The following is a 72,089-nucleotide window of genomic DNA, read 5'->3' on the forward strand; positions in this document are numbered from 1 at the left end:
GGAATCTGCTGTTTCACTAGATCCCCAGGTGATTCCAGTGATCAGCCACATTTGAGAACCTAGACACTAACTCAAGAAACTCACTGTGACGCATAGCAACCCTCTAGGACAGAGTAGACCTGCCTCTATGTCTTTTTAAGACCACATATCTTATGGAAATAGGACGTCTCATCTTTCTCCTGCAGAGCAGCTGGTGGTTTCAAACTGCTGGCTTTGTATTTAGCAGCGCACCACGTCACCATCCATTCATCAGGGTTCCTGGGGCACAATAAGAAGGCTAAATAAGCACCCTTCCCACCTATTCTGTGACTTACCAATAAATATGACTTCAAAACACAATGAGGAATTTATCTTTCTCGTAACCAAGGGGCTACCTGTAATAACTTTCAACCCCTTTTTCCATTTTAGGGTAGTCTTCCTTCTGACCTACTACGCAGATTTGAGGGGGTGGGGAGGGGATGGGCTGCATTTTCAATGATTTTGTATTTATGATAACTTTATGTGATCACTTCGATTAAGTTAATCAGGATCCTGTCTATACATGTAACCTCCATGTAGTAAATATCATATAAACCAAACTGCAGGTCACAGTGTGTTTCCAATGAGGAAAACATAGGAAATGAGCTATAACGTATACTGTTTACAGTCAGTGGTCCACTTGCACTAGCAGAGAAACTTCCACAAGATATTTGTCTCACTTCACAAACAAATTCACAAGCCCAAGAAAACCATTTTCCTTTTGGGGGACCATATTTAACCACTTGAAAACAACTTCTGCACTATCATTAATTAGAACATACTGCTCCAAAAGCCCTGTTATGGACTGCATTGTCGCCTAAAAATATATATGGGAACTGTACCCCTGGTACCTGTGAAAAGGACCGTGTCTGAAGATCCTCTGAAGCTATTAATCACTTGTTAACCTTTTCAAGACAAACTTATCTTCTGCTTTGACTCTTTTGCTGAAATAAAATGTTTACTGTAATTGAAGGCACTTTGAATGAAATGGAAAAATGTTAATGGTTTGAAGTAATATGGATTTTGATAGAGTTAATGGAACACATATGCCCAAAAGGGTGTCTAGTACTGGGTCTGGTGAGACTAAGCCAATGGCTTCAGATTCAGGCGTTCACCAAACAGCAGCGTACACTCAGAGTGAGACAGCTGCTTTCCACTTAACCTCAGAGGCAGAAAGCATAAGTGGGCACTCTCTGTGTCACAGGTCATGAAAGGGTTGCTATACCGTCATACTGGAGTAAGGTAGGTTCTAATCCATTATGAGTGGCGTCCTTATAAAACAGAAATGACAGAAGAAGGAAAAGCATTTGGAATTCATGTGCAAGCCAAGGCCTGGCTAGAAATGTCTGGGGCTACCAGCGGTTAAGAGACAAGGAGACAGAACAGAGAGAGCACGGCCCTGCCAATACCCTGAGTGCAGACTCCCAGCCTCTAACCTACAGGAGACATTTATGCTCTCATAAGTAACACAATTTGCCGTACTCTCCTATGGCAGTCCTAGAACACTGTGACAGCAACATTGCTAGGTGCTAAAAATATAGAGTAAGTAGATGTGGTTTCTTCCATCAAGGAGTTCGCGGTCTGAGATCAATGAAGGGCTACTTTTAGTATACTATAATCTAAAGGTATGAAACAAACACGATATGAGCACTGAAGAGGGGAAAAAAGGTAGAAATTCAAAGAATCTCTACACCAAAACAACGTAGAGTAGGGTTTCAATACCCCCTGAAGGGAATGAATGGGCTTTGCAGGTGAGGAGAGTGGACTGAGAGAAGGTAAACTTCCAAGGTTCCACAGCGAGTCCATGGTAGAGAGGGACCAGAACCGACCTGCCTTGACTGGGAAGCACTTTTCCACCTTACTCACCTGTGTCCTCTCTCCAGGGCCTTAATTTATGAAATCTTTCAGGCAACAAGGGAACCACCATTTCTTGCCTGAAGCAGGAATCCATGCCATGGCTAGAAACACTTCAATCCTCAACTTTAGATGAGTGTTGCTTTCCTTGCTTGAGTTAAGTCATTGCTCAATAGCTCCAAACATCAGCAGAAGATCAAGCAAGATTCAGAGCCGAAGTTAAAATACTCGTATAAATAAAGAGAAGATCATCCAAAATGAGAGTTTTGATGATAAAGTTACTTTGGAAATAAATGTCAAACAGGATCAGTACCAAACTAAATTAATAACATCTTCCAAAGATAAAGCACAGTGCCCAGCCATGAGAAATGTAACTGCAGAGATGAGAATACATGTGGGAAAAGAATCTGCCGATGCCATCGCTAGTGACCCTCCACTGGGTTCTACCTCATGACAACCCCATGTACAACGGACGACGAAATCATTGCCAGTCCTGCTATGTCTCCCAGATCACTGGAATACTCAGGTCCATCACTGGTGCCGTTTGTGTATTGTGAATCCCTTCCAATTTAGAGCTCATGTCTTCCTATACTTTGTCTGACAGTATTTCATTGTGAACCATTGACTTTTCATTGAACCTTCATTTCGCTCATCTTTTCTTCTGAGCCTGTCTTAGTCTGAAAGCCCCAATTAAACCTGTCATCATGGGTGATCCAGTTTGATATTTGAAAAACACGTTCAAATAGCTTCCAGCACCATAGCAACATGTAAGCCACCACCGTATAACAGACAAGTGATGGGTATGCCAATATTGTTGAGTTCTGAGTGATCCAGTCTTACATGAAATGATGGCACAGCTAAGAATTTTAGTACAGCTTTGGGTGGTCAAGAACAGCTTAAGCAGAGAAATTGAGACAAGCTGAGGGAGATGGGTAGATACACAGGACAGAAAGAAAAATGTGGGGACATAACAGACCAGACGACTTCCTTGGAATCAGGATGTGTGAAATCCGTCACAAAGACAGTATAGCTCAACTGCAGCATGTTTATACCAAAAGCCAACTGGAATCAGACTTCAGGGCACTCTGAAGAGCAAATGAAGATGTTTGGACTTGGGACTTAAAAGAGGGGCTCACGAGACATTTCTGAGATGAGGAAAAGCAGTTCACATAGAAAGTTGATATTGATGGTATTCAGAATGGACAGAGTAAGCCGTAGATCCTCACAATAGGAAAATCATTGAGGAGGCTCATAAAATTGTCCACATGCATGGACAATTTTCCCACAAATTTTCAAAATCCCTGTTCGCTGGTACAAAAAAGAGAAAAGATAGATTTTCCAGAAAATAGTGACTGTAACTTAGAAGTTAGCAGGGCTCGAAAGAAACAAAGCCCAGATTTCAAGTAATCAGGTTGATTTTTAAAAGAAAAAATATTTTTAATGGTTGTGCCATGAACAGAAATCTCAATATTGAGAAGGAAAATCTATTTTGTCTTAGATAAGCATTTCGATATTTCAGGGGACAGTGAGACATCTAGATTGAAGTAGACACAAAGGAATTGGAAATCGGAGACGAATGGAAATCAAGATACGACACAATCAACCTTTGTGCCTGGAAGGGATTCAGGGAAACAGCTTTGGGAGTGGAAGTGATGCCTTGGGAAGAGGGGCAGGGGGGGGGGAGGGGATGAGGGACAGCGGGGGAGAAGGTCTAGAAAGGGCACAGGGACAACTCTGTGAATGGGTTGGAGCTTAGAGGGCTGGAAAAAGAACCTGGACAAAATCGTGATGGAAAAGCAAGAGCAGGCAATTTCAAGAAAGGCAAGTCATGACTTCTACGTACCCCCACACCAAGGCCGAAGGTGAGACCGAAATCACGACCTCACTTTACCTGGGCTTCAGAACAGGGTCAGACTCTCCCTGTTGAGCTCTTCACATGAGCCCAGTTCATGTTATCATTTATCAACTACCCGTGGGGCTGCGACCCCTTGAGAGGGTCCTGGTTCGAGTACACGTCGAGTTCTAAGTGTCCGTGAATAGCCTAAGCCCTTCTAGAATATCCGTGTTCAATAGAAATCATTTCTCCATATTGTAACCGTTAGACGTTTAAAACAGATGTTTCAAAGTTAAGGGGAGGAGATGGACAAGCCTACTGTGCATGTTCATTTTACAGGTCGATTAAAACAGTTTAAAGGGCTTTTAGAATGGATCCCACATTTCTGTGAGCAGTGCTACACACAGCTGCCAGCAACTAGCTCGTGTGTCTACAAGTCCGGACGGACTTTCCAAGGCTAAGGCCGCAGAAATCGCTTCAATCGACATCAGAAAAACCTAACCTGAAGTTTCACCCCCCCACCCCCACCACTATCCCTTATTTCTGGTTCAAGATGTTTCCCTATTCCTTTTCCAGGGAAAGGGTGGGAAAAAGTTCTCAGAGTTTAAATTGTCAGCATTTGATTGATTAAAGTAGCTTTCCCGGCTTAACCAGTAAGTTGATTTCATCCGTTAAGATGGTAAAACACATGTTAAAGATGACAAATTGTTTAACAAGTTTTGACAAACCAGTCCCCTGGTGGTCTGGAAGTTTCTGAGAAGCAGATGGAAGAGGTACCATTGTATAGATTCCCCTCCTATCTGCATCAAGCCACAAAGCTGCAAAGGTCTAAAGTAGGTATTAGTGCAAATAAGAGCCCCTATCAGACAATAAAGAGACACAATTGCCTCCGTTAGCACAACAATTAATTTTGTTTGCAGAGGACCAAGCAGTCTATTTGTTACCAGGAACGTGCTAATTATTCTTGCTAATTACATGCAAAACATTCATTATCACCTATAAGTGGAGTTGGACCCCTTAGGTTTCAGTGACAAATTAATTACTGTGTTTTCCTTCTGAATGTATTTCCAGTTGGTCCCTGGTATTTATTATCTGAAAAGTAAATTGTTTAGCAACCCATTTGTCTCTGAGAGACACTCATTAAAATGGAAGGCAGACGGGCAGGGCTCTGTCGGCTTTCCTCCCTGCTCCATTAGGATGGCAGCTCCTGAACACCTCCCACTCGACTCTTCTTAACAATCCAGGGTCTCGGAAAAGACACACACCTGAGTCTCACCATGGCCCTGGTGCATAAATGGCCCGGTAAGCCATTCTCTGAGCCTCCAGGGCAGGCGGAGGTCTGGGTCAGTCCCTGAGGAGGTTTAGAAAAGGCCAGCATTGGGTACACCACCCAAATGTGGGCAGCGACTTTGAATCTGAGCCACATTGGGGTGAACTGAGCTTTATCTACCCCACCCCTGACCCTCCCTGCCTACCACCACCACCATTTTGAAATCGGGTAGATCCACAGACTATTTCTGAACTGCCAACTTACTTGTATGCTGCTTTTGAAACAAACTGGACAGGAGAAGCGTATACATTTTTTTCTGACTCCCAAAGATGATTGATTATCTTGGAAAGCCCATATAAAGAGTACACATCTGCAGCGTCGCACCTCACAGTGCTTGCCCGAACAGCAGTGGTGGTTCAGGGCCTTCAATTCCCAACCAGTGGACCGCACGCACAGCCGGTGCCATCCGTCTGCGGAGACTTCCATATCGTTACAGCAACGCAGAACCCACCATATTGTTAGCTCTCTCGGGGGAGAGACACACCTTGCTCCTTGGCTCCGTGCGAGGAAGAATCCATGCGGAAGCCTGGTTTGCGATCCAAGTGGGTTTATAGAAAATGGAAGCAGTGCCAGTTTCTCCAGGGAATGGAACCCAAGCCGGACAGAGTCCGTGGCACAGTGGGCGGCTGGGAAAGAGCGCCCAGAGCAAAACGTCTGGTCTTTACAGGGCCCCGTTGGGAGGCGTGGTCGACAATACTGGTCGACCCCATTGGCTGAATCAAATTCACCTGACTTACATGGGCCAATCCAGGTGTAACACCCACCTAGGTATTCCACCCCTTCCTGGCCAGAAGCTCAAACCTCTGAGCATGCATAATGGATGTCCAGTCCCTCTGCTAGCTACTTAACAATATGACTAAGATTAGCTAGAAAGGGTAGCCTACAGAGCTACATCTGAAAACATCAGCCCATAAAAACCCTAGGGCTCTCAACAGCCAAATGCACCATCGATCACGGGAACGATGCAGAAGTGATCGTTTGTGGTCAGTTGTGCACTCCTCCCTTGATGGGTCTAGTTCCATTGCATCTAACAGAACAGCAATACCGTCTAGCTGTTCCTTAGGAGCAAAGGTCATGTCTTCCCCGCTTTCACCCCTTTGTCCCACCTTACATTTGCTGGCCAATATGACTGTCAATGAACTACAGAGTCGTGGAATGAAAACCTGAATGTGCAGATCCCAAGCTCAAGGCTTCAGGCACAATCTCTGGGGCATTCAAGTTACCTCTCCCTATCCCTGCCATTGACACTCACTCCTTGGAAGGTCCTTAAAGAGAAAGAATTTGTGGTGAAAAAACTGGGCAGAATGAGACCATATGGGGAGCACCATGATTTCCAAAGCCCCCCGAGGCCCATCTGAAGCTCTAGCCCAGTGGTTCTCAACCTTCCTAATGCCACGGCCCTTCAATATAGTTCCTCATGTTGTGGTGCGCCGCCCAACCCCAAAATGATTTTTGTTGGTACTTCATAGCTGTAATTTTCTACTGTTATGAATCAGGTGACCCTGTGAAAGGGTCGTGTGACAACCAAAGGGGTCCCGACCCACAGGTGGAGAACCACTGCAGGTCTAGCCAGAGGCATTGTTCTTTGGAAAGTCAGGGTCTCCTTGAGCTTCTAATGCTTCCTGCTTCCGGGAAGAATGACAGGCTCTGAAACTCACTACGGTAGTTAGTTCTACCCTGTCCTACAGGGAGGGTCATGTTGACTCAGAATTTGCTCAATAGAAGTGAATTTGGTTTTGTCTGAGTTTTGTTGTTGTTGTTGTTTATATCTCAAAGGAGATTGTGGAAGACACATCCTAAAACATCCTTCATCAAAGAAAACACTCTTATGGTCAATAAGCGCATAAAGAAAAATCAAATCACTTACTAGAGAGTAGACATGTTTTAACTTTGGCGAAGGGAAAGGCAGTATGCAATAAGGGAGAGGTCAGCACAACATGAGAGATGTAATTCAAAACAAAATCGATGTCATCTCACCCTAGCAATAATAACAAAAAAAATTTTTTAATAAAGTGCTGGCAAGGATGTGAGGCGATTGGGACTGTCTCACTCTGCTTACGGGACCATAAAATGGTAAAACTACTGTGGAAAATGGTAGCAGTTCCCTATAAAGTTGCAAATAGAAATAACATATGATCTAGCAAGCCCACCATTGGGCGTATATCCTAGAGAAAACTGAGCTGCAACCCAAATAGCTACTTGCACACCCCGCCCGCCCATCATACCACTATTCACAAGAGCAAAAAGATGGGCGCAGCCTTGGTGTCCCAACACAGACGGATGGATAATGCTGCGTGCTCCCAAAGGAACACTGCAAAACATTAAAGACGGCAGTGAGTTTGAAGACATTAAGACTGTAGAACCAGCAATTACCTGTAGGAGTCAAGGTGTGTACATCGCTCGACTTGACTTCTGCTATGGTAGACAAGAGAGTGCTTGCACCGTGCAGCCATGTCAGGGAGCTCTGAAGGTAGAAATAAAACACTCACTGCCATCAAGCCAATGCTGACTCAGAGAGACCGTATAGAACAGGCTAGGAATGCCCCCTGTGAGTTTCGAAGACGGTAACTCTTTAGGGGACTAGAAAACCCCCCTTTTCTCCCAGGGAGTGCTGGTGGCTTGACTGCCTAAAGTTGGATTCACAGCCCAACATGTAACCACTACACCACCAGGGCTCCTCTTAAAGAACTCTTTGGCAGGGCAATGTTGTCTTCTCCTCCCTTTCTGCCCCTCCCTGCCCCTTCCTTATGCCCTGCTGAGAGCCACCTCAGAAGACAAACCTGGTGCTCTGTCTTAGAAAGACCACCCAGGCTTGGAACCCCTACGGGACACTTGTACTCAGCAGCATGTGTGGGCGCCGGGCAGGGGGAGCAGAGCAACCGCACCTGGAGGGGTTGATGTTCAGTCTTCCCTCTCATGTCACCACCTGTCCTTGCCCTGCTTCTGCAACTTTCTCAGGGTGGTTGTTGGGTGCCAGCAAGTCAGTTCCAACTCATAGGGACCCCATCATGACAGGGCACAGGGTTCTGGGAGGTCCTCTCTATAAGAACAGATCAGCAGATCTTTCTCTTGGAAAGCTACAAGTTCAAACCGACCCTCAGTTAGCAGTTAAGCACTTAACCTTTGCACCACCAAGGCTCCTTATTTTCCCCATCACCACTGCGCTTAGAGTCATGGAGTTTTTGAGGTGTCAAAGGAAAGGACCCTTTCTCAGGGGTTGCCCAATTCATAACAGTAGCAAAATTACAGTTATTAAGTAGCAACAAAAATAATGTTATGGTTGGGAGGGGGGGTCACCAAACATGAGGAACTGTATTAATGGGTCATGGCCTTAGGAAGGTTGGGAACCACTGGTCTAGAGGGTCTTTTTAATGGTGAGGGAATTTTTTAGGAAGCAGTAGTAGACCCTTGGTGATCATATTCCAAAACCAAGCTCACTGCCATCAAGATGATACAGACTTACAGTGACCCTGTAAGACAGGGTAGAACTGCCCCTGTGAGTTTCTGAGACTGTAACTCTATATGAGAGTAGAAAGCCTCATCTTTACCCTGAGGAGCAGCTAGTGGTTTCGAACTGCTGATCTTGAAACTAGAAGCCCAGTTTGTAACAACTGTGTCGCCAAAATGATCAAACTATGCCATACTAAATCTGTGGCCTCTCAGTCAATGGAAGCACTTAGTCCAGCCTTATGGTGCTTTCTTTGCTTTGACATTTTAGAGCAAATTAGTTCCTTCAGGAATACTTGGAAGGAATTCTTTGCACTTAATCAATGATCATCCATCCAAATACCTAACTAAAGCTTCCATTTCTTCAAACCTTACTGTGTTAGACAGGGTTCTCTAGAGAAACAAAACCAGAATGCTAATAATTTTATATATATTTATACAGATAGATGTATAACATAATAAACAGTTAATTATAAAGCAGTTAAATGGCTCTGTGCAACTCACTCCCATGAGACAGTTGTGAGACACTGACAGTTCTTCAAGTCTTGAGGACCACAAGAGCAATTCAGGCTATCCAGGCACAGGCAGCAAACAACAAGGCAGGTCACCAACAGTCAGCCAGATGACAGGGTCCAACAGTCCCCAACTGAAGAGATGTAAATTCTAATGGTGTTACAAAGCAGGTCTTGAAGGAACCTCAAATTACAGTGACACAGTCCACGGGTTAGGTGTCCAAAGGTAGTGTAGCTTGCAAATTGAGGCACAGAACAAGCAAGGCAGCCGCACACTGGTCCGATGATCAAAGAGCAAGAGAAAAAAAAAGGCGAGGCTCACTGAGCCATGTATCTCTCCACCCTTCAATTAATCCCACATGCGTTTATTAGCCAGGTTCACACAATAAACTACCTACCTCGCTTACTTTTTTTTAAAGAGACAGTAACTCATGTGTTATTCTGTGGGCTACTGCCTGCCCTGGAATGTCAGACTAGAAGAACCACAGAGATCATGGACCCAATTCCCTTTACAGAAATAGACAGAGTGGGTTCTGCAAGATACGTCTCACCTTCAGTAGAAACTGTCATTACTATTTCCTAACAGTAAAGTCATTCTGTTTTCAAACATTCATGTGAGACAAATGATGCATGTTCTTCTTTTAGGAACCCTATTGTAATCTCAGAGTTTTAAAGCAGGCAGGGTGCTTACAGTGCTTACAACACTTACAGCAGGGGAAAAGAAAAGAAAGGATGAGGTATTAGTAGTTCTGTGATATGCTGCTCGTCTTTCATGTGGAAGGTGCACATTCTCTTCCTAGCCAATGCACCTCATGTCAGACTTGTGTGTTGCTACGAAGCTGGGCAGGAGCCATGGCGATATAGTGATTACAAGTTGGGCTGCAATCCATATGGTCAGTAGTTCAAAACCACCAGTAGTTCTGTCGGAGAAAGATGGGACTTTCTACTCTCATAAACAGTCACAATCTCAGAAACCCACACTGGGTCACAATGAGTCAGCAATGACTTGGCGGTCGTGAGTTTGGTTTGGGGTATGATACTGGGCAGTTTTCAGTAGCACTCCCAGACTAACAGTGACGAGGAAGAAAGGTTTGAAAACGTGCTTCACAACTGTTCCATCTAGGCAGCATTTTGTTCCATTGTGATGAAGTCCCCGTGCATCAGGAGCCAACTCAATCAACAGCAGCTAAAGACAACTTCCTTGGTATCAGCCAGATCTTGAGTTTGGATTCTAGCCTTACCATCCGCTAATTCTGTGACAAGTCTTGGTTTCTATGTGAGTAAAATGCAACATCTCAGGGTTGTGTGGGGATTAAATAATCAGACACACCTGACATTAAGCACCCCTTGGTCTAAAAACCGCAGGTGTAATTAAATAGGATCATTGCCATCCTTGAATATGACCTAGTACATGTTTTTGTCTCACCCAGCTACGCCGGCCTGAAAACAGTGAGCAAACCAGTTTGATTGAGATAAACACTGCAGATCTTTATCTCATTTCACTTACCCTTTCCAACTAAACAGGAGGGCGGGGGAGGGGGGGTTTAGGCAGAGATTCAAACCTAGCAGCCGTTCCAGAGGAGACTGTTCTGCTAAAGATGTAAAGATCAAAACACCTAGAGGCTGCGATGAGTGGGAAGGCACTCGATGGAAGTAGGTTTCAAGGCAAAAAGGCACAAGGATCTGAATTAAAAGTTTCACTGATTTCTGGTCTTAACCGACACCTTTACTGTGAAGAGACACAACCCACAAGGGATTTTAGGACAAATGGAAGGAGTCGAAACAGAGGAATGGCTGGACAAACGAGGTGAAAGGGCCAGATGCCACATGATGCTTTTGAGGATGGTAGGTACAAGCACCCTTCTCTTAAGACTAGATATATTGGCCCAGGTCGGTCGGTCGGTCGGTCGGTCGGTCTGTCTCTCTCTCTTTCTCACACACACAAAGCCCCACTATCATGAGTCTCTTCTGACTGCTAGCAGCCCGACAAAGGGCTTCTGAGACTGTGAATCTTTACAGGAACAGAGAGCCTCATGTTTCTCCCTTGGAGCACCTAGTGCAGTGGTTCTCAACCTTCCTAATGCCATGACCCTTTCATGTAGTTACTCAGGTTGTGGTAACCCCCGAGCATAAAATTATTTTCATTGCTACTTCATAACTGTAACTATCAAAACAGGGCAGTATTCACATCAACCACAGCTGAATATAAAAAGACCAATCAGCAACCAGATTGAGTTCCCATGGTACAGATATGTATATGTGTGTGTGTGTGTGTGTGTGCAGTAGTTGATGACTTTACAGTACATGATTTTACATTTACCCAGTAATTATAATTCATTAAGTGTCGTTTACTTCCAATACTGCTGCTTTCAGCACAGTAGCTGCTTTTAAGAGAGTAGCTGCTTTCAACACAGCAGCTGCTTTCTACACAGTAGCTACTTTCTACACTTGTGTGACTGGTCTGCATACGTACATTATGGCACCAACCCTGTCACATACACCTGTATTTGTACAGAGTGTATGTGAGGGGGTTGGCGCAATGATGTCATCACGCTGGGTACTTGTATGTGGGCATATCTGCATGTGGGCAGACCTGCCTGCAGACGGATAGAGGAGCACTGTCTCAGTTCCTAAGACCACCAGAAATTTGTGTTTTCTGATGCTCTTAGACTACCCCTGTGAAAGAGCTGTTTGACCCCCAAAGGGATCGAGACCCACAGGTTGAGAAGCACTGAGCTAGAGGATTTGAACTGTCAACTGTGTGGTGAGTGTACTGTGATAGTTAAAGTTTGGGCCAATGTGCTTGGGCCAGGATCCACAGTGGGTTAGCAGTTAAGACAGTAATCCCTCGTGATGAGATCTACCTCAATGCAATTACCTCCGTAATGGGATCTGCTATGAGCAGTCAAATCAGTCGTGAGAATATTCAAATAACATACAAGTTTGTTGTATGGTGGTGGTTTCATGTGATGCTGGAAACTATGTCACTGGTATCACAAATGTCAGCAAAGTGGACAGGTTTCAGCGGAGCGTCCAGACTAAGCACAAACCCTGAGGAAGGACTCAGCTGCCCCTGCAGAGGAAGTAGCCGCTGAAAACCTTATGCATAGCTTCAAAACACTGTTAGATGCTGAAGACCTAATGAATGGAAAAAGACCGCTGTCAGAGATCGTGCCAGAGGATGAACTCCTCGGGTCAGAGGTCACTGAAAATGAGACTAAGGAGAAGCTGACTCTCAGAATGGAGTTGACTCTGGTGATGTGAGTCAGGTAAAGCTTGTGGGATTGGAGATTTCAGGATTTGCATATGTATGCTAATGATGGGGCCTAAGTCAAGGTTAGGAGCAACAGCTGTGGAAATCTAATGATCGGGAGTTGGAATGTGGGAATCTAGAAAAATTCGAGTCAAAAATTAAATAGAATGCACAAATATTGATATCCTAGGCATTAGTGAACTGAAAATGGACTGGTATTAGCCATGTTCATCAGAAAAGCATATAATTTACTAGGTCAGGAATCACACGATCAAGAGGACTGGCATGGCATTCATTGTCAGAAAGGACGATACAAAATCAATCTTGAAGTGCAGTGTTGTCTGCGACAGGACTATCTCTGTCCAAATTTAAGGAAAGGCATTCAGTATAATTATTATTCAAATTTCTGCACCAGCCACAAAAGCTAGTTATGAAGAGTTTGAAAAATTATGTTTATTTCAATCAGAAAATGATCACACAGCCAACCAAAATGCATGGATAATTATTGGCAATTGGAATTCAAAAGTTGGAAGCAAAGAGGAAAGAAAAGTACTTGAAAAATATGGAATTGGTTGACAGAAATGAAGCAGGAGATTACATATTAGAATTTTGTAAAACCAATGACTTGTTCATAGCAAATACCTTTTTTCAACAACGCAAAGGGGGACTATAGCCACAGACTTCTCCAGGTGGAATACACAGACATCAACTTGACTACATCTGTGGGAAGAGACACTGGAGAAGCTCAATGTCAAAAGCTAAAACCAGGCCAAGGGGTGACTGTGGAACAGATCATCAACTGCTCAAATTTGGGTTCTGGTTAAAGCCAAATAAAGATTAAAACCAGTCCAAAAAAGTCAAAATATGACCTTGATTCTATCCCACCTGAATTTCAAGAACCTGTCAAGAACAGATTTGATGGCGTCAGCATTAGTGATAAAAGACCCGATGAACTGTGGGAGCACATCAAGAAAATCCCTCGTGTAAAAAACAAAAGGTCACTAAAAAGGCAGGAAAGAAAGAAAAGCTCAAAGTGTGTCAGAAGAGACTGAACCTTGCTCTTAATCGCAGAGCAACTAAAGCAACTGGATGAAAGGATAAAGTCAAGGAACTAAAGTGGACATTTCAAAGGGCAGCCTGAGAAATCACAGGCAAATAGTTTAATGACATGTGCAAAGACTTAGAATTAGAAAACTGAAAGGGAGGAGCACGCTCAATGTATCCGAAATGAAAGAACTCAAGGAAAAATTTCCAGCCTTGAGTTACAATGTTGAAAGATTCTAGGGGCAAAATATTGAATGATGCCGGAAGCAGCAAAAGAAGATGGAAAGAGTCCACAGAGGCGCTGTATCGAAAAGAATCGGTGGACATCATGCCACCATTTCAGGAGGTAGCACCTGAGCAAGAATCAAAGGTGCTGAAGGAAGAAGGTCAAGCTGCACTGACAGCATTTAGCCAAAAACAAGGATCTGAGACTTGATGGAATACTGATTGCAATGTTTCAACACAGGAAGCACCTACTCACCAATGCCAGGACTTTTGGAAGACAGGTAGTTGGCAAATTGACTGGAAAATATACATCTTTGTACCCATCACAAAGAAAGGGGACCCAACGGTATGCTCCGATTATAGAACAATATCATTGATATCATATGCAAGTAAAATTTTGCTGAAATCATCCAACAGTACACCGACAGGGAGCCACAGTACAGCAGCAGTACATCAACAGGGAGCCACCAGTTTCAAGCCAGATTCAGGCGAGATTCTGAAGTGGACATGGGATATCATTGCTGATGTCAGATGGCTCTTGGCTCAAAGCAGAGAATAGCAGAAAGACATTTACTTGTGAAGGCATTTGATGATGTAGATCATAACAATCTATGGATAACCTTGAGAAAAATGAGAATTCCAGAACATGACATTGTGCTCATGCAGAACTCGTACAAGGATCAAGAGGTAATTATGCTAATAGAACAAGGGAGTACTACATGGTTTAAAATCAGAAGAGGTGTTCCTCAATGTTGTGTCCTCTCACCATATTTATTCAATCTGTATGCTGATCAGCAGAGAAGCTGGCTTAAAAGAAGAATGTGACATCAGGAATGGAGGAAAGCTTATTAACAACCTGAGATATGCAGGTGACTCAACCTCACTTGCTGAAAGTGAGGAGGATTTGAAACATTTGCTGATGAAGATCAAGGACTGTAGCCTTCAGTATGAATTACAACTCAATGTCAACAAGACCAAAATTCTCATAATTGAACCCATAGGTAACATCATGATAAATGGGGAAAAGTTTGAAGTTATCAAGGGTTTTGTCTTGCTTGGATCCACAAGCAATGCTCATGGAAGCGGCAGTTAGGAGATCAAAAGATGGGTTGCATGAGGAAAAGCTCTCCACAAGACATCTTTAGAGGATGGCAAAGCAAGGACTGAGGACCAAGATGTGCCTGGAGCCTGCCATGGGATTTTCAAATGCCTTAGATGCATGTGAAAGTTGGACACTGAATAAGGAAGACAGAGCAAGAATGGATGCATTTGAATTGTGGTTTGGGTGAAGAATATTAAACGTACCATTGGCTGCCAAAAGGAGAAACCTCTCGGTCTTGAAAGAAATAAGGCCAGCGTGCTCCTTCGACACAAGGAAGGGGAAACCTCATCTTACATACTTTGGCCATGTTGTCAGGAGAGACCGGTCCCTGGAGAAGGACCTCATGCGATGATAAAGTAGAGGGGGCGAAAAGAGGAAGGCCGTTGATGAGATGGATGGACAGTGATTGCAACAAGGAGCGCAGGCACAGGCATCACTGTGAGGACGGAGCAGGACCAAGTAGTGGCTCGTTCTCTTGTGCGCGGAGTCACCATGGATTAGAACACGCTCAATGGCACCTGATGACAACATACGATACCTGTACTCAGAACACAGCCTTCATCCAATCAGTCAAAAGGAATTCTCCCCCGGGATGCAGCCTACATTCAATACGAGGGACTGCTGTGGAAAGGCTAGCCTGGTTTTCTGCTGGGTCTGGATCCTCCATCGGATTCATCCTCTGGTCTCTGATTTTTTTTTTAACTTGGAGTAGCTGCCTGCCATATTGCCTGGAGGTCCTGGGAGTTTCCATCAGGCTTCCATCTCACCTGCCAATTTTGGACTCAGTGAGAAGCCTCCCCTATGACCTACCAATCTTGTGGTCAGTCTCTGCAGTTACAAGAGTCAAGATAAGCCTCCAGCCGGACATCTGATTCATGGACTTGAAATGTGCCCTTCTCTACAACTGTGTGAGCCATTTCTTTGATATTAAGCTACACACACACACACACACACACACACCTTCACTGGTTTTGCTTCTCTAGAGAACCCAAGCCAAGAAATAGACTCATGGCTAACCCACAATACTACTTACTAGTCCTTCAGCACGCACATGTAACCCCCCACTGCTCAAACAAGGTCCCTGGGTGGCACGAACATTTTGCACTGGGCTACTGACCTTCAAGGTTGACACCTGAATGCTCCCAACAGCTCTGCATAAGAAAGAAAGACCTAGCAACTTTCCTTTGGAAAGATTACAGCCAAGAAACATCCTGTGAAGAAGTTCCACACTGTAATAAAAGAGGTGCCCATAAATGAGAATAAACTTAATTACAACACAGAATCCAGAAGAGATAAACCCCTCAGGACCAATAAAGGGAACAACAATACTAGGAGGGTAACGGGCGGCGGGGGGAGGGGGAGGTAAGGGGCAACCTATCACAATGATCGACATATGGCCCCATCCCTGGGGCATGGAGAGCAGGAAAGTGGGTGAAATGAAATAGTAGTCAGTATAAAACATGAAAAAATAATAATTTATAAATTATCAAGGGGGGCATCAGGGAGGATGGGTGGGGGAGGGAGGGGGGAAAACAAAGAGTTGACGCCAGGGGCTCAAGTAGAAAGAAAATGTTTTGAAAAGGATGATGACATCATATGTACAGATGTGTTCAACTAAATATATATATATATATATATATATATATATATATATATATATATATATATATATATGATTTGTGATAAGAGCTGTGAAAGCCTCCAATAAAATAAAATTTAAATAAAATAAAACAACGACAACACGCTGACATATTTTTCTGGCCCAGCACACAATGGCCCAGCACCGCCTTCCAACCTGAAACACATACATGTTAACGGCCAGAGATCAGAAGGAAAGTCGGGGGAGGGCTGACACGTCTTTGCCTCGGACTGAATTTCACCTCGCAGGACTGCTCTTCCCAGATTCCCCCGCTCCTCTTGGCTCCTGAAGCCCAGGGAACCCTGACACGCTACTCCGTGTGGTGAATGGAAGAAGAGCCCCAGATTTCACACACACTCTTTCTACAGGTATTAAAAACCCACAGTGTGGCCTTCAAGAGCACTCCCTTCTTATCCAGGTCTGGCAGATAGCGCCCCACTGCACTCTAGTGAGGGAGGAGTGGGAATTGCCAGGCCAGAATAAGGCTCTAATCTACGGCTCTGTCCTTAATCCGGATACCTCTGAGTAACTCCTGCCTGCTCTGTTTGGCAAGCAGGCAACCTTCTAGTCCACTGATACAAAGGCATCTTTCCTAAGGCGTGCAAGACTCATCGTCACCCTGCAGGAAAGAGCGGAATTGCCCCAGAGAGTTTCCTAGGCTGTAAATCTCGACAGAGGCAGCCTGCCTCATCTTGCGCAAGCTCTGCAGTTGGTGGGCTTGAACGGATGACCTCACCGTTAGCCGAACACTCCCCCAGGGTTTCCTACAGCATTCTAGAAAGAATCATGACTTTTCTGGGAGAAATTACTTTCTGCCTTCTCTCCCTCTACCAAAATTTAGAGGTGCCCTAGAAGGAGCTCTGGTGGTGCAGTGGTGCTGAGTTGGGCTGCGATCCACATGGTTGGCAGTTCAAAACCACCAGCAGCTCTGCAGAAGACAGAGTAGGCTTTTTACCCCCCCATAAACAGTTACAGTCTCAGAAACCCCCAGGGGGTCCCTCTGAGTCAATACTGACTCAATGATCCTGATAAAAAGCCTCCGTTTGCCGTTAGGGAAACTGAGGCTCTGAGAAGTTAGCTCCCTTCGGGCTGCAGGCACAGCTAGTTAGCGCCAAGTTAGACTCAAAGCGCCTAATTCCTCCTGCAGTGGGCTGCCAGGTTCCGAAACAACGCACAGCACGCCACTCAAAGAGAGAGGCAACTTTGGGATGTTTTGAATAAAAAATAATATTTCTTCAGAAAAGAAAATATAAATAAGAGAAAAGGGACTTACTCCTTATTAATTGATAAGGATTCTTCTGAAAGATTCATATCATTTGTAGTGCTCATCTTCCACTCCGATATTCTTTACCTCAGAGTCGAAAAGGTTTCAAATATTTAACAAATGAAGCTAATTATTCAAAAATAGCTGAATCTCTAATATGATGCCTTAAGAGAATTCATTTTTTGAGCATTTCTTTATTTTCCATGTGAATCCCAAGAAGATAAACCAGCAGACAGGTTTGAAGAAGGAAAAAGAGAGAGAAAGAAAGAAAGAAAGAAAGAAAGAAAGAAAGAAAGAAAGAAAGAAAGAAAGAAAGAAAGAAAGAAACTACATATTTCAGGCCTGCAATTGACTCAGGAAATGAGTTAATAATTAAGTTAGTTTCATTTCTACAAAGAAAGTGTAATCATCCCTTCTTTATTCCAAATGTATGCTTTGCTTAAAAGTAGAAATGTCATTCTATTTGAAGAACTGTTTGCTTGGGCTCCGAATCACCCCAGGGCAATGTATTATTGATAAACCCATTTTCTCGCCTAATCGCTGCTTCACCTTGACAACTTTCCACAGGATTCTCTCTGTAACCTTTGCCCAGTTTTCCAAGGCAAGGGTGCCACAATCCGTGCAGCCCTGGGAAAAACAACAGCCTTATTCTGAAGGGTTAACTTTAGTAATCTGTGGCCCGGAGTAATTTGACAAGGTTTTACAATTGAGGTTACTTGTAGCTATAAGGCCCGCAACATTTTAAAACTCATATGCATATCTGCATACATTTCCATGCATTTGAAGCACCTCCATTCAGAGGCATAAAGGTTCGCTTTATAAAGAGGAAGATGGAGGGTGTGACAGAGGGACAACACAAAGGCTCAGTGAAACGTTCTTGGTCTCCGGCACTCATTTATTTTCTGATGACAGAGGGGTCAGCCCAGGACCTTTCTCTGGAGTACGCTTCAGTAAAGCAGTAAATGTGCTTTTTTTCCCCCTTCCCTCTTTCATTGTGGAGGCTTGGTTGGTTGGTTTTTGGCTTGTTTTTGCTTTTTTGTTGTGTATGTATTGGGGAGTTTTATTTGTGCAGCGGGAGAAAGGACTAAAAGGGGCAGGGGGAGCCCAAGCCCGCTAGCAGGAGGTGAGAAAAAAGCACGGTAGACTACAGCCGGGGTGCAGGCACCTCTCAAGTGCTTGAATAAGCACATGCCACGGCCAGTTTTTCTAAGAGAGAAAGGAAAAGAGCGCCTGTTTAGCAAAAAGACAAACCCTGTCTACTTAGCCCGTCCACCGTGTGGGCCTGTCTGCAGGCATTCCTGGGGCTGTGACAGTACTAACACTTCCTTTCAGCTTAATGGGTCCCGAGCCCCATCCTTTGTCTGCTGATTAACTGCTCTGTTCATTGACCAAGCCCTAATTGCATGTTCCTTACAGTTACCCTCCATTACTGTAAGAATTAATGAGACACAATTACAGCTCCCAGAAATCTCAGGCCTGGCCAACTGCAAAGCACTCCAACCGAATTAGAACTCCGTAAGAGAAAGGGGAGGGAAACTAGAGAATTATTCACAGGAAGCAGAACTTTTTGGGGTTGTTGTTTCGTTGTTGTTGTTGTTGTTGTTTTGGTATTTGAAGTTGCCTCATAATGAGGCTCAGGGGGAGTGACGGTGAGGGGAAAGAGAGAAGAGAATGCATGAAGGATATGGGAACTCTGCTTTCCCACGAAATCATTGGAGAGGCAAAGAGCCATATATAATTCAGATGTAAGAAAAACGTAGGACACCGAATGCATGAAAAACCAGGGCTCCAAAGGGCTCCAAAGCCCACACAAATCAAGTGCGCAAGGAGGGCACAGGCACAGGGAGCGCAGACCTCGGAGATTCTGCTCTCCTTCCACGCACGATTTCCGCGAAGCTCGGAGTTGTGTTACAGGTTCCCTGTGAGTGGGAATCATCGACGTGATGGTGACGACTTTGATTACTATTCCAGGACTCATGGATTTGATCTTCAGTAAAACCAGGGATGGATCACCCAACAAATTCGGTAAAGATGAGCTTAGGGCGTCAACGGGACAGCAGCACCAGCCTTAACCTTCACAAAGGGAACAACAGAACACTCATTTTTGTCCCTAAAGAGACTCGCACACCCTCACTCTGTAACAATAACTCAAGAAAGACTCGTCGGTTCATCATCTTTACTATCAGTGGAATCGGAGAGTATTCAGTTGCCTAAACGTGATGAAATCACATGGAGTTTTTTTTTTTAATTTTTAAAGATCATTTTATTGGGGCTAGTACAACTCATAACAATCCATACATTAATTGCATCAAGTATATTTGTACATATGTTGCTATCATTATTTTCTTCTTTTTTAAAAAATTAATTTTAACAATTTATTAGGGGCTCATACAATTCTTATCACAGTTCATACATATACATACATCAATTGTATAAAGCACATCTGTGCAGTCTTTGCCCTAATCATTTTTTTCTCCCCTTTTCTTTTTTTACATTTTATTAGGGACTCATACAACTCTTATCACCATCCATACATATACATACATCAATTGTATAAAGCACATCCATACATTCCCTGCCCCAATCATTCTCAAGGCATTTGCTCTCCACTTAAGCCCCTTGCATCAGGTCCTCTTTTTTTTTTCCCCTCCCTCCCCTTTTCCCCCTCCCTCATGTGCCCTTGGTAATTTATACCTCGTTATTTTGTCATATCTTGCCCTATCCGGAGTCTCCCTTCCCCCCTTCTCTGCTGTCCCTCTCCCAGGGAAGAGGTCACATGTGGATCCTTGTAATCAGTTCCCCCTTTCCAACCCACTCACCCTCCACTCTCCCAGCATCGTCCCTCACACCCTTAGTCCTGAAGGTATCATCCACCCTGGATTCCCTGTACCTCCAGCCCTCATATGTACCAGTGTACAGCCTCTGCCCTATCCAGCCCTGCAAGGTAGAATTCGGATCATGGTAGTTAGGGGGAGGAAGCATCCAGGATCTGGGGGAAAGCTGTGTTCTTCATCGGTACTACCTCGCCCCCTAATTAACCCATCTCCTCTCCTAAACGCCTCTATGAGGGGGAGTTTTTAAAGCAAAAAAGAGGAAAAAAAAGTTTCTCGTAACATAAGATATTTGTCTGAAAATGAAAATGAAATGTATTGTGTTGTAATGTTTATTTTCTGATACTATTTTTGCTTTTACTTGTTTTTAAAAATAATTCATTGACATATAATTCATATAGTTAGGTCAAATAAAAGAGAGTTGCACAAACATCACCATAACCTGTTCCGAAATGTCTTCTTTCCTGTACCCACTGCTACCAGACCCCCTTTGCTCCCCAGCCCCCTACCCACACACCCCTAAAAAGACGTTATATTTTTATGATAGCTTTTCATTTGCTCATTGTGATTATAGCATTTATTAAGAAACAAAAATCAGCTTTGGGAGTATAAGCCATTTAGAGGCAAAAGTCAATTTTCCATTGTGGAAGATCAACAGAATTTTACATTGTTAAATTTATTGACACATTTTCTTTGCTTTTGAATATTCTTTTTGTAGAAAATGGAGTCTATAGCTAAAATGTAGTTCCTTGCATCCACTAAAAGTAGTATAGTGCAGTTCATCTCATTCAGCTAAAATGGCATGTACCACTTTTGCATTTAAGGACTAGTTTAAGAAGCTACATCATGGAAAGCCAAAGCAAACACATATGAATATACAAACACTCTCCTCATTTATTGACTACCTCACTATCCAATATTTCATGCTTCAACCAATATTTAAGAATCTGCTCTGAGACCACTTTTCTGATAGAGTAGTGTTGGCTGTCATGGTTAGTGTTCTGTCCAGTTGGTGGGAACATGGTTGGCTTTTATGTAAGAATGCAATTTAACAATGATGGCACAGTCTTTCCTTTACCAAATCTTTTCAGATCTAAGAACATTTTGAGTGTTGAAATAACTTTGGGACATTTTATGTTACAATTATTGAAAAACTCTTGGTTGTATTTACTTGTTTGGGCTATCTTTCTATAGGATAACTTGTTCTCATACATCTTTGCCAAAGTTACGTTATCCCCAGTATGGCGGGGGGGGGGGGGGGAGTAGTTTTTTATCATTTTTTCCCTAATATTAAGAATTCATGTGTTATAGATTTTTGTACATCTATGCATAGAGAAAGGATGACAGATGATAAACAATGGAAAGAATATGATAGATCGATAGATGAACTGGAAGAGATAGAGAGATGGACAGATGGATATCGTTATTAGTTGCTCACAAGTTGATTGCAGAGCATGGTGGCCTGCTTAACAGAAATAGATGTTCCCTCTTGGCCCTGCTCTGTGCCACCTTCATGATCATTGGTAGGTAGGAGGCAACTGGTATACCTACTGGGTCAGTCCGTGTCACTGACTATTGCCCCATAAAGGGTTTCCAATTACTATTTACCAAACACAGCGTCGGGGGGGGGGGGCAGGGAAGAGAGAGATGGTGTCTGGAAAGGAAAGAAAGGAGGGAAGAGAAGGAAGGAAAGAAGGAAACACACACAGAGTGGATGGAGAAAAGGGATTTCAAGTCAAGTTCCCAATCAAACAAATTAAAATATTTAATTTTTCAATCCTCAATATCAGAATTTCACTTTGTATGTTAATTTGGCAGGGAGGTAGGGGCATGAAAGAGAATCTAACCTTGTTACAAATCATAAGACCATCATATACTTGTCTGATTTCCAGGAATACTGCTGTTGATAGGGATGGTCCATTCGGTTCCCTATGTATAGAAGAACCAAACACGGCCCCATCCAGAATATGGGAGAAGAACTACACAATGCTGAGCCATGAGAAAATTATAGGCCCCTTGTCAAGGCACTCAAGCCCCCAAGGAGATGATATATTGGTTGAGGAGGTTAAAACAGCTATTCATGGCATCAGAAAATTACCAGGACACGAAGGCTGAATTTCTTAATATTTTCTAGAAGACAAAGTTTGCATTCAATGTCATGCTGTAGAACAGGGAAAGGAGGGTTACCATGAGTTATGCTCAGGCTCTCCTCAAATGACTCCTGGTAGTCTCAGCTCGGCATTATGGCTAAGCATACCCTTTCCACCTACCATATCTACTACCTACTGACTATATCGACTTCTTCCCACTTACAATTCTCTCACCCTCCTCGGCCTGCTCAAATCTAACCCACGCTTCCAGATAAACTCCTTTACACACTGTGGTAGCTTCATAATCTGGTGTCGATTTAAGACTATTGAGAGTAAAAGAGTGGAGTCTAGCCTGTTAATCAGGTCGCAGCTTAATGACCTCATTTGGAGGAGTGGCAGAAATAAATAGCTCACTGGAGGCCAGACACGCACTCACTCACTGCGATATAATCTTGTTGACAAGCCACATGGAGCTACGCTTATAGAGCCAGAGCCCTGGAACCAAAGGAGCCACTTGAAGACCCCTGCCAGCACTGAGATGCTTCCGCTACCACTGGATCCACAAGACTTTCCACCCACTGGCCTGTGATCTCCCTGCATTCAGCATCATTGCACAGCTGCGTGAATCTAAAGAGGAATTTATAGACCAGTATCAACATATGAAGTAATATTGGACTTATGGACTTGATCTGGATGGAGCTTTGATATTTTCTTAATGTCCAATGGTTCTTTGATAAAGTTCTTTATTACATACATGAGTGTTTATAAATTTGTTTCTGTAGTCAACCCAGACTAACACACACACCCCTACCTCCCAACCCATCTTCCCATCAAAGGAAATCTTTGCCTTGTCTGATTTCCTAAGGCGCATATTGCTTGTACCAACTGCACCAAACATTTTCACTGATTCTTGTATACTATCAATTTCCCACAAATCAATGTCTCAGTCTCCATTCAACTGCAAATTCCTTGAGGAAAGATGAGATAGCTTCTCCCACTTTTGATGCCACTGCCTGGGGGCATTTAGCAAGGCCTTTGGTACCTTGCTGGAAGTTAACCAGGACCTTGGGAATAAATGGATATGTGATCCAATGAATCAATACAGAAAAAGACAATGAAAGCTTTAAAAAAAAAAAAGGCAAATAATGAGACACAGATGATTTAGATATATGTGTAATCACGCACAAATAAAACAAAAATAATCTTAATATTGTTTAGTTAGAACTACACATAAAGTAACTTAGCCTCATTTTAGAAAACTCATTTATTAGATTTTAAACTATTACAGAGGAAAATATCTGTTTTTATATTTTAATAAATCTGTACAATATAGACTTCCAGAAAAAAGCATGGTCACATAGCCAGACACTCTTCAGTCCCCCTCTTCAAGTGAAACTCTCAAACAAATGAAAAAATTGGAGGACTAAACACCTGAATTTCAAATCTCCCAGGTAGGAAAGACATGTGAGCCAAACAGCAATTTGGAGAAGGGAAGCTCAGGTGGAGATAGATACTCCGGAAAGTGGAGGATTTGTGGTGGTCCCCATAAGGCCCTCCCCCAGCATTCAAGTATGCAGGACAGGGAGATAAAGGAAGGAGCTAATCCTTTGCTCCCCATACCAAAATAGAAACAAACATAAGGGTCCTAATACAAGCCATAAACATACTACCAAACACAGTGAAAAACAGCCACACTATAGAAGACAAGATCAAGGACTGGGCCTCCTAAGGAGAGAGCATTTATACACATAGAAAGATCAACAGAGTCAAAGGAGAACCCACAGACCGACCGGGGGAGACTTTTTGGCAATGCGGCCTCTGATAAAGGGCAAATCTCAAGGACATATAAAAACTACAACATCTCAATAAGAAAAATATGAATAACCCAACTTAGAAATGGACAGAAGACATGAACAGACAGGTCACCCAAGGTATCAAGGTAGACACCAACCATTTGAAGAAATGCTCATACTTGCTCGCTATACAAGAAATGCACATTCAAACAATGATGCTCTACCGCTTCACACTGGCACGGATGAAAACATTCTCAAACACAGAACCTAACAAATGCAGGAGAGAGTGTGGAGAGACTAGAACCTTCATACACTGCGAGCGGGATGCAGGAACTGCGTAGCCACTATGGAAAGCAGTGCTGTGCTTCCTTCAACAGATACAATTAGAAATGTCATATGATCCAGCAATCTCTCTGCCTGGTATACATTCTGAAGAACTAAAGAAGAAAACACAAGCAGATATATACACACTCAAGTTTATTGCAGTGCTAGCCACAAGAGCAAAAAACTATCAGTAACCAAAATGCCCATCTGTGTAAGAATGAACACATAGGCTCTGGTAGACACATAAAGTGGCATACGGTGGAATGCTAGGCATCCCTAAAACAGTGGTGACACTGTCAAGGACCTCATCACATGGACAGACTTGAAAGGGCCAGAATGTTCTGAAAGTAGTCTCATAAAGGTAAATAGGATATGAGACCACTCTTGTAAAAGAAAAAAAATCAAGAGAAATGGTTTTCATACCAAGCAAAGCAGAGTTGGGTAGTTACAGGGAAGTTGGGAGTGGGGATATGGGGGGAGGTGGAGAGAAAAGAGATGGGGGATAGCTAGATAGATTGATAGATAGATAGATAGATACAGACAGCTGATAAAACAAATTTATTCCAAACCAAATGTTTTTTAAAAGACTCTCAAAAATATAAATCTATACTTTATAATTTTACATGCAAGTAAAATTTTGCTGAAGGTAACTCAAAAATGGTGGCAGCAGTGCATTGTCAGGAAGCTGCCAGAAATTCAAGCTGGCTTCAGAAGAAGAGGGATTTCCAGTTGAGAAGCAACAAAACCCACATGGAAGACACACACCAGTCTGTGTGATCACGAGGTAGAGATAGAATCAGGTATCAGGCATCAAAGAACAAAAAATCATATCATTGTGAAGGAGGGGGAGTGCAGAGTGGAGACCCCAAGCCCATCTGTAGGCAACTGGACATCCCCTCACAGAAGGGTGGCAAGGAGGAGAGGAGCCAGTCAGAGTGCAGTATAGCACCGATGAAACACACAACTTTCCTCTAGTTCTTTAGTGCTTCCCCCCTCCCCGTCCACATCATGAACCCAATTCTACCTTACAAACCTGGTTAAACCAGAGCATGTACATGGATACTGGTAAGAGCTGGAAACACAGGGAATCCAGGACAGATAAACCCCTCAGGACCAATATTGAGAGTAGCCATAAAAGGAGGGTAAGGGAAAGATGGGGGGAGGTAAGGGGAACCAAGAGACAGGCTAGGGGACACAATGGGCAGCCCTATCAGCTTACACAGAGGCACTTGGGGCCACTTCACATTTGAGCTAGGCCCTCGCAGAGCTACCATGCTGTCAGTCTCCAAAGCCTTGAGCTGGGAGCCCTTACCTGTTCTTCACGGAATGCTATTGGCCCCTTCGTGGGATCGGAGCCCATGTGCCCTGCCCCCCAAACAGACTTGGGCTGCTGTGTCCCCTGCACAGAGCCTGCAGGGGACCCTGACCTCCGTGGCGTGAAGGCTAAAGTACCTTGGAGGTATAATGGTTACATGCTGGGCTGCTCACCAGCTGCTTCATGGTGCGTCTCAGAAATTACAGGAGCAGTTCCAGCCTCCTATGGGGTCATGGACTTGGTACTGGCTCCAAGGTTTTGGGTCTAAAATCTGGAGGGTACTGTGCAGACCCTAGTCTATAACCCCTCCCAGGGGGATGGACAACAGAAAGTAGGTGAAGGGATAGAAAGTAGGTGAAAGGAGACATCGGCCAGTGTAAGACATGACAAAATACAAATAATTTATAAATTATCAAGGGTTCATGAGGGAAGGAGAGGGAGAAAATAAGAAGCTGATACCAAGGGTTCAAGTAGAAAGAAAATGTTTTGAAAATGATGATGGCAATAAATGTACAAATGTGTTTGACACAATGGATGGAGGGATGGATGGATGGATGGATGGATGGAAGGATGGATGGATGGATGGATGGATGGAGGGATTGTGATGAGTTGCACGAGACCCAAATAAAATGATTTTTTAAAAGAAAGAGGTTTATAAAAAGAGCTATTAACTATTAAGAAAACATCCCAGCCCAGTCCAGATGAAGTCCATAAGTCTGATATTAGCCCATATGTCCAATACCAATCTATAAATTCAGACTCACACAACACATGCAATGACACCAGTGCAGGAAGATCACAGGCCACTGGGTGGAAAGTCTCCTGGATCCAGTGGCAGTGGAAGCATCTCAGCACTGCCAGAGGTTCCACGCGGCCCCTCCACCTCAGGGCACTAGTCTAGCTCCATGTGTCGTCAGCTGCAATGTCTCCCAGGGAGTCAGCTTGTGTCCCACCTCCATTGAGCTATTTATCTCCTTAAAGCCTCCAAATAAGGTCATCAAGCTGCAACCTGATTGACAGGCTAAACTCTACCCCTTCACTCAAGTCTCAAATTGACAACAGATGATGTAACTACTACACTGCACAAAGCACCTCTGCAAAGTGATAAAAAGCAGAGGCTACTGGAAAGTCTAGGGTGACCTGACCCAAGTCATGATATTTTTAATTGCCTCAATGCAAGGGGAAGCTCATTAAGGAAGACGGGGAAGAACCGACGTGTTTGGCTTGGGCGGTTGGCAGTACCGTGGACTCCCAGAAAAGCAAACCAGCTTATCTTCGAGTTCGAATTCAGAATGTTCCTTAGAAGAGAGGATGGCAAAACTAGGCCTGGTATATTTTGAACATGCCATTAGGAGAGGGCAGTCCCTGGAAAAGAGCATCATGCTTGGTAAAGGAGAGTGGCAGCATGAAAAAGAGAAGACCCTTGGTGAGACGGATGGACAGTGGCTGCAACAGAGGGCTCACGCATAACACATCATGAAGATGGTGCGGGACCGGCAGTGCTTTGTTCTGTGGGCTATGGCCACCACTCAGAACCGACTCCAGGACACCTGGCAACACATGTGGAGTTCTCCACAGTGACGTCAGCTCTCAGCTTCAGTGCAGTTTCTTACACAGTCCAGAAAGATCCACTTGACTTCCTCAGTGCAGTGTGCATTTCCATGAAAGTTTGCTTCGTGTAGTTGCTCTACTATAAAGGAGCCCTGGTGGCTCAGCGGGTTAAGTGCAGGACTACGAACAGAAGAGTTATTTTCAAACCCAACAGCTGATTATCAAGAGAAAGGTAATGCAGTCCGCTTCTATAAAGATGAAAAACCAAAACTCACTGGCCTCGAGTCAGTGCTGACTCATGGATGGTGACCCCCTGTGGGGTTCTAGGACGAAACATTTATGGGAATAGAAAGTCCAGTCTTTCTCCCGAGAAGCTGCTGTGGATTTCGAACTGCCCACCATGCAGATGGCAGCCCAGTGAGTCATCACTCCTCCACCAGGCCTCCTCCTAAAGCGTACTGAGCAGTTCTGCTCTGCCCTACAAGATCGCGACGCGTCAACCCGACAGAAGTGTGTTTGGCTTGGTGTTGGTTCTTAGACACAAGTCATGCGATAAAGGTATTTCAAAATAAATTCATGAGATTGTGGCCAGTCTACATTCCCGGAAAATGTCAAGCTCAAGATGATGCGTCAGTCAACGTGATCATCAAAACCTTGTTAGGATCTGTCTAGAAGCGTCTGTAGACGTTTCCAAAGGGAAGCTCAAAAGAAAGGCCTGCTGATCTCCTTCCAGAGGCTCAGCCATCGAAAGCCGTCTTCTACTCAGAAGCACGGTCAACATGAGGAGGAATAATTCATGTATCATTAAAATCACGAACTATATTGTTCTCCGGGAAATGTTTCACGAGCTTGATCATGAGTTCGGCCATGTTTTGAAAGACTTTGAGTCTCTGGGAGTCTGGGAGATCCCAAGGCTGCAGGCTTCCGATCATCCCCCCACTGCACAATGAAGCAAGAAGCTGTCGCCTTTTGTCAGGCTACAATACAGCTATTTTAAGAAACAAGGAGAGTTGTCGACTTTATTGCCCACACTGGGGATTGGCTTTTGAAAAGCACAGCAGCTGCTGCTGCTGCAGCTGCTAAGGCACAATTTAAAAATCCGCACAGACTCTGAAGGCTTTCACGGGTTGGTGGGCACCAGGGCTGAGGCCAATTTACTACAGTGGGTTAAGTAAATTGAGGCTCAGCCTTTATCTCTCTATCTGTCCCTCACACTTCAGCTATGTCTGCTCCTGCATGGCAAAGGGAAGAAATAGTATTTTAAAATCAAGTTAACCCCGACATCCCTCCTTCCATGTGCTCTTTTGGGCAAACATGACTCAGTGAATGGATAAAACTAGCTGCTTAATTAGTAAACATCAGATTATTTTTAGGCAAGCTAAAATTTAGCAGTAAAGTCCTCCATTTTGAGAAGAAACAAAAATAACGTGCTATTTTTTCCAGTATAATATCTTCACAGTCCAAAGCATTTCATTTGATGATGTAGGCCAAGGCTAATGCAGAAATATTTTTATTTGATCTGTAATATCTGGTTATTATGTACAGGTTGTAATTTGTACCAAAGGTTAACAATAAATGTATCAGAGAAAAAAATTAATCTTAGAAAAAAATTAACCTATTCTAATATTTTTCAGCCAATAGTAAAACACTACCCCTAATTTTGAAATACAACTACCATTATTTAAATTTATGGTAAAAGCCATCAGTTCAATTTAAGGAAAACCAATAAGCCCCAAGACAGATTCTGAGCAATCTATGTACACTTTCATTCTGAACCACGAGATATGTATACAATTCAAGGTTAGAAATATGAGATCTGCAGGAAAAAGAAAATGAGCTGATTCCAGGAACCCCAGTGGAAGGTGAATTTTGAGAATGACGAGGGCAACGAATGTATAAGGGTGCTTTACTCAACTGATGTATGTATGGATTATGATAAGAGTTGTATGAGCCCCAATAAAATGATTTAAAAATATGAGATCTACCATCACTTTATTATTAGCTGCTATCTCCAAATACCAGACTCAGTACCACCTAGCCAATGCTGGCTCATAGTGAACCCCTGTAAATTTCCAAGACTGTAACTGTTTATGGGAGTAGAAAGCCCAGTCTTCCTCCCTCGGAGCTGCTGATGGTTTTGAACTCCAGATCATGTGGACCAAAGCCCAACGTGTAACCACGACACCACCAGAGTTCCTCCCCAAGTCACAACAACCCTAACTCTGCTCACAAGAACAAACTACGACCCGATCCTCCACCATCCTTACAATCCTCCCAATGTGGGAGATACACAGTAGGCATCTGCCAAACCATGCACAGGATTAAGAAAAACACTTTTATTCTGTTTATATTACATATACTGTTTGAATATCAGCAATATGATTAGGCATTGAACTAAGGGATGAGAAAATAAATGCTACTATCTTCATGGAGTTCATGAGTAGAATAATAATACAAGCAAAAATCTTAAATAATACTTGAGAAATGTTCCTAAGCCAGAAATCATTGGGAAATTTTGACCAATACAAAATCTTTTTGTTTCTTCTTTTTTTTAATGTCATTGGGCGGGGGAGGGGACTCAGCTTTTATAACTATCCACATATCAATTGTATCCAACACATATGTTGCCACCATCCTTTTCAAAACATTTTCTTTCTGCTTGAGCCCTTGGTATCAGTTTCTCTTTTTGCCCTCACTTGCCCTGCCCTCTGTGAACCCTTGATAAATTATGGTTTTCATATCTTACACTGTCCACTGTCTGCCTTCACCAACCCATGTTTCTGTTGCTTGTCTGTCCCCTCTGAGGGGGAGTATACATCAATCCTTGCCATCAGTTCCCCCTCCCCCCCCCACCTTCCCCCTACCCTCATAGTATCACCACGAGGGTGGTTTATCTGTTGTGGATTCCATGTGTCAAGAGCTCTTATCTTTACCAGTGTACATGCTCCGATCTAGCTGGGTTTGTAAGGTAGAACTTGGGTCATGATAGTGTGGGAATGAGGGGGTGGGGTGGGGAAACATTAAAGAACAGGAGGAATGTTGTGTTGTATGTTTCGTCTATGCCGCACCCTGGCTGATTCCTTCCTTCCATGTGACTCTTCTGTGAGGGAATGTCCAGTTTTCTACAGATGGGCTTTGGATCTCCACTCCAACCCCCATCGTTAGCATCGATATAATTATTTGTTTTGTGACTTCTGATGCGCGATACCTGACCCTGTCGACACCTTGTGATCATGATCACACAGGCTGGAGTACTTCTTCCAAGTGGGCTTTGTTGCTTCCCTGATACATGGCAGCTTGTTGAACTTCAAGCCTTTAAGACCCCAGCTGTAATATCTTTTAATAACCGGGCACCATCAGCTTTCTTTACATTTGCTTGTGCACCCATATTGATTTCAGCAATCGCAACACAAAATCTTTTTGTCCATGCATTTGTTTTTTAATTCTCTTTTCTCATCAACTAGAAATGGAGATAGGGTGTGCTGTATTTTCCAAATACCTGATTTGGGTACAAAATTTTATTGCCAGATTCTACATTTCTTCAAACATTTGAAGGAGCCCTAGTAGTGTGGTGTGTTGTGAATTGGGTTGCTAACTGCAAAGTCAACAGTTTGAAGCCACCAGCTGCTCCAGGGGTAAAGATGAGGCTTTCTACTCCTGTACAGAATTACAGACTCAGAAACCCACGGGAACAATTCTACCCTATCCTATAGAGTTGCTATGAGTCAAAATGGATGGGATTGCAGTGAGTTTGGGAAGTTGTTTGTTTTTTTTTTTAATTAGTCCTTGATTAGAAAAGTTTGGGCTATGAGTAAGAAAATGGAATATCATTTTGATTTCTTTAATGTGCATAAGGGGGGGAAATGCCAAACTAGAATTCTATGTCCAGTAAAACTATCCTTTAATATCCAAGTGGAAAACCCAGCTAACATGCTAGCTTCAAAGTTCCAAGATTTCTGTCAGCAAACCGCTTCTATAATCAAACCCTTATCTCTGTCTCCCAAAATGGATTCATGTCTAAAACTTTACATTCTAATGAATAACTTCCTAATCACAAATGCCTTTTCTTGAATGTGGATTTTTAGGGGGGTTTCCAGCGTTACTACACTTGTGTCTATTGGTTCCTTCACTGGCAATGTAGCTATTCTTAAGATGTTTGCAGCTTAAGAAACAAGAACAGTTTACCCTGAGTCTCCTTCTCAATATGGTCTCCTCTCCATTCCTACAGCAAGTTCTTCAAAGAGATCATCTATAAGTGCACACTTAACTCTTGCAACTTTTCTCTTTAATGCATGGTAATAGGACATATTCCCACAACACACATTTTAAAGTGATCACAAATGCCTAAGACCATGAATGGCATATTGTCAACTTGATGTGACCTTATTCAGTATCATCCTAGTCTGTCACCAGCACTCAACCGTGTTTACCAAGTTCTGGGAATTTTCTCCTGCTTTGGCTATCACTTTGAGATCCTCTCTTACATCTCTGATCACATTTTTGCAGTTCTCCTCACAATATTTTACTGTTTTATTCGTTACTGTTGAATCTGTCCCCAACTCATGGTCCCCATACACTATGAAGCAAAACATTGCCTAGTCCTGCAGCATCCCTGTGACCAATTGTGCATCTTACTGTTGTGAGCCAAAGGGTTTCCACGGGCTGATTTTCACAAGCAGATCAACAGGCCTTTCTTCCTCATTTGTCTTTGAGTAGAAGATCTGCCGAAGTCTTTTCAGAATCACAGCAACATGGAAACCTCCCCTGACAGACGGGTGATGGCCCGACCTAAGGGACATTGGCCAGAGACTGAAACCGGGTCTTTCACGTGAAAGATGAAAATGCTACAACCAAATGCACGTTACAATATTTGACTTCCTCTTATGATCCTCTTTCTTCCTGCCTTAATTATCATGGGCCTATGAGTACTCAGCCTGCTTCAACATTCCAAGATTTTGAAGCATCAATTTTCTCATATGAATATTTGAAAACAGTAATCACTTTACTGTTAGAAAATGGTCACGACTGGGTCGACTTTGCTGGCGGGGTAATGACTTAATTCATTGTTGAAAATGGGAATTCCTGACATGTTGAGAAAGCACTTCTTTGTGTAATCAGCACACCTTTCGGTATATGTATAGCCTCTTCTTGTAGCTGTGTCACCAAAATTCTAGCTTCAATACACACAGAATCAATTTTTCCTGCTAGCTAGAAGATGCTATTATTCAGTTAACTATATTGTTCTGTATCCATGAGAAAGGTCTTGGAATTCCTTCAAGTGTCCTTTATTGCTTGCATGTATCAGCCTATTGTAAAGTAGTGGCCTTCATGTCCACCAGCTACCTGTCAAGACATTAATTCAAATCTATACTGATTTGCTACTTGTTCGGTACAAATTTACTGCTTATCTGTATCTGCTATGAAATCGGTAAAAAAAAACAAACTAGGCATCGTAAAGCAGACTCCAACCCATATTTACTTTTTAACATGACTAGTAGACTATTAGAAGCCCTGGTGGTCTAGTGGTCATGTTCAAGGTCAGCAGTTCAAAACTAGCAGCTATTCCCCAGTAGAAAAACTGAGCTGTCTACTCCCATAAGAGTTACAGTATCTGAAGCCCACACAGGGAGTTCTACACTGTCCTATAGGGTCGCTATTGAGTCAGCATCGACATGACAGTAATGAGTTTTTTGACCCTAGGTAATCACTCGCAAGTTACTTTAATACATACATGATAAAAAAAATTGTGTTTTTTTTAAATCATTGTAACTATCAGCATGCATCTTCTCTAGTTGTATAGTCTTAAAGAGAAGCAGATAGGTTATATTTTCCCTTTTAATCATCCCTTGGGATGATTTGCCTAGTCTCTATCTGTTATTATAGCTTTTGAAAATGCTCAAGGTTTAGATGTCCTAGTCTTGGAAATTAAGGGAAAAAGAAGAAAAAAATTAGAAGACTCAAATTAGAAATGTCCAAGCCCAGCTATAAACTTTCTCTGTTCCCATGACCAGACACTGCATACTACAAACTACTGAAGATCACTGGATGAACTCTTTAACAAATCTCTGAAATGGTGACAAAAGTTACATCTGATATCTCACTTCTTGTTCCTCTTCTAACAGTACCACCATTGCCTGTTTTGAAGATGGCGGGGTGTATAAGGAGTGGGGGGGGGTACCATGAGAAAAGCATGTCAATCTGCGGACAGATTATCAAACATGAGCCAGGATATAATTGTTACGCAATTTTGAAAAAGGCTTTAAAGATGACCCTGATAGGAGTCTTGGTGACACTATGGATTTGCCATTGAACTGTTAAGCTCAAGGTTGGTGGCTCAAACCCACCAGCTGCTCAAAGAGGGAAAGAAGAGGGCATCTGCTCCTATAACGATTTCAGCCTAGGAAACATTACTTAGAGTCCCTGTGAGCCAGAGTCAACTCGGTGGCAGTGGGTGTTTTAAATGTCCATTAGTACAGAATGATAAGGCCATGTATCTGCTCCTGAAAAGAGTTACAGCCTTAGAAACCCTATGGAGCAGTTCTGCCCTGCCCTAGGAAACTCAAATGCACGGCCATCGAGTTAATTAGAACTCATGGTCTCCCTGCAGGAGAGAAGAGAACTGCCCTTTTGGGTTTCCAAGACTAAATTTTAACAGGGATAGAAAGCTGGTAGTTTTGAACTGCTTGCCCTGTGGTCAGCAGTTCACCACAAAACCCACTATGCCACCAGGGCTCCGACTACAGATTGCCCCAGCCCAGTGCTGTGATTATTGGTCAATGTTGTTGAGTCCATTGCCACTGAGAGACCCCAGATGACAGAGTAGAACTGCTCCACTGAATTTTCCAGGCTGCAGTCTTGGTGGGCAGATGGTTGCATCTTTCTCCTGCAGGGTCACTGGGTGGGTTAGAACTACCTACCTCCCCGTTTACAACAGAGTTTTTTATCTTTACACCACCAGGGCTCTTTTAAACCACCAGGCAGAGCACTAATTACTAATACTCTCCTATATAAGACTTCTATCCATTCACTCAGATTTCAACGTCTCTCACCTTGGTATTTCTAATCTTGAGACCGCCTCTATTCCCAGTAACAATAAGCCATAATGTTAATCACACTATCGTCCCGTTCATTGTCCTTCAAGAGCTCTGAAGGCCTTTGTGATAAAATCCAAGTTATATCCCCTCCCCTTTCCTTATACCCCCACGTCCCTGACCCCAGTTATTTGATAGTCTGACTAGATGCCAAGGCTCTGCATGCTTTCCTGTTCTGATCTTGGATGGCACTGCCCAGATTCCAATGGTCTTTCCCTACTCACCACCCCTAGCAAAGCCAACTTCTCTGAAAACCAGACATACACGCCCATGTGACTCTTTTGCTAGGAAGCTTGTCCTGAATAACTACCATCCCTCCTCTCTACTTATTCCCTAATAAAATCAACCATTCCTTCTTTGATGAATCTACCGTTTCCCTGCTCTGGTGAAGGATATTGCGCTATCTCCTATACAACCCTATGGTTTCATAGAACTCAACTCAGCGGTAAGGGTTTTAGTTGGGATTTTATGGACAACACAGAGCATCTTGGTGCAGTTGAAATGCTCAACTGCTAACTGGAAGATTTGGGGGTGGGGAGGGGGGACTCAATCTACCCCAAAAGAAAAGCAACTATTGAAAACCCCTGGAGGAAAATTATACCAACATGCCAGGTGTCAGAACAGGCTGGATAACAATTGGTTTTATTCCACAGATGTCTCCTTGCTGAGCAGAAACCATGTCTTAGGTACGCAACACAATGGCGTATGGGTGCGATGGAGCTGTGTTACTCATATGAGAATTTACTATGTTGAAGGGATGTGTGGATTTTATACTAGACCTACCCATTTTGACAATTTTCAACTAATTCACATTTCCAATCAAAGGAATTAAGATGGGATCAATCATTACAGCAACAAAAAAATGTACCACTTTCAAAAGTTTAATAGCATCCACTCCTGGTTGCTTAATAAACCCAATTAAAGGTATCAACAACAGACTTTGTGCTGGTAACCCAGTCTACAAAGTCTAACATATTTTCTCAGGGGCAAGAAAAATAATTCTTATTCATGATAGGTGCTATTAAAAATGCATGAATCCATCTTCAAAAAGTTTGGGGGTTCTGCAGCCAATTAAGCCGACCGTTCTCCTCCTTGTGGGGGCTGGTGTGCAATGGCTGCAAACAGCAAGCCTCCTCGGTAGTGTATGCAGCCTACTGCTATGTATAGGCTGCCCTAAGGGACCTTGGAGACCACCTTGTGTTGCTTTTTGATGCCTCTGGCCTGGCTAATTTCTGCTCTCCCTAAACTAGGCTTCAAACTGGGATGCGAGGTGCTTTTGGGAAACCTCAAGGCACAGTGGCTAGAGTCCACATTGGCCAGGTTATCATGTCCATCCGCACCGAGCTTCAAAACAAGGAGCATGTGATTGAGGCCTTACGCAGGGCCAAATTCAAGTTCCCTGGGTGCCAGAGATCCACATCTCTAAGAAATGGGGCTTCACCAAGTTTAATGCCGATGAGTTTGAGGATATGGTGGCTGGGAAGCGCCTCATCCCGGATGGCTGTGGAGTTGAATACATCCCTAACCGCCGCCCCTTGGACAAGTGGTGGGCTCTGCATTCATGAAGGCCTTCGTAGACCTGCGCTACCTCGTGCCCATCAAATAAAAATTGAACTTCCTGATTAAAAAAAAAAAAGTTTGGGGGTGGGAGGAGAATGGTCACGTTACAACCAAATTCTTCATTTTTTTAATCTTATTGAAAATCCTAATTTCCTAGAATGTGTATATAAAACGTCCTTGTAGTTTTGAATTAGAAACTACGGCAGCTACTGATGGCCAGGATTTCCCTGAATGCAGAGCTTGAGACACAGGCTGTGCGCAGTTTAATTGGGATGTGACCCAAGGAAAATGAAACAGAGTAAAAGGAGAGTCTCTATAAAGATGTGAAACAGAATTGACTATTGCTGCAGGCAATGGTACTAGACCCTTCCAGAACTTTCTGAGGAGCCTTGTTGAGCTATATGCAAAATAACCGGGCTGGGCGAAGAGAAGAATATTCTTTGCTAACGCCATCGTTCAGATGAATTGATTCTTCTTTGGGAGTCCTTAGTCAATGTCCAACTTTCACAAGCCTATGACACAGTTGGAAATACCGTGGCTCGGGCCAGGAACGCTTTAGTCTTCCCAGTAACATCCTTGCTTTTCAACACTTTAAAAAGGTCATGTGTAATGCGTCGCATGATCTTTTGACCGCTGCTTCCATGAGCATTGATTGTGGATCCAAGCAAGACAAAACCCTTGACAACTTTAATCTCTTCTCCATGTATCATGATGTCACCTATTGGTCCCGTTGTGCGCTTTTTGCCCTCTTTACATTGAGTGGTAATCGTACTGAAGGGCGCAGTCTTTGATCTTCATCAATAAGCGCTTCAAGTCCTCCTCACTTTTAGCAAGCAAGACTGTGTCATCTGCATATGACCAGTTGTTAATACGCCTTCCTCTCACTCTGATGCCACGTTCTTCTTCATAGAAGCTGTCTTCTCTGATTCATGGCTCAGCACATAAACAGAATAAATATGGTGAAAGGATTCCTCCCTGACCCATCTTTTCTGACTTCACACCATGTAGCAATCCTGTGTTGTTTGCATAACTGCCTCTTGGTCCGTATGCAGCTTTGTCAGGAGCACAACGTAGTATTCTGCAGTTCCTATTTCCCTCAATGACCACTTTTTCACATCGACTAACCATGTGGAAAAACACTGGCCCAGGTAAAACCACTCTCATTTCTGTTCTTTTTTTAAATGAATTTAATTTTTTATGAAAAGATCATTTATTGGGGGCTCTTACAGTTCTTATAACAATCTACACATCAATTGTTATCAAGCATATTCGTACATATGTTGCCATCATTATTTTCTAGACATTTCCTTTCTATGGAGCCCGTGGTACCAGCTCCTCTTTTCCCCTGCCCCCCCCCTCATGACCCCTTGATTAATTATAAATTATTACTATTTTCATCTTAAACCCACTGCTGTCTCCCTTCCCCCGTGGTTTCTGTTGTTCATCCCCCTGGAGGGAGATGTGTGCAATTACGTGTCGATATTGCGATTGGTTCCCCCTTCCTCTCCTCTCTCCACCTTCCCCCAACCCTTCTGGTATCACTACTCCCATTCTTGTTCCTGGATTCCGTGTGTCATGAGCTCCTATTTCTTATCTGTACCTATGCACACACTTAGGTCTAACCATAACTGCAAGGCAAAACTGGGGTCATGATAGTGGGCGTTGAGGAAGCCTAAAGGAATCAGAGGAATATTGCGTCTTTCATCATTGCTTCCTGCACCCTGGTTGACTCATCTCTTCCTTGAAAACCTTGTCTACAGATGGGTTTGGGGATCTTGGCTCTGACCCCCCTCATTCTCAACAATATGGGTTCATGTGTTTGTTTGTCTGTTTGTTTGTGGTCTTCTGAAGCCTGTTACCCCGTCCCAATAACACCTCATGATCACACCGGCTTCAGTGCTTCTTCCACGTGGGCTTGTTGCTTCTCTGCTAGATGGCCGCTTGTTTACTTCAAGCCTTTAAGACCCCAGATGCTGTATCTTTTGATAGCCGGCACCATCTGCTTTCTTCACATTTGCTTATGCACCAACTTTGTCTAAAGAGATTGTGTTGGGAGGGTGAGCATGACAGAATGTCAATGTGTTCTTGATACAAAATAGTACCTCACTAAATACCCTAAACAGCCTTTCTAGTTAGCTATTTTATGGCCATTCTTTGCACAAGAATATTAAAATTTAAGGAAAATAATTCATGTGAATAAGAGAATGCAATAACTAGTACAGCAGGCATGATATTCAATGTAACTAGGATTCTAAATCTTTCTCCTGTAAAATAAATTTAGACAAAAATATTCCAAGGCCTAAGCCTTTTCTGTATCTATTCATTACCAGGAACCATGACCTACTTACTTCTTCCACTCCTACTATTCAGTCACCAATCACTAAGATTAAACAGATTTTTTTTGCCAGCCCATACAAGCAGTTAAATAATAGGTTTTTTTAAAGATTGAAAAAAACCTAATTTTAAAATAGCAAAAATATTCAAAAGCCAAAGTCTTTTGAAAGATGGTACATGACAATACACATTTATCAATGTGTGTTCACTCTTTTTTTTTCAAAACCAACAGAGTAACAACCGCGAAAATAACAATCACAAAAAGCCACTGACAAAAATGGAGCAGCCTATAAATTGTTCAAGGTCTGTTGACCTTTGCGAATGTTTTCCAGTTGAGTCTGATGGGGTGCCACACTCTGGCTCCAAAGTCTATTTTTGGTATTTCCGGGGGATTTCAACACTTTGTTCCCTTTGCTGCTCTGTTGCATGCCCTTAGTGTTTCACCTCAGCGTGATGGGGTCAGATTGTGCACGATTCCTGCACTGTGTCTCCAGTATTGTCGCCTGCAGCGCTAAGGTTTAGTGAGGGACGTTGTGCCTCGTGGTAGGGCCAGCCCTAGGGTCCTCTCTGTGCATTGTCTGCTCTGAGCAGGAACATCGTCCTCGGGGGTTGGTGGACCAAGATGTCTTCTCCTCCTTCTCCATCCTTTTTCGTTTCTCCTGTGTGTTCTAATCTGACGTGCCCCTTTCCCCAAGCGGCAGCTCCAGTGCTGTCCACTGAAGTGCATTCTTCTGAGAGGGAAGTGGGGTACCCACATAGTTGAGATTGGGGATGTATCCACATAGTTGAGATTGGGGATGTGTCCACTCTTTAAAACACACTTCTTCAAATTAATTTCAGCCAAACTAAATCATGATAGGTGTACCAGACAATATATATAACACATGGAGATTGCCACTGAAGCATTGCTTAGGATGAAAAACACAAAAAGAGAGTAAATAAAACATCCAAAACTATGGTTCTGGTTCAGCAAATTATGGGCTTGGTGGTGTGTTTTTTTCATAGAAATTTAAAATATGAAAGAATGTTTAACCGTGTAGAAATATAATCAAAATTCAGTGATTGGCTATTGTTTTTATTGTCAGATGGCGTGGGTTTGGTTCAAAAGCACAACGACTGCAGTTACAACAGAGGAACTCCGCCCAGTCCTGCACCATCCCCCCACACATCCTATGCCAGAGTCCAGTGTCAATCACCTCATTAGGAGAACTCACTGCCATTTTGTTGGGCACGACTCATAGCAATCATATAGGACAGGTAGAACTGCCCCTGGTGGTTTCTGAGACTGTAATTCTTTTTTTAAAGAAATTATTTTATTGGGGACTCTTACATCTCTTATAATAATCCGTACATCAATTATATCAAGCACAGTTGTACATATGTTGCCATTATCATTTGCTTTCTACTTGAGCCCTTGGCATCAGCTCCTCTTTTACTCTCCCTCCCCCACCCTCCCACCTGCGGGACCACTTGATAAATTATAAATTATTATTTTTATATCTTATACTGTCCACTGTCTCCCTTCACCCACGTTTCTGTTGTTTGTCTCCCTGGGGTGGGGTGCAGGTCAGGGTTATACATCAATCATTGTGATAGGTTCCCCCTTTCTCCACTCACCTTTCCCTTACTCGCACGGTATCTCTACTCCCATTATTGCTCCTGCGGGCATTATCTGCCCTGGATCCCGTGTGTTGTGAGCTCTTATCTGTACCAGTGTACATGATCCAGTGTAGCCAAACTGAAAGGCAGTATTGGAGTCATGATAGTGGTGGGGGTGGGGTGGGGGTGGGGGGCTGTGTGTGTGAGGAAGCCTGAATCACCAGAGGAATAGTGTGCGTTTCATCAGAACTATACTGCACCCTGGTTGACTCAGTCCTTCCTTGAGACCCTTCTGTGAGGTAATGTCCAATTGTCTATATATGGGGTTTGGGGTCTCTGCTCTGATCCCCCTCATTCAAGAGTAGGCAAATTCTCACAGTGTGTTTCCAGTGCTGTGGGTCAGTGGGGGGGTGTCTTGACTCATCGTGGGGCCAGCCCTACAGTCCTCTCTGTGCCTTAGCTGTTCTAAGCAGGAGTGTCATCCTCAGAGCTTGGTAGCCTAGGTTTTGGTTCTCTCTCTCTCTCTCTCTCTCTCTCTCTCTCTCTCTTTCTCTCTCTCTCCCACTATAATTCTTTATAGGAGTAGAATGCCTCCCAAGGACTGGATGGTAGCTTCAAACTGCTGCCCTTGTGGTTAGCAGCCCAACACGTAACCCACTCGGCCACCGGGGCTCTAATCAGCTACAGAAGGTTGTTTTTGAATTAGTCTACTTTTCAAGGACAAAGAGTCCTGTAGGCGCTGTAGGCCAGGCATTAGAATACCAGCTTCAAGATCAGGGGTCACCCACCAAGCCCTCCAGTCATCCTGCAAAGATTGATTACCTCAAGAATACTATATCAGGTCGCAATGAGTCAGAATCCACTTAATGGCAGTAAAGGAGGTTCTTCTTGTTGTTGTTTTGGGTTTTTTTAAGAATAAATATGCACATGTAGGCGGGAATCCTTAAAGAGATGGCTTGGGGCTTAGCGTCTAACCTGAAATGGAATACGAGTGGCCTCTGAGTGGCTGGGTCATGGATGATATGTGTGTGCCCTTTCACAAGTATAAATGAATTTGTATATCTATGTTTATCTAATTTGTATAGATTTGACAGATAAATGTTTATAAAATCTCTATAAAGGTTTGCCCAAGCAATTGCAAAATAAAAGCTCTTTTTAAAATAAATATTGTTTTCACCCCCAGATACATACAAAGAAACTGGGGTCTGAGAAGTTCAATAATAGGTACAAAATTACACAGCAAAATGAGTTGTGGTTTGGGTTTGGTTTTGGTTTTTTAACTCAGAATTGAAGCCCTGGCTCTTAATCCCGAGCCAGGCCCTGAGCCACAAATTCAAAATGCTACACTCTTTAATTATCTGGAAAATTAAAAATTGATTGAGTCTGTCTAAACAGTGTTGAACTCTACCTTTAGCTAAGGCTCTTTCTCTCATTTGTATATATTAAAAATAACTCCAATTCAAATGAAACAAGGGACATGTTAAAAGCTTTTCTTACTGTCAGAGGAATATAAATGTAAACAATGTGAAAGAGCCCTTCAGTTGGTTTAATCTAAACAAACAAAAAAAATTAAGAATTCAGCCTTGTTTTACTTTTTCCCCCAGAAGATAGAGTCATAATTAAACTTTTCACCTTTCCAAATTACTAACTTGGTACCCTGCACAGTGGGTGGCTTTCTTTCCAGCCATTCTGATTTGGAACAATGTATAAAGCAGGAGTCTCTGAATGGAGTTTATAGCTAAATTTAACCAGGCATATTTTAATAAGATTAGCATATCTTTGTCTTTCAAGACTAAGTAACTTACAATTAACTGAATTTAGACAGCATATTGTTTCATCAGAAGTGAGATTTGAAGCCTTAATTTCCATACTTATTGATGTTGGATGTGGAAGGAAGTCTGAGTAAAAATTCCTTGGGTCTGCCCTAAAGAGATTTCACGAATGTGTGTTAACCTCTTGTAGGAAGCTTCGTACACACAGAACCTCATCTACTCGATACTACCTTGTGCTCAAATTCACGAAGGCTTTCAGTGTCCAGGAAAAAATAATGAACTAGGAGAACCTAACTTTTATGAGCACACTGGTGAATCGGTAGTAGAATGAATGCTTGCCTTCCATTCGGGAGACCGAGTTCTCGACCAATGCACCTCATGAGCAATCTATCCGTAGATGCTTACTTGTTGCCGAATAAGTTGGGTGTCAGTGGAGCTTTCAGACTAAGGCAGACAAGGAGGAAAGGCCTGGTGATCGACTTTCAAAGATCAGCCAGTGAAAACATCAGGGATCACAATGGCCCAATCTGCAACCCTTCATGAGGATTGTGCAGACTTGGTTAGTTCCAGGACGCATGGTCTTGCCATGAGTCAGGGACTGAGATGTTAAAACAATAGGTTTTCTTTCTGGACAATGGAGCTCAAATTGTGTGAGGTCTAACACAAAGGAGGTCCAGTTGCCCTCTCTGAAAACACCTATTATAGAATCTTTTCAGAACCTAATCCCTTTCCGGGTACAGTCAGATGCCCAAGCTTAATGAAACCTGGTCTCCAAAAAATTGTCCACAATATCACTGAAAGAATACAATTTTGAATACATTCTAAAAATCAGTCACGAGGGGCAGGGAAGATGGCTTTTTTTTCATCTTCAACTTTTCCAACTTGGAAAGCAGGCCTTTAAAAAGTCATCCAGTTAAGAGTGCACACACATAGGCACTGCCCACCGGGAACTACCTTGGAGGGGAAAAAATTAATTTGACAAATTGCTCAGTTCCACACTGGAAGCTGTGAACGCAGCAGTTGGTCACTGAGGGACTGACTGTGTTTACTGGAGGTAATGAGTTAAAGATGGAGTTCTTCTCAGGTGTGAGGCCTGGCTCTTCACGGGGGCCCCAGCCAAGAGAACGTAGAGAAATCTCTCCATCCGACACCAATTAGCCGCAATGCCTCATGTAAATAAACCCAGGAGGGGGTAAATAGTGGTGAGAGAAAGTAGAGAGAACTGCCGGTACTCCGACACAAACAACTGTGTGTCAGTAATAATATAGGAAAATGAAAGAACTTCAGGAAAGAACATTATCATCAAACTGACTTACCTGCATTGGTCTCTTTGCAGGTAATAGTCTTCGACCCGTAAAGCCATTGTCCACCCAAGGCAAGCCCGTGAATTATCTTTGCCGATGGAAGTCTGCAGCTCGTTGTTATCAACAGCGGGCACTGTTTGCGGAGGTTGCTCACTTAAAGGTTAGAGGTTCACACCCACCCAGCAGTGCCTCAGAAGAAAAGGTTGGCAAACTGCTTCCTTAAAGATCACAGCCAATGTATGGATGTGCTTTATACAATTGATGTGTGTATATGTATGGATTGTGATAAGAGTGGTATGAGTCCCTAATAAAATGTAAAAAAAGAAAAGAGGGGGAAAAAAAAAAGAAAATGATTAGGGCAAAGAATGTACAGATGTGCTTTATACAATTGATGTATGTATATGTAAGGACTGTGATAAGAGTTGTATGAGCCCCTAATAAATTATTTAAAAATAATAATAAATTTTAAAAATGTTTAATCCTAAAAAAATAAATAAATAAATGGAAACCTTAAAAAAAATTTTAAAAAGATCACAGCCAAGAAAACGCTAGGGAACAGTTGTCCTCGGTCACACACAAGGCCACCATGAGTAGGAACTGACCCCACAACAATGGGTTCGGTATTTGGTTCATAATCAGCACTCCGGCAGAAGCTAACATTTCAGTATTAGCTGAAACGTTCAGTGACAGAAGTGACATAAACATTCAACACTGTTCATCAATTTGATCTCAAAATCTGACCACAGAATAATCTCACTCATTTATAGGAAAATTGGGTGAACTCAGAACTAAATATCTATGGAACTCACAATCACAGCCAAATATTTAACAATAAATGAGTTTACTAATAAAGAAAGTTTTCACTCAGACCAATATTCACTGACATATGGGAAACATTTGAATAAATGAAACTTGTCCCAAGCTTGTCCAAGATGTTCTTTGTCACAGATTGCCTGTTGCTTACCCGCTGCCAATACGTAATGATCACTTTATACATGATTTGTGAAATGTTTTCATAGTTTTCTCACTGATGAACCACTGTTTTACCCAAGGTCCTGCCTTGTCTATAAAGGTGGACGAATTTTTAAAACCTTAACAGAAAAAATGTTTTATGGCTGCCCCAGTGGCTCACAATTCATCTCTCATGTACCAAGGACACATAACGCAGAAGAGTTTGTCCCCTCAGTAGAAACTTCCTCAATCCTCAAGTCAAGAAACTTCATAGAAATCATCCACAAGGCATATTTTAAGACATATTATGAAGAGACTTAGCGATTTCTTCACCCAAAGTTGTGTCCATATCCAATCACTACCCTTGGTTCTGGAAGGCCAAACCCCCAAACTGAAAGGTCAGTATTTCCTCAGAGAAAAGGCTGACGCTCTACATGTAAAATGAGGACATGTGAGTCCTCGGTGCTGAAGATCATGAGGCATGTGTTTTCCTTGTGAAATCATAATTTTTCCTGAAAAGGTCTGATGAATGGTGGTTAGTGTTCACATGAGCTTGCAGCATACACTAAAATTGCAAGCCTATTTGAAAAGCCATATTTCTGAAACTCTCCTTTTTGTCACCGTCATTTTGAATTGCCCCCTCAAAAGAAGAAATCAATATTTTATAAGGTCTGAATTGTATAAGGGGGATTCAAAAGAGATCATGGAATTTTCCCAAGGACTATTTGATGTCCCCTCCATTTAGGCACAAAGAATGGGTAAGAGAGAATGATAGCACATGATTATGGCTGGTAGGAAGGGGTTTCTGAAATAAATTGCTATAACTTTCATGAGTCCCTTTAGTCTTTATTTGTTTGTTGGTATTCTAATTGGTCAATAAAATGAGGCATTCCACCCCTGCTATCTGTTCTCTGGGCATGCCAAAGAGATAACTCTGGTGTTTTGTCTGCCATTCCTCCTTTCCCACAGAACCACAAAGTGGTTGCACGGACAGATAGACAATCATGAACTTGTCAATCCCTGTGGACAGTAGACTATATGCTACATTGTGGAAAACATCAGAAATTTTAGAAGATAACAATGATGCTTGGAATCAACAGGAAATGGCAAAAATTCCATCTGTACTTGTGTCAGCCTCAAAATTATAATTCACTAGGATCTCAATGTTTCACAAAAGAGTAATTACTAACTTCAGACTATGTTGAAATTATTTAGGAAAAATGATACCGTAACATTTTGCATGGTATTTGCAGCCAGGATTATGAGACTACACAAACAGGAATCATGACAACCGGTCCTTGGGCACCATAATGACTGGGCTGAATGCTGAATTTGTAAAATTAATCCCAGAAGTTTAGCTTACTTGCTTGGGTCTAGTTTCCCAGTTGCCATCAAAGCAACTCCATCCCCTGAAGTCTTGGGGTGTGTCAGCACAGGGTTACACCACAGGGTTTTCAGTGGCTAATTTTTCAGAATAAGATCCCCAGACTATCTCCCAAGGTGCCTCTAGGCGGACTCCAACCGCCAACCTTTCCGTTAACAAGTGAGCACGTTAGCCGTTTACACCACGTAGGTTCTCTTGGATCTAGTTTACTGACCTTCAGATACGCCAGCCAAGCCACACATGTGACTGCCCGGGGAAATGAGTTGAGTTGAAGGACATCACCCTACCTTAAGACAGCACCAGAACAATAGTTATGTGAGTGTCAAGTTTGAAGTCCAGTGCATGAGAATCAAACTGGGTTTGTGTTGTTTTTCTTACTTAAGGGTACATTTAAATGTTATTAAGGTATTACTAAATACATTAATTTTGTTTTTAAAATGAAAATGATATCCCCAAAGTTCTTCTTGACCACCACTCGATTTAATCTCCTTCCAGAGATAACTACTATTACCAATCTGCTGTGTATACTTCTAAAGAAGGGATTTTTATGTGTGTTGAGGTGCATTAGGTATGTGCAGTTGACTACCAAACGTTTTCATTTAAATATGTCTTTTGGAGGACATATACATGGTTCTTCCATGTTCGTATTAATTGCTTTACGGCATGCAATAACTAGGCCCTTTTAGCTAGTCTAGATTCAGTCCTGAAGCTACATTGAAACACGTTCATTATCTTGTATGGCTGCCACAGCTGGACAGTGGACAAGAAAGACTGGTGAAGAATTGATACATTTGAATGATAGCAATGGCAAAGAACAATGAGCTCAAACATACAACGGACTGCCACAAGACTGGGCAGATGTGTCATGAAACAAGGACAAGCAGAACACTGCTGAGAAGGGAGGATGGCAAGACTTTTTCTTAAGTACTTTGGACATGTTATCAAGAGAAACCAGTCCCTGAAAAAGAAGAAGACCCTACGTGAGACGGGTGACACGGTGGCTACAAGAACGAGCACACACAGCAATGATCGTAGGGGTGGCCCAGGTCCAGGCAGCGTTTCACTGTGTTGTGCATAAGGCAGCTGAGTTAGAACCAATCAAGGCACAGAATGCAAATATGGACCAATATTATCTCCATTTTTAGGCACAGTCTTTTGCAGACTTTTTACTCACTGCCATCAAGAAGTTCAGTCTGTCTGACTTGGCCATGGGAGTTGTTTGGGTCCATGGTACATTAAGGAACATAAAACAGGCTTTTGAAAAACCCTTGCATGTTGACGCTTGTCTTTCCTGATGCTCTTTCGAACGCCGCTCTCCCCAGGTGCAGAAGCCCAGGCTATCCAACCAGAAGGTGAGAACTCATGTGAAGTCCATACCCAAGCCCACTCCCTACCAGAGTCCATGCTGACCCATGAGAGACCTTACAGGGCTCAGTAGAACTGCCTCTTTGGGTCTCTGAGACGTTGAATCTTTATGGCAGCATGGAGCCTCTTCTTCCTCTTGAGGACCAATTGGTAGATTCAAATCACTGACCTTGAACTTAGTAGCTCATTGTGTAACCCACCAGGACACCAAGGCGTCCTCCATTGGAAGCAAGTTATGGCGTTGAGATACAGCCTCACCAACCACACTCCCAGCAGCCCTCAGGCAAGTGAATGAGGCCAACTTACACCACCCAGTTTCAGCTGAGTTGGCTCAAGCCAGAAGACCTGCCCAGCCAACTGAAAAAAGGGTGGGGGGCAATATTTATTGCTCCTCAACGACTCAGTTGTAGAATGATCTGTTGCGGAGCAAAAGTTATCTCAGCCTAAAAGATATAGTCACCTTGGCTGCAGGATTTTATCATCCTGCCAGCAGGCAAAATGATCCAGTAATTCACTTTATCTTTCCTTGTTTGGTCTATTTAAAGCTACAAATCAGCAGCTTGGAAAGGTGTGTTGGCATGAATGTGACCTAGTGATCCTGTGTTGTTTTCTAAAACTGTCTCGGTAAGGATTTGTGTGTGTGTTGTGACAACCTTATCTTTCTCCACCAGAGCAGCTAGTGAGTTTGAACCACCAACCTTATGGTTAGTAGCCCAACACCTCGCCCACAGTGCCTAGAAGTTGATAATGCAGAAGCATCCATCGTAAGTAACTTTCCGATACCTCTGGTGTGTATCTGCCAAAGTTTGGCAACCTTGAGGGGGAAGACTGCATAGACATATAATCTATTCACTCTACTCTGGGGGAAACCCAAATGTCTCAGAAAGTCAAGGAGATGTGAGGAAAATGAAACACTCAAATTTTATTTTCTCCAATAAAACTGTCCCTGTTTGTGGCAGTCTACTCCCGTAAAGAGTTACCGGCTCGGAAACTCACTGAGGCCGCTCTCCTCTGTCCTATAGGGTCACCAAGAGTCAGAATTGACTCGATGGCAGCAAGTGTGGTTTTCCGTTTATGTTAAATATTTTTCAAACATATTATGAAAAGAAAACGGCCCTGTTCTCAGAGGGCCCGGGGAAAGGAAGACTGGGTCTAATACAAAAGCATTTCCTGCCACAAACCACCTAGAAATGCAAAACAGAAACCTAAGCAGAGCTGAACTCAAATGATAACAAAAGAACTCCTCCCCCCCTGGCAGGAAAGAAGACCTGGAACGTCAGAGGGATGAGCAGGGATGGAAGAAAAAGGAGCTGACCTTCTACTGCTGGCAAGTGGAACTAATGAGGGGGAGGAAGATGGAACCATGGGAAAGTTCCTGTCCCAGTGAAAGAGGGGCGAGAACAGTCCTATGTGCTGATGGGAACGGGGGAGGGGGAGAAAGAAGCCTATGTCTAGATAGGCACTTCTAGAACCTGATTGTCACTACTCACTTAGTACCAGACACCAGGTTCCTCCTCCCCCAGAATTCTTTGCCCATTTAAGTTATTCTTTTTTTCCAGACCATTTTATTAGGAGCTAATCCAGATATCGTACCACTTTAAAGTTCATCACATCAAACAGTATTGTACAATCACTACCAAAATCAATTTCAAAAACATTTTCTTCCTTCTTGAACTCCTTGATATCAGCTCCCCCTTCCCCACCTGCACCCCCACCTTCCTCTCAGAATACTCAGAACCCTTTTTTCAGTTGTCTCCATAGGTTCATCGATCCTGGATTTCACACACCAGAACACATGGCAAAATACAAAGCAAAGATTCAAGAAGGCTATCCGCAATGAGAAAACACAACAGAGAAAAGCCCCAATGTACATATATATTTTTAAAAACCACAGAAAATATTAAAAAGCAGATCAAGCCCAAAGTGTATCAAAGGGACCCAAGTGACAAGGTTTTAACCATCCCACTCAGATTTAGCATTTAAAAGTGGGGATAGAATACAGACATTTTCAGACTTAAAAAAATATATTTCCAGAAATTGACCCCGAAGGACTAAGTGGAAGGAACATAGAAGAAACGTGTTAAAAGTAAGGGTAGATTGGGCGCACCTGCGTGATCTCGCCACCTGGCGCCCGGTAACAAGCAGGGTCAGCTATCGGTGAACAGAAGAAAGCATGGAGGTGAGGGCCAGTGGCTTGCATGGATGGACCCAGGTTGGCAGCCACGTGGAACTGAAGATGGGAAAGTCGAAAGAACGTACCTGCTAGCTGGAGATCCAGAGCTGGCCGGAGACTCGGGAACAGGCCGGGGATCTGGAGCAGGCAGGAGATTCCAAGCAGACCAGAGAGCCAGCCGTGTGCAGGCCGGAGATCGAGAGCCGAGCGCTTGTCTACTCTTGGCGGTGGATCCAGAGCTGAGTGCCGTTCAGAAGCTATCCTCAACCAATGGCAGCAAGGTGATCCAACTGCCCGCCTTCACATCCCCTTCCAATCCCAACCGCCAGAAGAAAAGCCAGCTGGAGCTTATGGGAAGATTGGAGGTGAGGGCGGGGGGTGGGGGAGACAGAGGGAGCTGATAGAGAGGACGGCTGTGTAATCCCATTCAAACAGAGTGAACAACAGAACTGAATGTGAAAGGTGATAGTGGATAGTGTAAAATAAGGGAAAAAATAAATAAGGGTTCCTGGGGGGTTGGGTGAGGGAAGGAGGGGACAAAAGGGAGTTAATATCAAGGAGTCCAAGGAGAAAGAAATTATTTAAAGCTGATTGTGGTAGTAATGGAACAGTACTGCTTGAATATGATTGAACTATGAAATATTATGACATCTGTAAGAGATCCCAATAAAATATTTTTAAAGTAAGGGTAAATTGAATAAATATTGATCATACTATCATGACCTCAATTCTGCCTTAAAAATCAGACTAGACCAGAACATGTACACTGCTACAGATAAGAGCCCACAAAACAGGGAATACAGGCTAGATAAACCTCTCAGGACCAACAATGAGGATAGAGCTACCAAGAGGGTAGTGGGGAGGTTGGGGGGAAAAAGAGGGAATCAATTATAAGGATAAACATATAACCCCCTCCCAAGTAGGCAAACAACAGAAAAGTGGGTGAAGGGTGACGGAGGACGATGTAAAATATGAGAATAATAATCTATAACTTATCAGGGGTTCATGAGGGAGGGGTGATAATGAGGAGCTGATATCAAGGGCTCAAGTAGTAAGAAAATGCTTTGAGAATGATGATGGTAACATATGTACAAATGTGCTTGACACAATGGATGAATGTATGGATTGTGAAAAGAGATGTAAGAGCCATGTGGGAGAAAAGGGAACCGATCGCAAGGATCTACATATAACCACCTCCCTAGGGGACAGACAACAGAAAAGTGGGCGAAGGGAGACATTGCACAATGTAAGACATGACAAAATAATAATAATTTATAAATTATCAAGGGTTTATGAGGGAGAGAGGGTTGGGGGGGGGGATGAGGCGCTGATACCAAGGGCTCAAGTAGAAAGAAAATGTTTTCAGAATGATGAGGGCAACAAACGTACAAATATGTATGTATGGATTGTGATAAAAGGTGAGCCCCCAATAAAATGACTTTAAAAGAGAGATGTAAGAGCCCCCAATAAAAGTATTTTAATGTATAACAATAATGATGATGATCACCAACCAGCTATCAAAAAAATAGGTGGAACTATAGAAGAAAACAATTATGTATGCATGAGAGCTTAAATTCTAAGCACCCATGTTTGCAAAAGGCGACGGATGTCAGTGACCACCCAAAATCCATTTGCAGAGTCCCACATAGATTAAGCCTCCACTGAATTATTTCTGATTATTCACCAAGGATGTAGATCATCTTGCCCTTAGGCAGAGTGCCTTGGAAAGTAGATTACCTCCACTCCTCTCCAGTCAGCCAAGGGAAGGCAGAATTTTAGGGGCTTGCTTGGGGATGTCCTTAGGAGGTCTGAGTCAGACCCTATTAGTCTCACCCTGGCTGCCTTGATCAGAAGGCCCTGGACCAATCTTGTAAGCTCTTCCATTCAACAATGTACTTGCCCAATCATGGGTCCCGTTCTGCTTCTATAATCTCACCTCTAATTGTGATCTATCGATCTGCCACCAATCGAAAATTTGTGACCATGCCTTTGTTCCATGCCTATTTACCTGGTGTCCAGAATGTGAATCCTGGGATGCTATTTGACCACATGCTAGTGGTCTCCCTCACCCGGATGATGTGTCTGTGTCTGTGTGTTGTGCTGTGTTGTTTCTGTGCCTTCCAAGATGTAATAAATGTTCTCCCTTACATTGTATCTGAGATCGAGGTGTCTTTTGTGCCCTTAAGCAACTCTAAAATGAGGACGGGGTTAGAGTCAAAGCAGTCAAAACTCACTGTCCGGGACCCCATGCCCACTCACTCCGACCTAGAGGACGGAGGAGAGCTGCCCCTGTGAGTTTCTGAGACTGCCACTCTCTCTCTCTTTTTTTGTAATTAGAGGCTCAAAGAACTCTTATCACCATCCATCCATCCATCATGTTGAGCACATTGATTGCAACTCTTTACAGGAGTAAAAGCCACATCATTCTCCCAAAGAAAAGCAGGTGACTTCAAATTGTTGACCTTGCAGTTAGCAGCCCAGAGGGCAACCACTGTGTCAGCAGAACTCCTCCAAGCCACCGATCTGGTGAACTATGAAAGAGATACACAGAGATATGCACAGAGAGCTACGGTAGTGCTGTGGCTGCTAACCAGAGGGTTAGCTGTTCAAACTCACCAGCCACTCGGGGCGAAAGATGTGGCTGTGCGCTTCTGTAGAGATTACAGTCTTGAAGACTTTTGTGGCAGTTCTGCTTGGTTGCACAGGGTGACTTTGAGCTGGGAATCGACCCAACAGAAATGGTGTGGATTCCTGGTTTCAGTTTTTTTTAAGGTAGCCTGGTGGTCTTCAGCACTCAACTGCTAATAGAAAGGTTGATGGTCTGAAGCCAGTAGTCACTCTGGGAGGAAAAGATGTGGTCCTTCCTTTTGACGAATATTAAACCTTGAGGTGTTCGTGGGCAGTAGATGTGGCAGATTTAGGAACAGAGCTGTTGATTAGACCTAGTCAAGTCGCATTTGGATGCTAACAATTAAATCAACTGAAAGACCAGAAACCAAACTCACGGCCATCAAGTCTAACTCACGGTGACCCAATGGGACAGGAGAGAACTCCCCCTGAACCTCTTTATGCAAGTAGAAAGCCTCCTGTTTCTCCCACTGAGCAGATGGTGCTTCTGAATCACTGACGTGGCCAGCAGCCCAATGCAGTCATTATGCTACCAGGGCTCTGATCAAGAGAAGGCAGAGCGGGGCAGGGCAGGGCAGGGCAGGGCAGGGGAGGGCAGGGGAGGGAAGGGAAGGGAAGGGAAGGGCAGGGCAGGGAAGGAAAAGGAAAGAGAAGGAGTATGGGATGTAAAGTATGTCAAGGAAAAAGTAAAATAAGCCATAAAAGTAACTTTTATGGGATTTTTTACGTAAATAAAGTGCAAAAGCATTCCTTCAATTCTAAGATGTACATTTCTTCACATGTTAGCCTGTCTGAAATCAAACATATATTTCAATAGATGGTACATTAAAATTGCTGTCAGTCATGCAGCCATTTTGCCATGAACATGAATGTCTGTGCACACGTGAACATCAACAATTCCATCATCCAAACATATATCATAGTTGTCAGCAGCTAGCTCAGAACACTGTCCTGAACAATAGTGGAATGGAATTTTAACTCTTCCAACCAAACGGTGTGGAGAGGAGGTGAGAAGGTGATCAATCAAACAGGTTTAACAACATTCCTAACACTGGGCTCCAAAAAGCCGTTTATTTAACTTAATTGCAAAGCCAGCTTCAGGGCCAACGTCATGGGCTTTTAGTCCTTTCAAGAAGTGCTGCCTCATCAAGTTCTTCGTGGTTTTGGGCCGGTGGGATCTGAGAAGATCCAGAAATGCACAGAAACCGATGATTCTGAAGCCAAAAATCATTCAGGAGGGGGAGACTGTAGGTGATGATTTTTTTTAAAAAATAACTGTTCATTTAACTTATATTTATACATAAGGTTGACAGATAATTTTCAAGTTTTTTTAAATGAACCCTAAAAGAGCTTTTTAAATTAAGCTTGGTATCATTGTTTAATTGCCAACATTTTATCTTTCTGAAACCCACTAAGAACAAAAACCCCCACTGCCCTGTGGCTTAATCTAGCTCATCATGACCCTATCAAAGAGGGTAGGACTACAGATCTTCACAGGAGCAGACAGCCTCATAGATCTCCAGTGGATCTACTGGTGGGTTTGAACTGCTGACCTTACATTAGGCCAGTAGCTTATCTTACCATCCCACCAAGGCTGTTGCAGCCTATAGTAACTGGCATTTTAAGATTGCTGTTAAAAAAAGGAAGAAACAAACAAAAACCCTATATTTTAAAAAATAAGAGATTTATAGATTATGCTTTGGTTATATGGATATGTGATATTAACCAGAGACTTGCTTTAACCATCATGACACAGAAAGTTTGAACGTACAGGACTGGGAGAAACGTATCTGGAAAAATACTTTCAGTAACTACAGTAATAATAACAACATAGAACTGACAGCAAAATTGGCTTTTGTGTGTGTAATTCTTTGGAATAAAAAGGCATGATGCCTAATACTAAATGAAAAATAAGTTACCAGGGAGATATGATCATTTTTAGCATTTGCACACTTAACAATGTAAAATATTGTAAGAATGTAAGAATTGTAAGGAATTCAGAAATTCACAATTATTATATTAAGATGTTTTAACTTATCTTTCCTAGTAACTGATAGATTAGATCATTCAGACAAAAGAATAAAGAAAATTTGAGCAATAAAGTCAATTGACTTGATTTAGTGTAGTATATGGAATCTGACTCAGAATGGCTCTATAGAACAGGGTGGAACAGCGCCTGTGGGCTTCTTAGCCTGTAACTCGACTGTAGAAACCTCCTCTTGCTCTGTCAGATTAGCTGGTGGTCTCAAACTCCTGACCTTGTGGTAAGCAGCCCAGCATGTAACTACTACACTGCCTGAGCTGCTGCACTGGAGTAAACTCAATGGCAGTGGGTTGGGTTTGGAGTTCACATGGAATCCTACACAGAGAAATTAAAGGGAGCATATGCTTTTCAACTACACTTGAAGCATTTACAAAAATTGTCACTATACTTAAGCACAAAATAAATCTCAACAAATATCTATGTTATATAAAACATTTTCTCAAAAAAAACCAAAAATCATTTTCTCTGGCCAAAATGCAACGAAAAAATTTAAATTAAAAATTTGTTTAAATAATGCATTAATCAAAAATAGAATAAACAGTAGAAAAGTTCAGTGTGCCAAAAACAAATTCCTTGAAAAAGAAACACAATAAAAGTGACAAATTTATGCCAAGCTTATTGTAGGAAAATACACGAATGGCACAAATTAGAAATAATGAGGAAACAAAAGCATAAACACAACAGGATTTTCACAGACTTTGTGACAAAATGATCCTAAAATTCTTGGGCAGAATTAGATAAGTATAACCAAGATAAAATTAAACAAGAAGATCAGGTGCTCTCACCTATCAGAAACTAAGGCTTTTAAAAGTTTGATTAAATTTTGGAATTAAATTTATAGTTAAAATGTGTTATTAGGGGGGACATAAAAATAGATGAATAGAACTGAATAGCAACTAAAAATAAACATACATACAAAGTGTGTGCTGAGCAAATACTCTGAGAGTCCAGACTATATAAGGATGTGTGATATGCAGATGACACAACCTTGCTTGCTTTAAAAACAGAGGACTTGAATGACGTACAAATTAATGAGAATCAGGTATGGCCATGTGGATTTCAACTGAATGTAAAGAAAATAAAACTCTCACAACCGGACTAATAGACGTCATGACTGAAGTGTCAAGGATTTCATTTCAGTTGAGTCTACACTCACCATTCATGGAAGCAGCATCTAGAAATCAAGCAACATATGACTTTGGGCAAACAGCCCTCTTTAAAGTGATAAAGAAGTCACCTGGAGGATGAAGGTGCAACTGTCCTAGGCCACGGTATTCTCAATTGCCTCATGAGCCCGTGAAAGGTGGACATAAAATAAAGAAAACTGGTAAAGAATGATGCATTTGAATTCTGGGGTTGGTGAAGAAAATCCACTGTCCCATAGACTCACAGAAGAACAAACAGCGCTGGGTTCGAGGGCGTACAGCCAGAATCCTCCTTTGGACATGCTGTCTGGAGAGACCAGTCCCTGGAGCGGGACATCATGTTTTAAGAAGCACAGTGCATGAAAAAGAGAAAAACCCAATGAGATAGATTGGCCCAGTAGCTGCAACAATGAATACAGACAACAATTGTGAGTGTGTTAGTTCCAGTTGACTAGAGAAACAAATCCAGAGACACTCATGTGTGTAAGAGAGAGTTTTATATCCAAGAGCAATTGTGTATTAAGAAAACATCCTGACCCAGCCCAGATCAAGTCCATAAATTCAACATTAGCCTATATGTGGATATTAGCCCATATGTCCAATACTAGTCCATAAATTCGTCTACAGACTTATGCAGCAATGATGGCAAAATCAGGAAGATCACAGGCCAGTGGGCAAAAAGTCTTGGGGGAGCATCTCAGTGCTGGTTTGGCTCTCCATGTGGCTCCTCCAGCTCCAGGACTCTGGCTGCCATCAGCAGAGCTTCACGTGGCTTGTCAACAGAATGTGAAGCAGAGAGAGTATGTCCCACCTGCAGGGAGGAAGATAGGCGTTCCCAGAATCCTCAGAAGAAGGCCATGCCCACACAGTGGCATCATTGACTATGGCCTGATTGACAGGCTAGACTCCACCCCTTTGCTCAAGTTAACAGGAGGTTGTGGAACTGCCACAGGGAGGATGGCAGCGAACAGGCCAGTGTTTTGTTTTAAATTTTACACAGGGTTGGTGAGAGTCAACACAGACTTCGGAGCACCCAACAACAACAACATTAAGATCCAAATATACGCTAGAAGTGAGATTACAAATTAAGAGAAAAGAGGAACTAGTCGAGATAGTTAAATATCTACCTCACACAGAACACATCCCGAACGGATCAAAACCAAGAAGTGGAAAGCAAAGCCTCAAATATTCAGAAATACAGCCATATAAATTCACAACAGGAAAGTAAGGGAGTATTTCTTAAATAAAACCTTCTCCTTCCCCTCCCCACCAAAAAACCCAAAAGACACATAAGTTTGAGCATCTATGTTACCAAAGAAATAACAAGATATAAAGACCAATTGCAGATTAAGGAGGGAAAAGATCTCAAAGCAGAAAGGAAGACTATGCAGCCTTTTTGAGAAAGCCATTCTGCCTGGTGAAGTAGAGAGCCAGGGAAAAAGAGGATGTCGCTCAGTGAGACAGACTGTCTCCTGTGGCTGCATCAATGGGCTCAGGCATAGGAACCATCGTGAGGCTGGTGCAGGAACCGGCAGGGTGTCCCTCTGTGGCACTGGGGGTAATTGTGAACTCAAACATATTTATCTTTATTTATATGCTGGAGTTCGGTACAAGAGTTTGTTTGGAAGAAAGAATTCTACTGTTTACAAATGGCCTGCTATAATGGGCTCCTATTGGAATGAGCTCCATCCAAAAGCCATGACTTTCGATACCAGCTGTGCACATTGGCCGTGAGGTTTACACGTTATCGAGATGAATATAATCCTGCAGCAAAATGTTGGTGGCCTTACCAATGCCCATTTCCCTTCCTTCTTTCTAATGAACCCTGATTTTATTCCGGTATTGTCTCTGCTCCACCTTGCCAGGTACTTCAGAAAAAGCTGAACAAATTCCAAGATCTGTGAGGTTGGTTGTGGCAGTTACATAATCTGTCAATTTGCAGAATGGAGTAGAGTCTAGCCTGTCAATCAGGTCATAGCCAATGAGGCCTCTGTGTGGGCATGGCCTTCTTCTGAGGATTCTGGGAACTCTTATCTTCCTCCCTGGAGGAGGGACACACACTCTCCCAAAGAAACATCCCTGTTGGCAAGCCACAATGCACTACACTGATGGAGCCAAAGCCGGGAGCTAGAGGAGCGACAAGGAGACTGAGGGCTGAGATGCTTCCACCACCACTGGACCCACTAGACTTTCCACCCACTGGCCTGTGATCTTCCTGCATTTAGTGGCATTGCATGTGTTACGTGAGTCTGAAGAGTAATTTATAGGCTGGTATGGGCCATATGGGTTAATGTCAGACTTATGGACTTGATCTGGACTGGGCTGGGATGATTTCTCAATATACAATTGCTCTTTTATATAAAGCTCTATCTTATACACATATGAGTATCAATAAAGTTGTTCCTCTGGTCAGCCCAGACTAACGCATTGGTGATAATCCTGCTATCATTAAGCCACTTGGATGAATCCCATTGTTCTTACCAGTGATTGGTTTAGGAGTGGGGATACCACCTAAGTCAGCCAATGATGTTGGCCAGGAGGCTTCCCAGAAGATGTTCTTCTCCCTTTCTCTTAAGCAAGACGAAAGGCATGAAATAGTCCTTGATTTCTGTACCTCAGTGGACTGTGGTCTGGATGTGATGCCTGGAACTGGCTTGTGACCATGAAGCCTCCATTGCCAAAACCCAGAGGGGGCAGGGCACAGAAACAGAAAGAGAAACCCGAATCTTTGATTATACTTCTGAAAATCTGTTTCAACCAAGCAGACAATCTGCTGTATTTCTGTATGTCTTTTATTTAAGATAATGAGTTTTCATTTTGTATGACCCAATTGGGTTCACAGTTTACACTTGGCAAAATATCCCAAATGATTTAAGAGGCCTAAACCACCACCTGGCACATAGGATGTGTACTGTAAATGGAAATCATGCTTATAATTCTGCTCCCACCTTGCCCCTCCAGCTTCCCCCTCTCAATGCCTTCCAATGCATTAAAAATGTACCGTAGATCAAACTGCTTTCCATCCTTATTCTGGTCACTCTTATTCTCAAGCAAAGTGACTATTCCCTTAAGTAACGATTAGCATAGAATCCAAACTTTTTTTTTACCTAAGTACAGTTTTTATTATCCACTTGGGGGATTTAGGAACACGACTAACATTCATCATTCTGCAATTATGAATTATAGGCTGGGACTCACTCTGTTTAGTTATACCCACATGCTTTTCTCTAATCAGAAAGAAAGAAAGCAGGCTGCATCATTTCACTGGTTCCCTTCCAGCAGAAACCTTGGCACACCGTCACCACAAGGCAACCAAACTCCAGTAGAATCCAAATAGAAAATGAATCCTTTCAGATTTTTTTGACAGATTGGAAGATAAGGTGAATCTTTCTGCTCTGTTTCTTTTAAGACTGCAAGGGGCTACCATAGCGATCAAAAAGACAATGTCACAGGAGATAGAAAGAAAGGCGTGGTTTTTTGAAATAAGAATCCAGGGACTATATGGATCCCATTGGAAAGACATAATAACCATCATTAAATGAACAACAGAGCAAAATTACAACAGATCAGCAAGAGAAAGCATGCATCCTTCCTGTTAGCCCTGAAAGAAAAAGTGCAAGGGAGCTGCAAAAAGTTCATGGATCAATTGAATTAAGAGACAAGGGTATTTCCCATGACTTTTCAAAGCCCTCTTGTGTGTCTTCAAACCAACATTCCTGAGGAAAAGATACTCCGAGAGTTGCTGACCGGGGCTGACTCTCAAATGGGAGTAGGGTCAAAGGTGTAATTGTGGAAAGTTGACTTGCCCCTGTGCCTGCAAAGATGAGCCTGATGGAAAATAGTTTTCAGGGAGGTTATACCAATGTAGGGTGAGTCCTAACCCTAATCCTGTCTGAATTACAAAAAGAGGAGAAACACCTGGTGGGAGGGGGCGTGGGGGCGGGGAAGCAGACCTGCCCAGCAGATGCATCCACAAGTCCCCCAGCTCCAAGGCTCAACAGCTGCCGGAAACTGAAGTCATCACAAAAGGGTCTCCCACCAGAAGCACACGCTGAATGTGGACTTGTACATTCTGAACCGTGAGAAAATAAATTTCTCTTCTTTACGGCCATCCAGTTGTGGCGTTTCTGTTTGCAGCAGCCCCGGATAACTAGGTAGAGGGATCTAGTGGGTAATTCCTGTCCCAATAGGAGCCCTGGTGGAGCCGTGGGTTGGCACTGGACTGAGATCAGCCAGGTCAGCCGTTTGAAACCTGCAGCCAGCGCCTCCGGAGAATGGCCTTTCTCCCCCATAGAGAGTGAGTCTCAGAAACTCGCACAGGCAGTTCCACCCTGTCCTATCGGGGCACTGTGAGTCGGCATCGACTGGATGGCAGGGAGTGAACGTGTCCAGTAATCATGTGCACCTCAAAGGTTTGCAGTCACCACTTAGTCTGGGAAAGGCAGCCACTGAGCAAGGCTAGGGTCCAGCATAGGCTGCTGTTCCATCCTTGAGGCCACAAATACGTTCCTGAGCACCTGCGAAAGCTGAAAGGTAGGAGTCGTGGGCACCAAATGCTACAGGGTGGATAAGGAACAAATACACGTTGGTACTTTCATGCGACCCAGGTCTCTAGATAGTGACGTCATTCCAGGGCTCCCGACCCGGCACAGGCGCGCTCATCTGTAGAAACTGTTCTCTGCAGGGCACTGCCAATGGTTCTTTAGCCAGCCGCCTGAGGTTCTGAAAAACACACAGGTGAGATAAGTCTTTACCTCCTTGCTGGTTATCCCAGGGAGTTTGTGGCGAGGCCAAGATGTGAGCAAAGACTACGAACCTCCCAGCTTTAACAGATCCCACCTGCAAGAGGGTATGGGGAAAGGACATAAGCTTTGTTGACCATTAACACACAAAAGAAGTCTACGACTCCACTTCAAAGGCATCACATAGACCGTGTGAGCAGCTAACTGCGGTGGAGTCAGGCAGAGGCAACGGCCCTGGGAGTTTCCGACACTAACAACTCTTCATGGGAGGAAAGCGCCCATCTTTCTTCCGCGGAGCAGCTGGTGTTGGTTCGTAGCCCAAACATAACCACTACGCCACCATGCTGTGGGTAAGAAGAAATAAACCCAAAGAAAGAGGCCATGGCCTCTTGCCAAGTTATAATGGGCCTCAGACTTAAAGCAGTATGCTTTGGTTACCACCCAAAGGGGATTTTTGATTCCAACTCATGACATCCCCATGTGTACGCATAGCAGAGCAGACCCGCTCCATCGGTTCCTCCATGGACAGGACCCTTCAGAGGGCAATCACCACACCTTTCTCCCGACGACCCTCTGTGTGAACTCAGCAGCCAGGCATGTGAGCCCTGGGCGCCCTCAGTGACTCTATTCTGTTCAAGCGATCCCTCGTCAGCGAGCCCAGGCGTCAGTGACATGGCCCATTACAGATGGAGAGGTACATCTTGACTTAATATTCCTATCGTGGGAGGTCCCCGGGCTAGCTCTGGAAAGATCATGAGGCCCGGTTCTGACCACTGAGCTTTGAAAGGAAGTTGGTTCTAGGAGAGGCTCTTGGCTCTTCGAGAGAGACAGGCACAAAGGAAAGACAGTCCCTTGTGAAATTGTGAGCCTCCATCTGGGGCCACCTTGGGGTCATGAGGGGAACTCGACACCCCACTGAGGCTGACAGAAAAAAGTTGGAAAGACCTTGGACCTTGATGACATCGTAGAGCCACAGAATTAATCAGTGTTGCTGCCTGTCCACACAAGTGAAAGAATAAATGTTCTCTGGACCATCTTAACTGGGTGTCCTGTCACTCAAAACCGACAACAGGTACTAGACTCTGCAGAGGCCACATGTGACTCACTCAAAGCTCCCTGTTGCAAGAAGTCATCAGCCTGGGTCCACACTTCACGCAGGGCTAAGGATGGGCCTGGCAACACCGAAGTTCTGCTTCTAATGCCAATTCCGTGGCCTCTCGCAGCAAATGCTTCCTCCTTATACCACTCAAACTCTCAAAATGTCCAAGCAAAAGTCAGATCTGGAGCTCTGGAATTAGAGAGCCCAACCAAAGTTAAGGCCAATAAATAAAGCTTTGAATTATTTATATAGAGGAGTATATGTGTGCATCAACATTGGTCATAGATGTACCAACGCAGAATTCATGTGGGCAAAGTTACCTGAGATGCAGTCACACTGTGCCCTACTAGACTGTGTTTAAATCCAGCTTGTGAGGAATTCACAGGGAGAATTTCCAAATTTAGATTTCAGATGTTTTGTAAAGTTTTTAAAGTTTTACCTTGTAAAATATATCTTGTGATGTTACTTCAATGAATGCAACAAGCATTATCTTTATGAATTATTATACTATATATGGAAACTATAAGGTTAACCTGTTAAGTGCACATTTGCTTTTAAGAGCAATCGAGACTAGTATCTGAAACCAATCAAATATTATCACCTCTAGAAAATAAATTACATCCACCTTACCAAAGATAAACATAAAATTGAAAGAAAAGTTATCGCCCTTTCTTCCCCCTCCATGCCCTTCCAAGAAAACAAACCAAACTCAATTCTGATCCTAGAGACCCTATTGTACAGAGGATAGATTGCCACTTGTGTCAGTCTTTATAGGAGCAGGCAGACTCGTCTTTCTGACCTCTCAGTGTCTCGCCCAGTGCCTTACCCAGTGTGCCACCAGGTGCCCTTTCCCTGCCCTTAGATTATCGTGTTCCATTTAATGTCAGTTGTATTATCATTTCAGACCACCATTTGAAGTGGATCACTGATACCACCTATACACTCTGGCTAAATCAATATTTTACTCTATAAAGGTGATTTCTTATCTCTAAGCAGTTTAGGGAAGAAAGATGGGGCTTTCTATTCACATACAGTTGTCACATTGGAAACTCACTGGGCCAGTTCTACTTTGTCCTAAAGGCCCAATGGCAGTGGGTTTGGGTTTTGAAGCAGTTTAGAGATGGAATGAAATACGGTTTTCCCTGTCTTATATCTCGTATCAACAGAAAAACACATTGCACAGGATAGGACGGTAACAAGAGCTGCAAAATCTTGTCAGCATTTTTGGTGCAGTCTCCAAAAGAAGGGGAGGGAAACTTACATTTTAAAAGGACTAAGAGTTATACAAACCCACTTTGTACATTATAAAGAAAACCAGTAGTAAACTGTTTGAAATTTATTGCACACTAACTAAACTGTACTGTCTTGGGCGAACTTCACAAGAGAAAAAGACCATTAGATATCAAAGTTTCTTAGTTGTTAACTTGTTTCCACAAATTTGATTCTGCCTCACGGCGACCCCAGGGGTGACAGAGTAGAGCTGGTCTTTATATAAGGTTTTCAATGCCTGGCTATTTTTCCCCCACAAGCGTTCTATTGGCACATAATTTACATATCATACAATGCAATAGTTCAATTGTTCAATCATATCAAGAAGAATTGTACAATCATTGCCACATCAGTTTTAGAACAGCATCTCTCCCCCCACCAATGGTTAAATCACCTTTCAAATGAGTTGCGCAATCACAATCAGTTCTGGTGTCCCCTCCCCGCTGCCTTCATTGTTCACGCCCCAAGTCCCCTTTCCCTCCCTATCAGCCCTTACACCCCCTTGGATCAGTTATTGTCTCTATGGATCCACTCCTGCTGTGCTTCACAAACTGGGAAACCCAATGGAAACAATAAAAAACAAAATCAAGATATGGTGGTAAGGATAAAATAATAATAACATAAAGATTAAAATGCACATGAGGAATAAGAAAGAAAATACCCCCATCAATATTTTAAAAGCTAGGGAAGAAATGTTTGCCATGGAACAAGCAAGAGATACTTGCACCTAGAAGAAATTCAGGTTGGGTCTATAGGGAGGCCAACTACCCAAGTATCACGTTTGATCCAGCATAATCAAGGTTGCAATGGTCTCTGCCTGAGAATAAGGCTGTTGGAGACTCTTGTCTGTAATGCCTGCCTTTTTCTGAAATAGGTCTCTAGTCCGTTCTTCTGCAGGCCTCTGAGAGGACTCCAAACTCCAGCCTTCACCGTAGCAGCTGGGTACTCGGACCATTTGTACCAGCCAGGACCTCCTCTTTGGATCTCGAGCGTGCTTACTCCACACTCCTGGAGAGGAGATGCCAGCAGATGAAGCATATTGGCTAAATAATATTGCTTAAATGTTCCTTTCTTTCACACCGTAACACAGGGCTGACCTTGTTATCATCTGCTCCACATCCACTCCCCTCCTCACCTGCGTCCTTGGCACCAGTTGCTCCCCAGACACTCAGAGACACTCTCACTGCCTACTTTGCAGCCGAGCAATGTGTCATAGCAGAAATGTGCTCAGGACTTCTGGAAAAGGGTCGCTTTTCTAATAAAGGAGAGCGGCACGGGGGTAAGTCCTGTGTCTCTGCCTGCCTTCCTTGCTGACCTGTGAAATGTGCTGATTTGGCAGTGGCGGGCCAAGTGCAACCAAAAAGAAAGCCAAGACTCACCAAGACACCAGCCTGAAGGCCCATCATTATGGAACGACAAAATAAACCAGCTGTGAAAGTTCCTGCCTGTAGATTTCTTACTAATAGGAATTATCTTTCTTGGATCATCCATTTGACTTTGGAGGTCTGTGTAGCACCTGAGGGGGGCTGGGTGGTATAATTAGTTGATGTGTTTGGCTGCTAACCCAAAGGCTGGAGGTTCAAATCCACCCAGAGGTGCCTTGGAAGAAAGGCCTGGTGGTCAACTTCTGAGAAGTCAGCCATTGAAAAGCCTATGGAGCCCAAGAACTGCTCGGCTGCCATACACAGAGTCCACGTGAATCAGAACCAACTCTAAAGCAGCTGGGTTTGTATTGATTAGTGCACCAGAAACGAACGATGGTGCCAAGCATCCAGTATGGAATGGGGAAAAGAACAGAAGAGATAAAGTATTGCTTTTTCAGAGCTAGTCAGTACAAGTTGCTGTGAGTTGCTTCTGACTCACGGAACCCCGGTGAGTGTCCCAGGACCATGGTGCCCTGTAGGGTGCTTAACAGCTGATGTGGAGGAAGTAGGTCCCCAGCTCTTTCTCCCAGTGTTTCCGTTAGCAGCCTGAGGCATTGACGATTTTCACCATTTGGGGTCTCCTTTAAAAGATAAAACCAGTCAGGATGCAGTATAGCGCCGTTGAAACATGCAGCTTTCCTCTAGTTCTTTAATGCTTCCTGTCCCCACCCCCCACCACTATCATGACCCAGCGCTACCTTACAAATCCGGCTGGACCAGAGAATGGACACAGGTACAGATAAGAGCCAGAAACACAGGAATCCAGGACAGATAACCCCTCAGGCCCAATCTTGAGAGTAGCGACACCAGGAGAAGGGGAAGGTAGGGGGAACAAGGTTGGAACCAATCACAAGGATCTACATATAACCCCCTCCCAAGGGGACAGACAACAGGAAAGTAGGTGAAGGGAGACATCAGTCAGTGTAAGACATGAAAAAATAATAATTTATAAATTATCAAGGATTCATGAGGGAGGGAGGGAAGGAGGGAGGAATGAGCTAATACCAAGGGCTCAAGCAGAAAGAACATGTTTTGGAAATGATGATGGCAACAAATGTACTAATGTGCTTGACACGATGCATGCATGGATGGATGGATGGATGGATGGATTGTGATGAGTTGTATGAGCCCCCAATAAAATGATTAAAAAAGATAAAACCCACCCAAAACCAAACCCACTGCCATGGAGTTGACTGGGACTCTTCAGACCCTATAGCACAGGGTAGAAACTGCTCTTGTGGGCAGGACTGGCAACCTCTGTGGAAGTAGAAGGCCTCATCTTTCTCCAACAGAGCAGCTGGTGGTTCGGAACGGTGACCGTTTAGTTAGCAGCCCAACTCCTAAGCCACTGAAACATCAGTGCTAATAGGGACTCTCTATAGGCTTTCTGTGCCTGGTGGGAACAGACATCTTTCTCCTGCAGAACAACTCTCTAGTCCAAAACCAAACTCACCGCCATGATGTCCATTCCTGTTCATAGCAATGCTGTGGGGCAATATGGAACTGCTCCTGTGGGTTTCTGAGGCTCTCACTCTTTACAGGAAGAGAAAGATGAGGCAGAGCAACTAGGGGGGTTAAAACGCAGGCCTTGGGTCTAAGCAGCCTCAATGCTTACCTGACAGAGTCACTGGGGCTTCAAACTGCTGCCTTTCTGCTTTGCAGCCCAACAAGAAGCCACCACATCACTGGGGCTCTTTCTTCACAAGGGAGTTGAGAGTAATTAGGAAGTTAAATGATGGCAGCTAATGCCGTCAACATATTCTACAATGACAACTGCATGTAAAGGAGGAATTCTGATTCCCAGCCAAGGACAATTTTCCTTTGACCTTCAGGTACTTTTTTTCAGATTGGATCCTGTTTCTTGTGATGGGGAAAATGTTTTTTTTTTTAATTTTTAAAATCATTTTATTAGGGGCTCATACAACTCTTATCACAATCCATACATACATCAATTGTGTAAAGCACATTTGTACATTCATTGCCCTCATCATTCTCAAAACATTTGCTCTCCACGGAGAAAAGGGTTTAAAAGTCTTTTTTCTTTCTTCCCCCAAACTGTGTATTGTTATTTGAATGAAAGTTTACAATTAGTTTTCCATTCAACTACTCATACTTGTTGTTTCCAGACCTTAGTTGTAATCCCTACAATGTAACAGTTGTAATCCCTACAATGTAACAGTTGTAATCCCTACAATGTAACAGTTGTAATCCCTACAATGTAACAGTTGTAATCCCTACAATGTTACAGTACTCTCCCCATTTCCGGTCTTCCCTCTTTCCTATTAGTTCTGGCCTCTGTGAGCATTACCCCTGTGCAAATGGTGCCCTTTTGATCTCCTGTGGTAGATTATTCTAACCCAAAACTCTGGAACTCAGTGCTGACTCATGGTGACCCTGTAGGGCAGAGGATAACTGCCTCTGTGGGTTTTTAAGACTGTACAGGAGTTGAAAGTTTCATCATTCCCCTTAAAAAGCCGCTGGTGGTTTCAAACTGGTAACCTCACACTTAGCCTGACGTGAAACCCACTATGCCACGAGGGTTCCTAAGCAGGGAAAAACGCCCTGGTGTTGCTTCCACCTTATAGGCTTGTCCATGCTTTGGCTGACAGTTAAGCCTCAGGGTAAGTTCAATTCCAAACTTGAAAGATGTCTAAGGATCATAGTCTTGGGGTTCTACCAACCTTTAATCTGACCAGTAAACCTTGTCATTTTTATGACTGTGAGTTTTGTTCCACACTTTCTTTCCATTCTACCCACCGCCTTCTATTGGGATCCCTTTCAGAGCAATTGGGCCACAGTAGGCGGACACTCTCCGATTCTTCTGGTCTCAGTCATCGAAACTAAAGTTTGCATGGTCTCTTAGAGGAAGTGTTTCCATGTGCCTCTTATTTTCTGCAGTCTGTTTTGCTTTGAATAAGAAGAGACCAAGATCTGTCCTTTAGATGGGCACTCACAAGCTTTTAGGACCCCAGCCAATACTCACCAAAATAGAATGTACAGCATTATATGGACTCTATGGCAGGTGACCTCAATGTCCTCCCAGAATTGCTTATGGATAAGAAATGTTCGCAACTGAGTTAGTTAGTTTACTGTGCCAACCTGGCCGTTAAACACATGTGGGGTTAATTGAAGGGCAGATACATAAATGGCTCAGTGAGCCTCGCCTTTCCAGTTCTTGGGTCTCAATTTGTGATGGTCGAACCAGGGTGCAGCTGCCTCAGCCAGTTTCCTGCTTCAGCTGGCAACGCTCACTTCCTGCAAGACATCACCAAGGAGAAGCCGCATGGACCTACCCTAATGCAGCCCTAGGTGCTGGAGCAGCCTTGCGGAGACCCCTGCCAGATGCTTACACATTCACTGGTTCGGCTCTCTTCCTGCAGTCAGCATCATGGTGTGTGTTTTGTGAGATGGAGGAGGACTTTGTGGATTGGTGTCAGACATATGGATTAATGTTGGACTTGTAGGCATGGACACTACTGGGTTGGGATGTTTTCTTGATGTGCACTTAACCTTTATATAAAACGCTCTCTTATACATGAGTTTCTGTGGATTTGTTTCTCTAAAGTACCCAGACTAATACAACTTTGTACCCACTGTAGTCTCTACTATATTCATGGAGGTATTTGTGCCACATATGAATACAGATGAGTATTTAGAAATATCCTGTCAAGCCTAAATATATTCATAGACATAGTTCCATTTGCCTTCCCATACCTGTTTAGCTTGTGTTTATCTACACATCCACCTGTAGATGACTGCTTTTACTGTTTTTACAGAATTGTGCCTGTCACCAACCATATTGACCTTTCCTGCCTTGAACGTTTGTGTTCCTCCCTCTGCTATGATCACTTTGCACAGCCTGCTCCTTTTTGTTTGTTGTCTTGCCCTTCATCCAAGGCAACACGTGCCAAACTTTCATTTAAGTGATTCCCACCACCCCCCTCCTATTCCCACTCCTGGTAACTTTCAAAGAATGTCTTCCTACATGTAACCCTTTCCTTCACCGGTCATTGTAGTGGTCACATAGAACACTGGTCCTTTTCCTTGGGCCTCTACTCAAACACTCCCTCAATGCATGAATACTTTCTTTTATTAAATTGGAACTCTATGATGCTCACTCTCCCGACACAACGGCTGGAGCCAAAGTGGGTGAACAAGTAAATGTGGTGAAGAAAGCTGATGGTGCCCGGCTATCAAAAGAGATAGTGACTGGGGTCTTAAAGGCTTGAAGATAAACAAGCAGCCATCTAGCTCAGAAGCAACAAAGTCCACATGGAAGAACACACCAGCCTGTGTGATCGAGTGGTCCCACAGGGATCAGTTATCAGGCATCAAAGAACAAAAAAATCATATCATTGACTGCACACCTCCATGATAGGATCGCTGAAGACAAATGGGTGCATAAGCAAATGTGGTGAAGAAAGCTGATGGTGCCCGGCTATCAAAAGAGATAGTGTCTGGGGTCTTAAAGGCTTGAAGGTGAACAAGCGGGCCATCTAGCTCAGAAGCAAAAAAGCCCACATGGAAGAAGCACACCGGCCAGTGCGATCACGAGGTGCCAAAGGGACCAGGTATAAGGCATCATGCAAAAAAAAAAAAAAGATATATGTGTGTGTGTGTGTGTATATATATATATATACCATATTGAATGAAGGGGGAAGTGCAGAGTGGAGACCCAAGGCCCAAGTTTTGGCCAATGGAGATCCCCTCACAGAGGGGTTCAGGAGAGGAGATGGGTCAATGAGGGTGCGAGGTAGTACCGATGAAGAACACAGCTTTCCCCCAGATCCTGGATGCTTCCTCCCCCCAACTACCATGATCCGAATTCTACCTTGCAGGGCTGGATAGGGCAGAGGTTGTACACTGGTACATATGAGGGCTGGAGGCACAGGAAATCCAGGGTGGATGATACCTTCAGGACCAAGGGTGTGAGGGGCGATGCTGGGAGAGTGTAGGGTGAGTGGGTTGGAAAGGGGGAACTGATTACAAGGATCCACATGTGACCTCCTCCCTGGGAGAGGGATGGCAGAGAAGGGGGGGAGGGGAGACTCCGGATAGGGCAAGATAAGACAAAATAACGATGTATAAATTACCAAGGGCACATTAGGGAGGGGGGAGTGGGGAGGGAGGGGGAAAAAAAGAGGACCTGATGCAAAGGGCTTAAATGGAGAGCAAATGCTTTGAGAATGATTGGGGCAGGAAATGTATGGATCTGATTTAAACAATTGATGTATGTATATGTATGGATTGTGATAAGAGTTGTATGAGTCCCTAATAAAATGTAAAAAAAGAAAAGAGGAGGAAAAAAAAGAAAATGATTAGGGCAAAGAATGTACAGATGTGCTTTATACAATTGATGTATGTATATGTATGGACTGTGATAAGAGCTGTATGAGCCCCTAATAAATTGTTTTTTTTAAAAAAAGAACATTGGTCCTTTTATGATTATTTCTGCATTATGTCCTCCAGGCTCATCCAGGGTGTGGGTTGTTTGCAGATTGGTGATTGTGCTCTCACATTGGTGAGCACTGTCTGCGTGCATGTCCGGTAGGTTGTTCATCGTTCCATCCACTCTGTTCCATCTTTTTGTCGGTAAACGGTGCATGCATATGATGGCGCTTCAAAGAATTCATGGGAAAAGTCAATTATCCTTTCATTCCATTTTTCTGTAAACTTTTTTTAGCTCCCTTACATCTAATTGTGTCACGGGTCTTGGTTCTGAAAGATATATACCCCATCGCAAGATTGCTGGATAATAGGCTATTTCTAATCATTTACGGATTACAAAACCAATAGCCCCCTGTCAAAGGGTTCCCGTCCCTCCTCATCCTCACCAGTATTTATTGCGTTCTGTTTGTATGAACTTCTCTATTTAGACAGGAAGAAAGATTTCAAATAGATTGTAATGTATATATAAAGCAATATGTGCATGATTTTATCTATTTCAATTCTAGTAGACGGGAGCAAACCTGGTGGTCTCTAGCTTCCCTTCCTTCTGTGGAATGGGACTTAAGACTCAACTCTTTACAAGCAAATGTTCAAATGCTATGGAATACCAACATTATCTGACAGAGTTTATATCCCCTCCGAATTTGGTCTGATTGTTTCCCTGAAAGGTAAACTCCTTTTAGGAGAAGCCATAGGTATTTCATATAAAACATAGGAAATGTTGTTAGTTATTTAAAATAATAAACTCATTGCCAGGGAGTCGATTCTGATTCATAGCAATCCTATAACACAGAGTAGAGCTGCCCTGTGGGTTCATGATATTGTAACTTTGCGTGGGAGTGGAAAACCTCATCTTGCTCCTGCAGATTGGTTGGTGGTTTTGAACTGCTGACCTTGCAGTTAGCAACCCAACACATATGTAAACCAGTAAGCTACCAGAGCACCCTTTGTTATGAAAGAGTTTCCATTTGATTTTTGGAACATGTAATTTCATTTAGTTAGGCTACCACCTCGTTGCCTGGAGACTTTTATGTTGGATTTTTGAACTGTAATGCACACACACCAAAAAAAAAAAATTGTGAGAAGTTTCTTGATTTTAAGAAATGTAGATGTTGACACTCTCCTATCTAACTTAACAACCAATCGTTTGTAAAACGTTACCCTCCTCGGAGGTACATTGTTGCCCTCAGCTGCTTTTACTATTATGCTTAAAGGTTATTTAAGTAACAAGACATCTGTTGAAAACCTCTCTAAAAACTGTCCTACATTATTGGTGCAACACTCCTGAAAAATCAAAACAAAAAACGCCAGCTGGATTACATACAAAAGAAAAAAATATGAACCTCCCTCGTCAATTAAGGACTCTGATTTGCTAGCTGGCCCATCACTGCCTTTTAATTCTCTCTCTTCTGCTCTGAAAAATGGTCAAGTAGTAATTTAATTTAATACAGTAGTAATTTTAAGTGTTATTTTTATGCTCTCTGAATGAAAAAGTAAACTTTTCATGGTTTTTATGTGAAAAATTTTACTCTCACAAATCAGTAAGCCTCCTACGATAGCTTATAGCATGGAGTTTTAAAACTCTGAACTTTTGTCTAATTTTTTTCTGCAAACTTAATATACTTACCCCCCAAAATCTTCACATTCCACATCATCAAAACTTTCATCTTGTTTAAAATTAAGAGGGGAAAAATTAATGCCAATTAAAAGCCAAAATCAACTATTTTCGGCCTCAATTTTCAATGTCAAAGTTTGTTTTTACCTAATTCTAGTATAAATTTATATAGTGTAATTCTAGACCTCACTATTTGACATTTCCAGACTGAAGAAAAGCAGTAAAAACTTTTCAACATCTGTGTTACTTTTGGAAACTAGCACCTCCCATCTGTGGTCTGGGTGATGCTGAGTCCACGTGGGTCATTAAACTGGTGTTACCCAAGAACTGGACCTTCTATAGAAAGACTGTCTTTGAGCCACGTAATAACAGACGATCTAGATGACTTTTGAAATTCAACATACTGCAAATGGGAATACAGATTCTCCTGGGGAGGGGGCGGTGGCTGATGGAGAGCCCTAATGCAGGCCTCGTTTGTTGCATTTTGTTAATAGAAGCTGGTTTTCTTCTACGGATCAAAGAATGCATCTGGGGCCGTTGAACATCTGATTTCTAAGAAGTTTATTCTTTCCAAAACAAAAGTGGGACAAAAGTATTATTCTTCAATATAAATTGGTCTAGTGGCACAATCAGGTAAACGTTAGGTTTTCTCTAAAAACTTATGACGATTCCTAGTGACCCTATAAGGCAGGGTAGAATGCCCCACTGAGTTTCGAAACCTTCAATTCTTTAAGGGAGGAGAAGTGCCCCGTTCAAACCCACCAGCCGCTCCCAGGAGAAAGGCTGTCTGCTCCTATAAGGATTTATAGCCTAGGAAACCCAAGCGTCACTGAGTTAGAAGCTACTCATTGACAGTGAGTTTGATGAAAGGTTAGACTTCGATTTTTAAAAAAATCACTTTACAATGAAACTCAAAACCTTCCTCTAGTTCTTGAACGCGTCCTCCCCTCCCAATTATCATGACCCCAATTCTACCTTGCGGACCTGGTTAGACCAGAGGATGTACAGCGGTGCAGTAGGGACCTGGAGACACGGGGAATCTAGGACGCATGGACCCCTCAACACCACTGGTGGGAGTGGCGACACCGGGAGGGAAAGGGGTGTAGAAAGGGAGAACCGATCTTGGAGATCTATGTGTAACCTCCTCTCTGGGAGATGGGCAATGGGAAGGTGGGTGAGGGGAGACGCCGGGCAGTGTAAGATAAGATAAAATAATTATTTATAAACTATTAAAGGAGCAGGGGGAAGGGGGGAACGGGGAGGGAGGGGGGGGGAAGGAAACTGAGCTGATTCCAGGAACCCAAGTGGAAGGCGAATTTTGAGAATGACGAGTGCAACGAATGTATAAGGGTGCTTTGCTCAATTGATGTATGTATGGATTGTGATAAGAGTTGTATGAGCCCCAATAAAAGGATTTATTTTTAAAAACCACTTTATTGGGGGCTCTTACAACATTCCATTGTACCAAGCATATTTGTACATATGTTGCCATCATCATTTTCTAAACATTTACTTTCTATTTGAGCCCTTGGTATCAGCTCCTCTTTCTTCCCTCCCTGGCCCAGACTTTAATTTTTAAAAGATGATGGAATACAACTATATCCTAAGGGATATACCCAGAATTCTTGGAGAAAACACAGAACTTGCCCAAAAGCGGGGAGGGGAATTGTGTCAAGCTCAGCGTAAGAAGCGTGTCTGTCGGTGCTCTTAGAACGT

The 72,089-nt window shown here is 43.1% G+C and overlaps 1 non-coding gene across 1 annotated transcript; it reads left to right on the top strand.

Annotated features, from left to right (window-relative positions):
- Nucleotides 1-35,578: 35,578 nt before the first annotated feature.
- On the top strand, nt 35,579-35,712 carry LOC142449592 (small nucleolar RNA SNORA70). Its single transcript, XR_012784730.1, has one exon. It is a non-coding gene; the product is annotated as a small nucleolar RNA SNORA70 (small nucleolar RNA).
- The last annotated feature ends 36,377 nt before the right edge of the window (nt 35,713-72,089 follow it).

This window comes from Tenrec ecaudatus, chromosome 5 (genome assembly GCF_050624435.1).
Source record: "Tenrec ecaudatus isolate mTenEca1 chromosome 5, mTenEca1.hap1, whole genome shotgun sequence".
Classification (NCBI taxonomy): Eukaryota; Metazoa; Chordata; class Mammalia; order Afrosoricida; family Tenrecidae; genus Tenrec; species Tenrec ecaudatus.